Raw genomic sequence first — 72,089 nt, 5'->3', positions numbered from 1 at the left:
AAACATTTGATTTTTAATCCAGACTGACTGTGCCAGCCAGATGCTGTTCAACCTACTTTGAAAACACATTTTTAGTTCTTTATACTCAGCAATCTTTTACTCCACAGGGGGTTGAGAAACCACTTTGACATGCAAGAAGGGCTCTCAACATTTTGGCTTGCAATAAACAGTGAAAATTCACAGAATGGCTATTCTGCTTCTGTCTCAAGTTTGTACATTGTTCACAAGTAGAAATCACTCCTGCGGTTTCCCAAAAGCACTAAACCAAACAGAAACATTGTTTGATGAGCTACAAAAACGTTACACCCTGCCAGACTTGCTAGCTAGGTGGAATAGCCACGCTTCTCAGGGGAACTGTGAGTTTAACAGCCCAAATGTCTACCTGTGCTGCAGGGAGAGGTGGTGGAAGAGTAGAATTACTTTCTCCAGACAGAACAGTGCACTTCTTCTGCATAAACACAGACCGGAGATCAAAACCTTTTGGGAAATGCATGGCTTACTCATGGAGATAATCTGGCCTTCAGCACTAACCTGAGTTTATTGTAGAGCCGCTGTTGCAGCTCACAGCAGAAGTATTGATTTAGGGGAACTTTCCAAGTGCTTTATTGTCAAGTAGTCACTCACAAGGCAACTAGAGACAAGAATAATATAATTAAACTCTGAAGCTGTGTCACAACATCTCCAAAGAAAAGGCCTCTTGATGAGAATGTCTACACAAGAACAAAGGAAATGACACTTGAACTTTGTCAGAGAACCACTACGGTCATAAACCGCAGGAGCATTTTACAGGTAAGAGACTGTGAAGAAAGGCAAGTAAGGAAATACTGCTTTAAGGATGCAGATGCAAATCTGTGAAGACAAATGCAGAAGGAGGAAAATACCTGTGTAAGGAGATGGGGAAGATCAAAGATACAGGACTATCTCCATAAATCAGTGTAGCTGTATTGACTTAAAAGGAGCTTCACATATTGACTAGCTGAAAAGATTTGCAATTAAGAACTGTCATTCCACCAAAAAACCTAGCTGTATCTGGATATGTGTGATTTTTGGTTCTCCTTCAACTCCTATTAACACTGTATCAAAACCTGATTACCTAAGTAATTATGTTTTATTCTTTAACAATTACATACAAGCCATGATGCACTTCACCATTACAGTCTTAAAAGGCTTCATTTTAATGTGTCATAAACCTCATACCAGTTTATATATATTTGATTATCACCTAACATCACTATTCCTCTCCCCTGTTCCTATAAATTAACTGTTAAAAGAGCTAGCAGGTTTTGCTTTAAAGGACAGCCACACAGAGCTACCTACAGCAACTTGGGAAACTCTACTTCCTCATGTCTCAAGATAAGTATTACATCTTGAGACCCAGGTAAATATCATTATGTATTTCTCCTATCAGTAAGCCATAGCAAAGGGCAGGCATACAACTTCCGCATGTGGGCTGCCAGAATTTCACAGTTATCTTAAGCGACTGAGCTAGTATCTAGCACTTGCTGGTTCTCCTCTGACCTCTGTTCAGGTCTCAGTGCAGTAGCAGAAAGTTTGGGGGAACATGGAAGGAGGAAAGCTTTTTCCCAGCAGAATACACCTGCAGGGGCAGGGAGCACTTTTGTGAAGGTCAAACAAAACCTCACAAGATCTCCGCTTAAAATCCCAAATGTCAAACTGTCCGTTTTAATAAAATCCTCCTTCCTTGGTTCCCTCAGAACTTCTTGCTCCAACTTACCGAGTTCCAATGAACAGAGTCCCACGCTGAACCCTTGCAGTGTTAGAGTGAACCCTTCTCAGTGGCTTCTTCCACCAGCTGAACATTCTAGTGCTGTGGTGCTTAGACAAGGAACAGGAAGATGACAATTCAGTCACCCTGCGCTCAGATGATACAAAAACAAGACTCTTGAATATGTAGGGTTCTGTAAGGGAGAAGAGACTACTTTTTGTCTTCCTGCATGCTCTGAAGAAGACAAAACAATCTGAAAGTATTAGGCATGGGGAAAAATAAGGAAAGTGCAAAATACTGCCCCGAAGGGGACTGAGGAATTTGAATTATAATAATTGTTACATATCAGTATAGTATTACAATTAAATTATTCAGTGACCCAGTGCAGCAGGTAATCAGAGAGCCCTGGATCTCTCTCCAGGTCTAACCACTCTTCTCAGTGCAAGGCCAACACAGTAAGTATTTGGGTATTGAGACAGAAGGGTTACTTAGGACTTATGTATTCTGGTCCCATTCACTGATCATATGTTGGTGTTTGGAGGGCTTTAAGTTCCCCCCGTCATGGTTTAACCCCAGCTGGCAATCAAGCACCACACAGCCACTCACTGTGACACAGCTGAGCTGAGTCTTTTGTGTGAGCATTGCAACTGCAAATACATTTGGAAGTCTGATTTCATTCTGTTTCTTCTAGCTTACGAGGTCAGTCATGCAAGGTATAGTGAAGGCTGACAGGCAGAAAGATAGCTTTCTCTCCTTCTCTGTCTCTTCCCCCTCAAAGCATTTTAATTTACTGAAGGAGTCTGTCATAACCCTTCCACACAGCTACACACACTAGTATAACTATGTACATTCAGGATTGCATGGCAGGTGGTTAAATACAGTCTCTTCACATTCTTCAGTCTTGACTGACTGCTCTATCTGCCCATCACCTTCTGAAGGCCTTTCTTCTCAAATAAAGGTTGGGTTAGATCTAAGACTTGAGCTGGAAACCCTACTGCGTTTTTTTTCCCCAGACTTGACACAGCTGACCCCATCTTCCCAGTTGAGGCCGTAACTGTGCACTGGAACATTTTCGCCTGAGCAGGCAGCAGGCACACCAGCAGCACACATCCTAACAGTCCTCTTACCTTGTCCAGAAGTCCCCTTGTACTTGTTTTATACTCAGAGCACTAATTATGATCTTTGTGCCACTGCAGTTCTTATAGTAGTGACTTGGCACTGCAGTCCTTACAGTAGTGAAGCTGGTGCAGAGGGTACTTTAAGCAACTCATTAATTTGCCTTAAAATGTCTGGGTATAATAAAGACGTGCTTTTTGAGTGTCATCAATGTACAGAATCAGGAAGAAAGCAAAGAAAACAAGTGTTCTTCTTAGAAATGTCCGACTAAGACCCACATTTGCCAAACAGGTTTAAATTTCATTCAAAACCTGTGTCTCCAATGTAAGAAGGCCACTGCCCCATAAAGAGACTGGAACTACCAGCAGAAGATTCATATAGAAATGTAATTCAGGAAGAGCTCCTGAGAATGGAAAACATGCAGGTTATTTTTACTTTATTAAAATTCCCCCAGTTCCGAGCTTCAGGATGTGTATGCAGCCTGTACCAAAACACGGTTTTGAAAGGATTAGCAGCCACGAATAGATGGAAGGAACAAGATACAGAATGTCACTGTGCCACATAATTTCCTCTCCATCTTTTTGAAAGGCTTTAGGATTTTTTGAAGATTAGTCAGACTAAAATTTTCTTTTAATAACAGGCAGTTCCTTCAGGTGTCCGTTGCAGAAAGCTATTTAGAGCCTTCTAATGTACTGCAGGTTTTATAGCTATAGATAATCATTACCTGTGGAGAGCAACATAATCCACAGCCAGCTAACTGTAAGGTTGCTTAGCACACAGTATCAGAACAAGCAGCAAGACCCTTAAAGCTGCTGGGACTCATTTGCTACAATAACAGTTTATACTGTGTGATTGCCAACCCCAAAATATCCTCTTCCCCCACACAAGGAGATGCAATTTATCTGCTTTCTGATGGATCTCATTTTCGCTTCAAAGTATCATCCCACATTCTGCAAATACAAATCAAGACCAATTCTCATTCTGCTGCAATATTAATATATTACATTCCAATTTTCCTGGACACAACACACAATGTGTGTGTGCCTCTATATGCAATTTGTTCATCAGCTCATCTTCATTTACTAGGGGCTGGAATGCTCACTGATAGGAAACACTCAAGCACACAGGAGTTGACTTAATTAATATTTAACAGGCAGTTTGCAGAACTGCAGATTAACTCATCTGTAACTAAAATCCGTGGCTTATGTTGTGTTCAGATCCACATGCTTTGCAATGAACTTTTATGGGAAAAAACAACACACAAAAATAAGCACCAAAGAAACCAAATAAACTTAACAGCCCCCAAAATTATTTCTATATGTAGGTATTTCCATACACAACTTTTTGTCCTCTCTGAACATGATTTGCAACCAACCTGAACAGGACTGAACACATTCAAGTCATGTAACCTTTAGATTTTAATATTACTGTCTCACTAACTTTGTGTTGATGCACTCATTATAAAGATGATTACAAGATGTCTCAGATGCCAGTGTGGGCACATGTGAGTTAAGCCAGAGAAGGATTTGCTTTAACAAGTAAAATATATTAAACCAACGTGGGCACATGTGAGTAAAGCAAGAGAAGGATTTGATCTAACAAGTAGAATATATTAAATAATTTCCCTTATGAAAACTGTTTTATTTAATATGGTTCTAAATGCTCTAAGAGTGTGCAGGGGAATTTATTCCTGAAAAGAAAACAGAAAGAAGAAAACCAAAGAAAAATAAAAAAAGGGAAAGGGAAAGAAAAACGTCAGCAGGGTACTAGAGATTCCTACACACGGAAGCTCAACCGACTGCACTCTGTGCTATGACCTCCTCTAGAAGGGCAAGACACGGGAGAGAACAGGCTTCCCATCCCACCATCTACAGTTCTTCAAGATGTAAAAACATGTCAATTTGTGCCCAGGGTGACCTCAAAGAAAGAGAAGTCAGCTAAGGGGAGGCTGTCAGCATAAAACTGAGGAAGACAGTGTTATTTTCCAGGCTTTCTGAATAGAACTCCTTTAATGTCTGACAGACATTTTGGTCAATGATAGTAATGCACTAGCGGTATTTTATATGGGACCTCAACCGCCAGGGAGCTGTAAGGCTACATAATTACTGTTTTATTTTCATGAATGTGTGAATTCAGTTGATAACAAATGTAATATTCATTTTGCACAGATGAATTCCTAGGTGGAACCGTCAGGCTACCATACAGAGCATGTCACAGCTACAGAGCAGGTCACCAGGGGCTGGGGAATAGTTGTGCCAGGTAGATTAAAATAGTCAGAGTAGATGTGAGACCTTTGAGGACAGCTTTGTCCTGAGCGTGGGGTATGACCGCACTCTTCATCTATGACTATTGTCATATGTCTGAATATTGTTCTGGCTTGATTCTTCCTGTCATTAGCTCATATTTGCTCAGGGACAGGGAGCAGAGCCAGAGAAAGGGTTTGGGATAAAGCCAGACAGAACTTAACTGACTTGCCTCTTATTATAATAATTATCATAATAAAGATTAATACATTAATTAGTGTTCAAGAAGACAGAAAGAGACATTCTTCAGTTCATCCTACTGAAAAAGTAATGTTTACCTTTAGCCTCTCCTTTTGGTTTTAACAAATGCAACAGTACTGACACAATGCTTTCTGGATCTATGTTTGTGTGCCAGTGATTTACTAGCCCAACTATGCAAGGTCAGGCTTTCATCTTTATGTAAGAAACTTCGAAGAGTCATGGTGAAGAACCCCTACCATATTTCACTTAGGAAGGGAAAAACATTAACTCTGATCATCTACTTTGTTTTTAAACGTATTTAATTTCACCCATAAAGTAAAATATCAAAAGATAATAAGAGTTCAAATCTTTTGCCTTGTTAAAGCAGAGACCTGAGAGCTCATTACTCCTGGTCAACAAAGGCAGAGAGGACTTGGTGGAATCCATCTGAATCCCAGCAGGAAAATGGAAATAATCCTTTAGGGCAAGGATTTTAAAGCCTGTGAATGATGCACATACAGAAAGACTGACATGAAGTAAGAATCTCAAATTGTCCTTTTGTTAAAGCAAACCAACAACCTTACAGGGCAGGGTGACTTCTGACCCCACAGTACGTGTTACCTCAAGATCGTGGTAGGTTCTTTCTCATCAAAGTACCAATTTTTGTACCCATTGTTCCCTGCAATGTACCCACTTTTACCCCATTACAACCTGCTTTGATTTAGATTAAAACCCCACAACTGTCTCAAGGCCTAGAGAATTTGCAGGCAAGGTTCTGACTTTGAGGCATTACTTACATGATGCTTACTTCATTATTCAGCATTCGAAGGATTCTGAAAGGTCATACTCCTCAGTCATGATAGAAATCACGTAAGCCTGTGGAAATGTGATGTGCTCTACTTAAAAATGTCTCAAGTCCTCACCAGTTACAAGCTACAAACCTGTAAAATCTGCATGGGTTCAATACAGTGAACTGCTAAGGAAAGAAGGAGTCTTTTTTACAGTAGTTATACACCAAAAGCTGAAGCTTGGAAGACCTTACTTTCATCTCAACATCTTGCACACATTCAAGATCTCAGCAGTCTCAAAGACTGGGCCCTTTGTCTCTGCGTTTCAGCTCTTCCACTTACAAAGAGGCAGAAAAAGGATTTTTCCTGCCCTTTCCACACACTGGTGACACCACCATTTAAAGATCGGAATAGTTAGATATCTTAATGAATCTTAGATATCTTAACTGCTAGAGTGATGGGATTGTAATAGATCAGCAGATACTTTGACCAATTTAACGTTTTCAAGACACTTTCTAGGGTCTTACATTTAAAACATCAAAAGACTTTCACAGTATCTAAATAAATAGGGCACAGCTTAGCTTCACAGAACACCTGCAACCGCCATACTTCCAACAAACACTAAGCAAGCATAAAGAGCATGAAAATTCAGAGGTCAGACCATTTGTCCTTTAGCTTCGCATTTTGCAAGATCTTAATGGCTATACACTTTGGTAGCCTGATGGAATTTGTGCTGAAGCCTCCGTGATTACACAACCTTTCTAGAAATAGTTATTGACATACTTACAGGAGATTCACTCACTACAAATGATCGTTTCATATCATATAAAATACATGTTTACCTCCTAATTGATTTTAAATGATCCCTAGTGTGTTTGTTGTAATGCTGTTCTTAACACAGGGTACATATTGAGCATGTATGTCTGCATTTGTGAGTAAAACAGAAAAAGAAACCAAACAATCTAGAGATGTTTTGGCAAAGTGTAAGTGAAATAAAAGGGCTTTGTTAAATAGCATCTTAGACTGGTACAGAGCGAGATCATCATAGGACAGAGATAAAGATATCTGGTAGCCCCCCACATAAGGCGATTTACTATGGAATTAGGCAGACCCTTCTGGTAGATTCCTAGAAATGCCAAATCTTTAAGCTGCCTGCCCCACAGTAAAGCAGGAAAATGCTGAGGACTCAGAATCTGCTTTTCAATATTGCTTCTCCGATAGTTTCCAAAGCCCTACAGCTATCGGAAGGTGCAAGCACCCCCAGCAAAGCTACTTCTATGATATGATAGGCTGGAGGCTGCAAACCTTAGAAAGCAGCTCATCCAACTGTGCTTCTGTCACCAACTGGTTTCATTCTGAGAGTCTCAAACACCAGTATAAATAAATACTCACAAGGTGAAAGCAGGCATTCTCACCCTTTCTGTAATTTACAATGTACTGTACACTTCTGAGATTTTTAGAAGTCAAACTCAGTAGCTAATAGCAATACTTAGTAGCAAAGGTTGATGCCTTCCCTTTTAGTCTTAAAGGCATCATTTAAGATAGAAGTAGCACTTTTCTCCAGAGGAAGGAAAATTGAAGGTGAAGGAAGCAAAATAGGCTGTAAAACACATTATAAGTGCTGTGTGGCTGCCCTTGTTATACATCTTCGCTCTGTTTTCCTCATTTCTAACTCCATCCATCCATCCATCCATCCATCCATCCATCCATCCATCCATCCATCCATCCATCCATCCCATGATGAGGACACCTGAGGAGCACAGAGATGGACATGGCTCCTGAAGGATGCCGAGAGCTCAGTGTTGACTAGCAATCATTGCACATTTGCCTTACTACAGGGCAGTCTCATATGCTACATCCTGTCTCCTCCCCTGTACACCCATTTCACCAGGTGCTGTGAAGCCTTCATTTTCCTTGTTGATCATTTCTAGTCTAGAAGAAAGCAATCTATAACAGAACATCTCTGTGTGCTTTTTAATGCTGAAGATGTACACAATAAACAAGAGGAAATTATTCTTGGCAATAACTCCATAAATAAGTGCTATACATTATTGTGGTGCGACTCGTAATTGACTAATTGCTAGAACTCATAGCAGCCTTCCAGTATCTGAAGGGGGCCTATAAGGATGCTGGAGAGAGACTCTTCATCAGGGACTGTAAAGACAGGAGAAGGGGTGATGGGTTCAAACTGAAACAGGGGAAGTTCAGGTTATATATAAGGAAGAATTTCTTTATTGTGAGGGTGGTGAGGTGCTGGCACAGAGTGCACAGGGAAGTGGTTAATTCTCCATTCCTGGTAGTGTTCAAGGCTAGGTTGACAGAGCCTTGGGTGACATGGTCTAGTGTGAGGCATCCCTGCCCACTGCAGGGGGTTGGAACTGGATGATCTTAAGGTCCTTTCCAACCCAAACCAGTCTGTGATTCTATGATTTGCTGAATTGAACTATTAACCTTCAAGAGGCAATGTTACTCTAATGTCAGCTGGGGATAGATGCCAGCTCTTTCAATACTCACTGTAAGTTGCAGAAAATTAGAAACTGAGTATATCTGGTTAGTTATCACTACTGACTGTTATTGATGGCTATCTGATTATTAATCACTATGTCAGAGGCTAATAATTCCATTTTCCACAAAAAAGCCATTTTGACTGACTTGACGTGATTCCTCAGCCATGTTCAACAAGGGAGCAGAAAATGAATGCAAAAGCCATGAATATCTATATTCCAGCAAAACTGGAATGTTAATCGAACCATTTGCTCTGTGTGGTGTGTCTTTAGAGAGTCAGCTCTTTCAGAGAACTCTAGCTGAGCAGAAAGACACCTTCCTGCCTAGCAGAAAGCAAACCGAGTTGGACAGTGAGCTCTGCCTTGTGGTGCATTTCACCTACGCTGCAGAAATTGCAGAATATCAGCACTTTAAAATGATGAACATGTGCCGCACCTGGTTCCTGAACAAACAAAGCGCAACATGGGACTCTCCCCTGATGACTTATTTTTGATGAAATCATTGAGCCAAGGCAGAAAGCTTGAATTACAAAAAGCAGCAGCCTGAATAGGCCTGCTTACTCCTGCTTCAATTACCTTTTCTCAGGGAAGACTGCCTACTTTATCAATAGCTCTGTCAACACTTCCAAACCCCCTCAGAGGAATTCGGAACATTGAATGTAAATAAGCCACCTGCTTCCAAAGATCAAAACAGGACTAATTTATTTATTTATTTGAGCTGATAAAGATGGGGCCCTGCATGCAAATAATGAAACACACCCTATCTCTTCCCTTAGTCTCTGTGTTTGAGATGTGTTGATAATGCTTGAACTGAAAACTTCCACTGGGCAAATGTGTGACAGCAAAGGAACTTAAAGATGCACGTACTTGCCTATATAACATCAGACAAGTGCAACGCAGAATTTGATGGTTTGTGCATGTATCACCTAAACAGTTCACTGTAGTACAAGGGAACTCAAGGAAGGAAATAACAGGGTCTTATCACAGAAGATGTTAAAATCAAAGACCCCCCTTTTCAGGCAATGCTGGCAATGTTACAAGGAAGGCACTGACCATCATAATCCCCCATGGAGGACAGATCCACATCTGTTTTTGGCATGTGTGCAATCTACCTCTATGCTCAGAGCTGGCTGAAGGCTGGGACATGAAGTCCAGCACAGCAAACAGAGCAACCTCTTCCAGGGGGTAAAGTCATCTGGGTGAGAGAAATGCTCAAGTATGGTTTTGGTTTGGGGAAAATTAGACCAAGCTCGTCTTTCCTTCCCTCTCAACATTTTATACTGCCATAAGAGTAAATACAGACTCTTAACAGAAGGCAGAAGTGGAGTATGCGTAGTGTGACAGACTCATTAGCATAAGTATCCTTGTCATTTTAACCTTGAGCTGTCAGAGCCTGTCAAGCCTTATTTTCCTTTCTGCCTCCTTTTTATGCTTTCTCCACCTCCCTTCAGCTCCAGCTTTCCTGATCAGGCAAGAGGGATAGATTTTAGTCCACATTTCATAAGCCAAAACTCACTTCTGAATTCTCTGGAATTCTGCCCATTATTTCCACATCTGTGCTTGACTGTCACTTATCTACACAACTAAACATATTTATTTTCACTTTTCATTATCTTAGGATGTACAGCATAAAGCAAATACATAAATTTAAATCTTGAGCATTTTCTACCTGACTTACTTCATCAGCAGTACATTCTGCAGCAGGGATACGAAGAATTTCATACAGTTGTAACAGTTCAAAGATGCCCTCACAGCTCCCAGTGGGAGCTTTGCCATTAGCTTCAACAGGGACAAATTCACGCTTCATGTTTGTAATGCAGGCATCCATAAGAAATAACTTACTATCTTTTTAACAGCCCCCCTCGTACTTTTAGTACAAATGATATTACTTACATTGACTATATTCCAGTACACACTTTTAATAATCTTTTAGGGGCCATTTTCTCACTCTTTGTTTTAAGGTTTTTCTAATACAATTCTCAGAGCATTCCTTTCAAAAACACGCTTCTTAACTAGCACGGTTTTGGTTTCAAGGCAAAGATTCTCTGTTATTTATTCAGTCTTTCCACTGACATTGTTCAGAATAAGATTTGAGATTTGATGGCAACACATATTCCTGTGTCAAACATAGTCCTTTCTCATATGCAGCACAACCAAAATTAGACAATAATGACAGGCAAACAAGGCTTACAGGTGTTGGAAACACACAGACAACAATCCTACCACACTTACATCAGTAAGTATGATTTAAAATGGAGATTTTGATATTTCTAGCATCCCACATGCTTTGGGTCATATTCAAGCAATGAAAAGCAGAAATGGTGTGAAAGATAACTATAGTGTAACAGAAACTCTATTTTATGTCAGGAAACAGTTTCAGATAAGCTACTCTATGTAAAAGCTATGGATCAATTTAGGTGAACATACAAGTCAGTACAGAAGAGGCCCTTGAAAGAAAACTAAGCAGATGGTTCCCTGGCACATAAGATATCTTAATCTTCTCATCTCATGCTGGTGGGAGATGGGGAGAGGGAGACTCAGAAGAAAAAAAAAGTGTTTTGAAGGAAACCAAGGGCGCACATGGGTATTTCAGTTAAAAACTGCATGCAACCAGGTTCAGGGGCTCCATCCGACTCCAACCTTTCACACTGAACATACCTACCCCTGATATTGTTAACTAAGTCATACCTGCAGCATGTCAAGAGTAAAAGAGAATGAGACTGGGAATTAACCTCTTCTTCTGAGGTTGCTTCCCATCCACTGAAGTAGTGCTTTGAAGATAGTGGCAAAGGCATGGAAAGGCAACTAAGCACATGCCATGCAAGGAACCTGAGCTATTTGTTAAACATTGCAAAACCAGCCTGAGCTGCTGTCACATCCAAGCATCACAAAACAGTGACTAAGGTTAAAAATGCTGCCCTCATACAGTTCCTATTTACATGCATATTAATTTCAGAGGCATAATAATAGATAGACTGTTGGTATTAAGAAGATGAAGGTAGCAAGAGGAGTGGTATGTGTGTCACAGGTATACAATCTAGCCAAGTTCAAGGCTGAAAGTTTTCAGCACTGCATTGCCATGCCTTGGTAAACTCTTTGGCTGATGATCACAGCTTCTTTTTGTCACATTTCCCTTGGAGTGTTACTGATTTCTTTCTTTCTTTTTTCCTTCAACAGACACACTTAAGATACACTTAACTCCAAGAAAGAGATAAAAAATTCTAACATTCTGCCACAAATGTGCAATGTTGCTGGCGACGAGCATCGAGTCCCAAGCATCATTTTTAGTTGGAAACTGTTCTACAAGAGGTTGCTCACTATTTTTGGAAGCAGTGACACAGAAAAAGCAGCTTTGGATCCAAACCTTCCCTAGCAGGGCAAGCCCAAGTTTTGGTGGTATCCAAACATATTTTTTTTTTAGAAACCAATGTATTCATGCTTAATAATTATTTATCCATTTCCAAATCCTGATATATTTCTTTCCATAGAGAGATGATATTCCCAAGAGGACTTCCAGGAATGGGGGCTTGGGAGAGGTATTAAAAATTACTTAAAGGCTTACTTGAAGTAGATGAAACCAGCAGCAGCCGGAGCCTTTAAATCAAGCTTCCAGCCTGCTTTAAAAAGCCTCTTGAAATGCCTGAACAAAAAGACAGTAACTTTCCCTTTAGATACTAATATTCAAAATTTAAACCTTAACACTCCTATTCAGGCAATGCCCTGGGAGCATTTTGATATATTTCCTGAACAACGATTTTGTGATGTTTCAAAGCATTCACATTTCTCCCAAGGTGCATGAATGCCATCCTCCAAACGCATTAAGCTGCTCTGCTCCTAAAGGTGAGGCAGCATGTAACAGTGAAGTGAGAAGGATGAATGGATATCTGTCAGGCACGTGTGTGCACACTCGCCCAGAGTAAGCAGCTTTCCTGATCTCCCGACCTGCAGGTTAACATTTTTGCATAGCCAAGAACCACAAAATGCCCCATGCAAGTGTCAGAGAATGGGAGCTCGGGGATGAGCTCAGTAGAGGAATCAATCAGTGCTCTATTACTGATGGAAATGGGAGGAGTAAGTTGGGTTCTGCAGCCTCATCAGCCTGTTCTGGGCTGGGATTTTCGAGTTACTGGATCCTGAGCTCTGTGACCTAGGTCTACTATGACAGCTGCTTTTTGGCTGTGCATACAAAAGCTTAGCTGTCCTTTGGGTAGTTACTGCTCCTGGGTGAAGAACTGTATAAGCTAGCCCTGCTTCCCCACTGTTGGTGCTCCAATAGTGGTGCTCACCGTTGGTGACTAACGGCAACCCTTAGTCACACAGAGCTAGGGAAAGCTGCTAATGTCATCACTTATAGCTCAGGCATTATAGCACTTGCTGTAAACATACCTCTCAAGGTATGGTTCAAAATGCCTTTTGGGTCAGAAATCATCATGCTATCAAATACACAGCTCAAACCCAATGAAACCATTCTTCTTTTTCAGAAACAACAGAAGATTCATCAAAACACAATTCTGATTCACCTACATTAGCACTTTGCCACAAAGTAAGAGTTATTTTCTCTCTTCCTTCTCTCTCTGGTCTGCTAGATATCTACACAGTATCAAAAGAGCTTCAATGGGAGGGCCTGGTGCACAGTGGTCTATCAGCAGGTGATGACTGCACTCTTACTGGAAAGCCAAATTCAGATTCTTTATCTGAACAGAGCAAGATGGCTTCTCTAACTACAGGATTAATGGGTGCTGGCTTGACATTATGTTTTGAGTAAGACTTAAATTTGTAACTCAAGGAGAAATATCCTAGCTGTCAATACTGAGGGAAAGGAGGCATCTAACTCCAGGTTGCATTTGGCTACTCAAGTCCCATTTCTACCTTATCAACTAGTAAAAAGTGGTTACTCCAGGCAAGTCCCTCATATAAAGTATACAGATGCCTAGTTTGTGGCATGCAGTAGTGAGATGGGTACAGCTTTGGTATGTATATCCAAAGGTTTCAGTTGTTGAAGGAAACTGGAGCTGTGAGTAACTATTCAGGGAGAATGCAGTTTAATCATCAGAGTGCCAGTTCTAGGAAATTCCCTCTATGTAACAGTGAAACTCCAGGACTGTATCTCCTCACTACAGAAGGGTAGAGCCAGTTTCTACTGTGAAAAGAAAGCACTGAGTTTCACATCATTATCTGCGTGAGCATGAGGTGATGTCAACTGAGAATGTGAAGGATGCAGAACAGTAACCAAAACAAGAGAAAAACCTCCCGTTTGACCTCAGGAGTGGCTAAGACAGCAGATATCTTTGAAGAAAATATGTCTGGCTTGAATATGCACATGGAAACAGGTTTTTAATTCACTGCATCAAGTGGAGATAGAGCGAGTCTTGTTGAAGGGCCAGATGGTTGGGTTCCTAATTGGTATATGCAGTTTGTTATGCTTGCAGATTACATCGCTCTCATCTTCATGTAATAAATTGCTTTTCCACACGTTTCACATCAAGTTACTGGGAACAGAGAATTCTTCACTCGGTAGCAGTGAGAGTGCAATTGCTGTAGGTGCAGTGGGTTTCTCATTTTATTTTCACTACCTTCATTCCAAAAATTCTACAGCAGACAGATTGTCTGGCCTGCAAATATAGCTACATAGAGGCATTTTCCTCATTGTGGGTACTCCAGGGAGTCAGGGAGAAGCAATCTAGGACAGAAGTGATACTGTGTCCTTAACTTACTCTAGCTCCATCTCTGGGTAGACTCAAACACATCTCTTGCAGAAGGTTTATAACAAGTAAGAACAGGGAACTTTAAACATCCACCGAAACACCAGCCTGGTTCTGAAGCTGGGAACCTGGGAGAGCTGATTTCTGGATCCCCTGAATAGTTCTAGTAGATTCTTCAGATGTTTTCTAATTCAGGGTGTTACTCTTTTGGGGCTTAGAATTTGTGAATAAAGGAAGAAAACAGTTAAGAACAATTCTACAGTCAGGCTGTATCAGAACTGATGGGTGAGATCACCCCTAAACTCATGAGAACACCTATATCTGCTGATTACCCACAAACCTCACATTAATGGCGCTTCCTTGCATATAGCTCCTAGCCTGATTGATGTGTCAGGGTGTTTAGAGCTTAACTGTAGCACTGGTGCTAAAAAAAGCTTACCTGACAGCAGAAAACCTACCATTCCTTGCTTCTTCCTTCCCTTTTTTGCCTGCTTTTCAAGCGAGCTTTAAGGAAAGATGTGCCAAGCACTATAAGGTGACTGGTTCTTATGGAGGAAGGGAACTTGGAATAACATTAGCATTTTATCCAAGAGATAATAAGTCCAGGTAGGTAGAGTGTCTTCAATGCCAACTGCAAACATGGGGTAGTAAAATATATTTCACTGTTAATGGCCAGTACCAGAACAGGCACAGAGACTCAGCCATGTAAAAGAAACTACCAACGCAAGCTCAATGCCCACAGACATCAGCAGAAACCTTCTATCAAACTCAGTATATATTAAATAGGGAGAGTTTCTTGGTTGTTGCTTAAGTAGCTTATACTTTTGCTCTTCTGATGTGCCAATGGGACTCACTCTTTGCACTTACTCTGACAAGATCTTCTGGGTGAAACATCTGCTTTCACGTCTGCTTCTTTTCCCACCCCAGAAACAATCTCCTGTTGCTGAAGGTAGCTCTGCAGCTATTAATAACCCTCAGATACATTAAGAAGCATTGTAAATAAACAGCATAATGAGGACATTCTTAATAAATGACAGTAGTGGTACCTTAGGACAGGTAATCATATTAATTTCTAATACCAGCATACAAAAAGGGTATCCCTGGTGCTGAGAGTTTTATTAGCATCTTCCAGACTTTGAGTCATATTAAACCTCTACTGATTTCTTGTTTGACTTCAATAACAACCACAATTTTGTTCTGACTGGAGTAATGGAATATGAAGAAATGAGACAAAAATACAGGAAGCTGTAGGTTAAGCAGAAGAAAATCATTCTGCCGTGCTTCACTATCTGCTCTTCCTTCAATACTAAAAGGCTGAACAAAAAAGGGAGAGTAAGAAAACAAAACTCAAATTCAGCACTTACACTGAGAAACAAAATGTGCATTTACTGTTCCTGCTTAGATCTTAAGGCTCCCATTGTTCAGCAGAAAGAGAATTTCTAGTTTAAACAGTTCTCATATATGCTCCAAATACTTCAAAAGCAAACATCCATTATTTGATCTTGGATGTCCTTTTCAAACATCTGAATGGCTTTTAGTTATCTTACAGCCGTCTTCCATGGGAAGCTGTTTTGTTCTATTCAGTTTAGCTGGACAGCATACATACAACCCCCTCTGGTAGTTCCTTTACCAGTAAGACATCCAAATCTCAAATCACTTCTTCCTCTTTACTCACAAGGCCACAGCATTGTGCATGCAGATGGTGGCAGAGGATGGATGAGCCAAGACACAGTAGCACTCCAGATTTTCTGCAACCCACATCCTCCTTAGCACACAACAACAATGGCAGCCTTTGAAGTATGTTCCCTATTGCAATAGGAAGAAAAAAAATTCTGATCTAATATTAGGAACTTTCTTCTGCACACAGGTGCACAAAATCTAGCAGATAGACCAGCTATTCCTGAACCTTGGAATAGATGCTTTGCTGTCATCTGAAAAGGAAATGCTGGCACAGAAAATGAGATCTGGATTGATGAAATATCACTGAGATCTGAATCTTGTTATGAATACAGATTGATGGTTCCTGGGGGTACTGTTCAGCTCCTGACATACCTTCAAGCTTGACTTTAAATTGCCAAACCAATTTAATCTCAACATTTATCTTGGCCATGCCCTACACATATCATCATTTTGTCTTTTACACTGCTACTTTCTTAAGGTATCATTTTATTGTCAGAACCTCTCTCACAGGGGTAGTATACCTACAACAGGTGCACTTGACTGCCACTGTGTCAGACTTTTGATGCAATCCCATTATATTATACAGATGCAGTAATACACAGGAGATTGCATAGCTTAGCAAGTCCGTATCTTTCACACAACCATTTTGAGATGTAGAAGGAAAAATATTCCTCATTAAAAACTTTGGAAATGTTTCACAAATTTTCATTAGGACACTGTGGAGGCCCAGAGGGATGGGCCAGCAAATAAAGGGGGACAAATGAATAGTCACATGAGAAAGAATCTCCAGTATCTTAAATTCCCCTTTACCCCTCTTACAGCAGAAACATTTTGTGGACTTTAACTTACCTGGCACATTTTGTTTCTTCTCCATTGCCCCTTTGTTCTACTCTTTTTAGACCCTCAGAGCTACAGAAGAACACAGACCATTGACTGTATTTATATTCCAGGTTCAATGGGTGGTCTTAAGAGAATATTTAGGCATGCTAAGCCCCCTCAACCGCTACCTATCTGTTATTATTATGTTTATCAGATGAGCTTGGACTGGAATTCAAGACTGAGATACAAGCTCAGAGCACTGACTGTCATACTAAGTTATAACATGAAAAACCCTAATTGTGCTGTGCTCACCCCACCACGACTCATTCTTGACTCAAAGCATGCTCAAGCTTTACCTACCTCGTGCTTCTGATTATGTACTGAAGACACACCTTTATATACAAGTATATAAAAAATTGCATGTGCATACCTATGCATGTGTGTACATTTATATATGTAAATGTGCATACACATGTAGATGAATAATGCAGATAATAGGTCAGATATGTGAAGACAACGTACTCAGCAACATGTTTTGTCTTTGGCTGAGCTTACACTTCTCATAGGGAGAACATGCCTTTTTGGAAAAGGCTGCCTTGGAAACGTAACAGTAAGAGGATCTTTCATCCCATAGAAAAAAGGTGGACAGAAAATCCTACTTTTGGCTTATGTGTTTTAAGCTTTAAAAATGTTACCCATTATAGTTCCTTATTTCCAGAAACATGAAAGCTTTAGACAACAACGTTATTATTCTCTTGTATGGACACACTTTACCATGAAGATCTAGTCAGACTTTTAGCTGTGGTTTCACCCTTCATTGCTCTTTGTTGCAATGTTTACTTGTATAACAAACTGCACAGTTAAAACTGAGGTACTCAATGCCTTTGTTGTCTCAGTCTTCACCAACAAATTCTCTCCCAGGTCATTCTGCCTAGAGGTAAGATTCAGGGAAGAGACTGCCAGAAGTGGAACAGTATCAAGTCAGTGACTGCTCGAGAAATCTTAACCTATGTAAGTCCATTGCACTTGATGAGATGTATCTGGGGGTGCTAACAAAGCTGACCAATGTCACTGTGACACCCTCTCGTCCTGGAAGGGTCATTTAATCAGGGAAGTCCCACAATGGCTGAAGAAAAATAGACGTGGCACTCATTCTCAAAAAAGGCAAGAGAAGAATGACTCAGGGAGCTACAGGCTGCTTTGCCTTACTTCAGTGCCCAAAAAATCATAGAGCAAGTCCTCCTGATGCACATTTCTGAACAGATAAAGAAACAAAAAGGTAACTGGAAATAAATAACCAGCATACATTTACCAAGGATCAGTGAGGCAATAGCAACCTGATTGCCTTCGATGATGAAATGACTAGATTAGTGCATGTGAAGTGAGCTGTACCTTTCCATACAAGTCTCTCACAGCATCCATAAGACCTTAGTGTCTTAAAACATAGTGTTAGAACACTATGACTGGACTACCAAACAAGTAAAAACTGGTTCAAAATGGTAAATAGTTTGCACTCCCTTTGGCTGCTGGTTAAAAGCAGAGTACCACAGGGGCATAAAGTAGATTAATATCTTTATCAATTACCTGGAGGAGATGGAAGGCCCTCTCATCAAGTTTGTAGAGCATTCCAAACTGAGGTGTATGTTCAGAGGCAAGGTAGAAATTCAGAGAGGGCAAGAGAGGCTGGAGAAATGGGCCAACAGGAACTGCAGGGAAGTCAACAAGAATAAATGACATTTCTGGCAACTTCTAGTGGACTAACCCTGCAGCTGTACAGACTGGAGAGTGGATGGCTATGGAGCAACTCTGCTGCTGGTAGGAGATGAGACACAACAGCTATAAATTGAAACAAGAGTGGCTTAGTTTGATGAAACTTCATCCCTGTGAGGACAGTCGAGCAGTGGAACAGGCTACCTGGAGAGCTTATGCAGTCTCCAACCTTAGAAGTTCTGAAGACTTAAGTGGATAAAGCCCTGAGTAACGTGGTCTCAGGTTAGTGTTGGCCCTGTTTTGAGCTGGAGATTGAATTAGAGGCCTCCTCTGGCGACTTTCAACATAATGATAGCATGATTGTGTGTTTGTTGCAGTCACAGGGCTGGGTAACTACCTCCACCCTTATGCATGCACATTTTGAGTCTTTCTGCTTAAAAACCACAAAAACACTGAGATACTGTGCACTCTCTTCAGACATCTATTGTCAAACATAATCCACTGACCTATATAGTGCCAGAATAAAGGCTGTCACTACTGAGCTGCCATCCCCTTTTGTAAGATTCCGCCTTTGTGCAGTAAGAGGGTTATACATTTTACACCTAAATTCAGTTGTCATTTTCCTAAGGAAATATCAAAGAACACTAAAGTCTTTAGAACTGACAAAGAATTCATGTTCAAATCAAAACAAGTTTAATGGAATTTTCTATTCTTAAGAGTGAGGGGAGAAGGAGTTTTTCCTGAATGCTCTATTTTCCTCCACACAGATTGTGTCAGTCATCTGCTTCATAAATAGAGTGAGTAGGAAAAAAAGGAGGCATTTTGCCAGGCAAAGATGACCCATGAATGCAGAACTATGATTAGTTTCATTTTAAGAAATTAACAGTAATGAGGTGGGGAAGATATTTTTATTAAACATTAACGGTACATTTACGTAGCTGTAACTCTTCCTACAGCCCTACACAACTCAAGGAGCCTACTCAGTTGCTTCCCTTCCCACTTCACTTGTGTGTGGCACTGCCACTAATCTTGGTGGCATTTAAAGAGAATGCCTCCTGTCAGTGCAGCATTGCACTTCAGCTGATTTTTAAGTATGTGAGTGTAGGAGGTTTTGGCCTCAGAAATTCACATGTTTATCTGAGCTATCCAAACCTCTGAAGTGTGGGAGACTGGGCCAAAAAAATCCCTAAAGACTGCTGTTCTCATGAAATTGCTACAGTGAGCTGCAAAACAAACAAACAAAGAAGGACACATGAAAACCCAAAGTGCTTTCACAAACTGCAGGTCAGGAACAGTACGGTTTCAGGCTCCATTTTTCTGAAATGCCTTCTTGGAAAGAGTGGGAATGTAATTGACTTCCGGTCCATCTCTCATTGACAGGTAAAGCCACTGAGAAAGTAATGCCAAGCAAGCTACAGCAAAACATCATGCCTGCCAAAATCCTGAAGCCTTTGCAATCAGGCTTTGAGCCAGGTCATAGCATTTAGAAAGCAACAGCAGCACTAAAAGATTGTCTCCCTGTGGCAATGGATCAGCTCTTTCTCAATGCTGAAATTACTCCAACTCACCATTGTCTCCAGCAGTCAGTCCCTCAGGGTTGCTGTCCCACTTAAGTGACATTTATAAAGGTAGCTTTTATAGCTGTACAATGAATTACTATTATGAGGACCCAAAGAGTAGTAATGGTAAGTTGTTACTCTACTAAGAAGCAATGGAAAAAAGATAAACAAGATTACAGCTGCACCCTGTTAGGAGATGTATCAGTTTATTTTGGATTATGAGAAATCCTGTTCTACATTGGTTTAGGTTGGAACTGAAATGAGTGACCTGCAAATGTGCCAGGATGCTATCCACACCAGATCAATTATGAGACCACCTGGCTGTCCTGGAAGTCCAGCAGGCACAGAGCCCTGCCAACAGGCTCCGGAGGTATGTGTGGATAACCTCATCCTCCCGGGGCCCAGGACACCAGATGCAGTGCCTGACTTCAGCAGTTAATGGCTGACGCTGAGACAAGACCTAGCATTAGCATTTCCTACCACAGGAATGTTAGTTAAATGCCAGTTAATACATTTGTAAAGTCTACTCTGGAAATTCTTTAAAAGTCCCTTCCATGATACAAATTTCTGAGTTTTGTTGGTGTTCTACTGTTACCAGAAGTTCTTTACTGTGAGGGTGGTGAGGTACTAGCACAGGCTGTAAAGGCTCCATCCCTGGCCAGGTTGGATGTGGTTTGGATCAACCTGGTCTAACGTGAGGTGTTCCTGCCCATGGCAGGGGTTGGAACTGCATGAGCTTTAAGGTCCCTTCCATCCCAAAGCACTCCATAATTCTATGGCACTATGGTATTAAGAAGCGATAGTTTTACTACTGTAACAGAATTACCGAGGTTGACATGGTTTCGGCTCTAGGAAGAAAAAAACCCCAAAGCCAAAACGTGGAGGACAGATACTGAAATATTTTAGGGACCTCTGCTCTGATCCATGCCTCTTAGGTGGTTAGAAGCATATTCCCTAATATATTTGTTCAGTGGTTCTGCATTTCTTTTCCAGGTAATGTCTTGGAGGTTTTTTCACTCTTCTCTTTATTTTTTTTACACTTAATTTCTGCATTTTCTGCCAACCTGAGAGAATATTCCATACTGATTCACCTCAAAATCATCACAAGTATTTAGGGTGCACCAAACTAGATGTCTGGGTAAGGGCAGGTCTGTAATAACAGCATTTGCTTGGTACACATTTCCCAGTGTTAAGACTAGAAAAGAATTAGCTTGCCTGAGTTCGGGTCTAATACTGGAAACATCGAAATACACCAAGCTCTCTACTGCCCCTAATTTATTCTGCTGCTGTAAGCACAGTCTAAGCTTCATTTATTATTATTTGGGACTGAAATGCTTTTATTGTAAACTGAAGAGAACATGATCTATTATTCTGGATATGAAAGACATCTAACATAACAAAGATCCTGAACAGTCCATGCTTTTGGATACTTCCTTCAGGAAGAGTATTTCTAGTATAAGACACAGGGTGAAATGATAGAACAGGAAAAGTAACAGCAGTGTTTTAAAAGCCTAACCGAAAGAGGCAAGTTGACTTTGAATACATGTTTGCATTCACAGGCTGACTCAAAGGCCACATAGTTGATGAACTCTATTTCAAGGATACACGGTGTAGGCCCTGATAAATGTCTAACTTCTCAATCTTCTGTGTGTTCTGGTTAATTCTAGATGTAACACCACCACGAAATCGCTGGGTACACGAAAGGTTATTGTCAAGTACTAATACAAAACTTAATAGCACAAATTTGTCCTGAACAGTAAGCAGTAACGTTGCTCTTCCTACATAGATCACTCCCTTGATTGCTGTTAGTATTTTACATTACCATGTCCTGGTTTCACTTGAGATACAGTTAAATTTCTTCTTAGAAGCTGGTACAGTGATGTGGTTTGGCTTTACTAAGAAAATAACGGTGATGACACACTGATGATTTAGTTGTTGCTAAGTAATGCTTACTCTAAGACTTTTTAGTCTCATGCTCTGCCAGTGAGGAGGGGCACAAGAAGCCAAGAAAGAGCAGAGACAGGACCCCTGCCCCAAACTAGCCAAAGGGGTACTCCATACCACAGCACGTCATGCCCAGTACAGGAACTGGGGGGAGCTGGCCAGAAGCCACGGATTGGGAATGGGCTGGGCAGCAGTCAGCGGCTGGTGAGCAATTGTATTGTGCCTAATTTGTGTTTATTGGGTTTTATTCCTCCCTGTTTCCCTTATTATTACTATTGTTATTATCATTATTACTACCATCATCATCATCGCTGTTGCTGCTGCTGGTGTTGTTATTATGACATTTAAATTTACTTAAATTATTAAACTGTTCTTATCTTGACCTACAGGTTTTACCCTTTCCAGATTCTTCTCCCCATCCCACCAGGGGTGGCAGGGGAGAGGGAATGAGCAAGCACTTGCATGGTACTTAGTTGCCAGCTGGGGTTAAACCACAACATAACAAATGAAGACAATTAATGGGATTACACAGCTCCTGGTCTCTCAATCCTGATCCCACTGTCCAAAACCTTTGTTTTAACAATGGGATAGTGCTGTCTCCATGTTATTACTCTATACTGGTACTGCAAGAACAGCTATAAACTATCTAGCCCATTACTGAATAATGCTTCTGTTTGGCAGTGTGAGAAAGGTTCATATAGAAAGCCACCAACTGATGCCAAGCAGTGTTCCTAATTTTGATGGGGATGGTGCACTAAAGCAACATCTGAGACTCCTAGTAATAGGCTTTGAGGTCCATAATGGGTTGATGGGCATTTTTCTAAGCCAGGTGGTTCTTAGCAAAGAAAGTCTTGTGGTTTTACTGCTTGCTTTGCTCACTGCATTGGACTAAGGCAGCCACAAGTATACATATTGTTAGTGGACTGTCACTAGCATATTGCTGACTTGGTGGATCTATATTACTGTAGTCAAATTTAATATTTTCCAGGAAAGTCAGCAGCTGATGGAAGCACTGAGTGGAATACACCACAGTGTGTATGCCCTTACTCCCTTCCTGTTATTCCTCAAAAAGATACATCTCCTTAAAATCCAAAGTATAGTATACACTGATGAAAACTATGTTGTGTAATGATCGTGGACCAGGACCAGAAAGCTAAGACAGCTGGGTTTCCTTCTATAACCTGTCCATAATCTGATCCTGTGACAATTCACTCACTTCCCCGTGGATCAGTCTTCTCCACTAAAATGTCTTAGGCCAAAACCTAGCAAGAAGGCACCAAGTAAACTAAGGGTCCTTGCAAACAACAGATAGTGACCAAAATCCCACTTAAATGTTCTTACAAGTTCACATCGAAGTCCATCTGTCCCCCAGAAGGCTGGAAAGATGTAGGCGAGAACCTCAAAAACCCCCAAATGACTCACTAAGACAAGATGTCCACATCATCTTAAATCTGGTTTCAGCCTAGTTACTTTCAGCCATCATGAGATGGTTGCTCCAAACTGTCCTTGCTACCAGCTCAGTTAGCCTATGTGCCCTCTACATTTACAAGTCAGTTCCCAAAAGAAAGCACTCAACAGGAACAACTAAGGTAACTTGAAGAAGATCAATAGATTCGTGTTCTTCTCATCTTCACGTAACACACATTGCAGACGGGAAATTAAGGTTCTGTTTATGCAGGTAGAATGTGGGTTAGCCCTCAGAAAGGAAGAGTACTTTCTCCTCCACTGCGACTTAAACACACACACACACACTTTGCATGGAATAAAAGCAGCTCAAGAAATGAGGCTGAGGTTTTGAATATCAATAGAACTACCTATTCATGATAGCAATCATAATGCTTGCTACCTTAAGGTGACAGAATGAATAAGGCTAGACTGTATCTGAGTAATACAATTTATTAACATTAGCACTATTCTACACGTGGGATTTTGCAGTAGCACTTATCTGGCTTATATTAAAAAAAGACTAGACTAAAATACTTGAATGAGTAGATCAGATTTTGCATTCTGATATTACTTTGTTAAAGCCCCTCCTGCCTTCTGGGAGGCACTGCTAAAATGAGTAAAATTTAAAGAAATAAAATAAAATGCATTAAAGAAAGCATACCAGTCATGAAGTCCATAATCCTTCATCACTGGAAACATCAAACCTCACCCACTTCAAATAGACAAACTCTGTCTTGGACAAAAATGTTAGCCAATGGGAGAGACTGTTCTTCAAAAATAGCAGGAATATATTTGTAGAGATGCAAGGATTGTTCTTTGCCTACATGAGCTCCAGGGTTTAATAAAAAGAGAAAAGATTAGTTGCCTTGGGAACTACGCTGCCTCCTTTGCTCCTCACAGTACTGACTTTTCTCTTTTTCTTTTTTAATAACTTGTTGCCTCTTCTACATATAGTTACAGGAACGCAGGCACACACAAACAGACTCTGTACTATCATTTCCACACATTCTGCATGCACACATCAATCATCTGTAGTGGGGAAAAGTTGATGCCTGACAGGGATAAAACAGCACAGTGGAAAGGGTGGAGACTCACCTGCATGACTAAGCATGCAGTCTTGTTTCTTGTACATACAGAGAACTGGCAAACCTTTTAATGATCTGGTTTCACTTGGAAGCTGGAGACAGGCAGTGCTTGTGAGAAGACTTTTATACCACTGTAGTTGACAGTGTAGAGGCTTCTACTGCTGAGTTTGTGTAAAATATGCCAAATTAGTTTAAAATATCATTAGTTTAAAGCATGAAGTTTCAGCATTAACATGTTTTACTTTGCTGTGAAATCACCTAGGGAGCAGTCACACATATGCAGAAGTAAGGAGGCTTAAGATACTGGTATCTTTGTTTTCACTTACCCTCTTCTCATGTGAGGTGCTAGCAACACTGTAACATTATGAATGGGTTTAGCATGCTTCAGCATGTCTAACATGGCCATAGATTGGAACAGAAGATAGGAAGGAAAGAATAAACTTAGAAGGGAATCCAATATTTGATTTTATGACACACTGTGTGACATTAAAGCAATTCCTACAACCTTAGACTCTAATAGTCTCTTGTCTCTTCCACTCCAAGTCATGGCTGCTTGTTAAAAAAACAAAGGTAATGCAAGAACACAAAAATTTCCATCAAGTCTTATTTCTGTATATTCTAAATGTACGCATGAAGAAATGGTTTGGTCCTGACAGCTTGGCCCCTTGCACTCTTCTGTTTAGGTAAGTGCAAAACCAGAGTCCTTTCTTCTCTGTGGGAATCAAGTTTTGCACTTGCGGTGGATGGTTACCTTCCAAAGTATAGTTGTTCTACAAGAAGATGTAGTCTTTATGCAGTTAAAGAATTCATGCAGACTCAGGAAAGCACAGAGTGTATGTGTTTCAAGTGCACATTTTCCATACTTAGCAAGCAGAGCCTTCAGGGCTCCCACTGGAACATCTCTGTCTTCTCTGTGGGCTAAGAGAGAAGGAAACTTGTCCAGGGTGCAACCCAGCATAGACACCTTACTCAATATATTCTAACCTTCTAGTGGAAGGTGTCCCTGCCCATAGGAGGGGTTGGAACTACATGATCTCTAAGGTCCCTTCCAACCTAAACCATTCTGTGACTCTATGAAAGGGCAGTACCCCATGCTTACTAGCTCAAAGCATAGCTCAGGCATATCACTACACAGTAATAAGGACATCCACTTACTTTACTACCATGTCATGACTCATCATGTTCATGAGGCAGTAAATGAAAGATAGAGCAGTATTTGTAATTATCATACAACACAGTTCAAATGAAACTCAGCACAGTATTGAATATATACAAAACTCATAAATATACGTGATCTGATCATGCAGTAACTAAAATTGAGGTATTTTTAAAAGTAAAACAAAATATTACATAAGGCAACATTCAGTGACACAGACTCCTGCACTTCCCTCCAGTCTTCACATTCATGCTTAGGAATCAGAAGAGAGAAGACAGGAAAAAGAAAAATAAACATGCTTTTGACAGATAGGCAATACAAGTAGTAAAGGTTCAAGTCATTGTACCTTCCTGGCCTCACCACAGGTCACTTACATCTTACACCTTAGCACCTGCTAATACAATTCTAGAACTTCAGAAAACCCTTGAGCATGGTTTTGGCAGCTTGCTTTAGGTGGGTTGGACCAGATGACCTCAAGGGGTCCCTTCCAATCTCAACCCTTCTGTGATTTGGTCATATGTGACTTCTTAGCACAGTGCTGAATTGTGTATCGTGCTGTTACACAGAAGGCAAAGAACACTACTGACAAAACTTCTGAGCTCATGGTCCTCCCCACTGAGGTCAACAGTAACACTGTCATTACTTCAATAGAGCAATCCAGAGCTCAATTCACCCAGAGCTAAATTCAATCTTACACCACAGAAATGTAGCGATTTTCCCAAAATAGTAACAAACAATTCTAGTATTTCACAGAGTATTAGAGGAACAGAATCCTCTTTGGAAAAGACTGGCCGCAGGAGTGGCGAAACACCAACCCAATTTCATGGCGTTTTTAACATTTTCATCTACCACTGCCATTGACCAGAAATGCCAACAATGTCCCACTAGAGGCTGATATTGTAGCATCTCAGTTAAGAAGTATTACAGGAAGATTTTTCAGACTACATTTTCTGAACCAGAAAATCCAGTCAGTTCAGATACACACAATCAATTAGGCCAAGAAAAGCATCAAGCCCCATTAGTAAACAACTGTTAAGGAAACACATGTACATAGAGTTTGTGACGGATATTGATGAAACTGTCAGTCTAACACTGATAGGATCTGGTGTAGTCTGTAAAGGAGGAAAATAAAACATAATGTTTAAGTGCTCTGTGAGGAAGACATTTAATTTCTGGTAGTGCCTATTGATGAAACACAAAGTCCTGCAAAATCTATTTCATGAATGCAACTTTTTAGGATGTATCAAAGTAACATTTTTAATTGGCCTAAACATGTTCCTATCTTTTTATTATTTACATAATGGAAGCACACATATTAATCTCTCTAACCCATAAGACAATGGCACTGTCAGTGTGATATTTAACTTCTGTTATAGAACATGGAAAGAAAAAAGGAACACATTACACTGTATTTCATGACATTATGCAAAACCAATGTTGCAAATCCATTTACAATCTCATAATCATTTACAGTCAAGAGCTACACAGCACTTCTGCTAGTTAGCTATTTGCTTTAGTGACAGATTTCTCTAGATGATCCAAATCTCATTGATGCTGCACCGTAATGGAAATTTATTGCACACTTGGGACGATTTTCTCTATTATAAGGGATAAAAAGCATTTCCACTCTCCAAGAAACACTGATTTAGTGTCAACTTCAAAACATTCACCTGAAAATGTATACACATTTTAGAGAGAAATTACGAGGAGGTAGAAAAGACAGCAGACTTAAGAAGAACATTTGAGCACAGTATTTACTAACTGCCTTTTCCAGAGAGTTCTGTTTCTATTTTACTCTGCTCGTGTTACAACATTCTCAGTATTCTCTGAGTACAAGAATAGAAGGATGAAATTATACAGAATACTCAGTTCATTACAGTTGAGTGCACTACCCTAAGCTTATCAAATGAATACTGGTGGGTTTACTGCTTGTTCCTGAATAGACTTAATTTTAGTAAGTTTCTTATTAAAAATTCATGTTTAATGGAAACAAAAGAAAAGGCTATGTTAGCTTTATGTGTGTATTATCCAATGCTGGTCAGGTACTATTATGCTCTTTTCCTTGATCTAATGAACTAATGCAAGCAGCCCGTGTTTATGATCAGATGTTGGGGTTTGTATTTCTTCATTGAGTGAATGACAATAAGAAGACTGGAGAATGTAATTAAATTTTTATATATTTTGCTTTTAATATTCAAGGAAAGAGAGGAGGTGAAGGAACCAGAACAGAGACACTGAACTACCAAGCAGATAAAAAGCCATAAAAGGAAAGAAAGATAGCCAATTTTGATTTTACTTCTCACTTGAATTGGTTTAGCCAGCATGAAATTTGATGCATAAAACTGCTGATTCCTAATTTCATTGGATAAAAAATAAACCCTCTGAAAGTTTGCCCATATATATTGGACATGGAAATTATGCTGGCCCATTGTTTATGCTTGAAACAATGAGCAAAGCCTGTTATTCCACACATTGCTGCTTCTCATGCATCCTCTTGTGCTGAGCTGTCAAAAGGAACTGTGACAGTTTATGCAGCACACTATGCCTTTAATATCTCTTCTTCATAAGATCTGGCTATTTTCTGATGCAATTCCTTAGGACAGGTTCTATCCCTTCTTGAAAAGTCACAAATATCAAGCACTCCTGTTAATGCCATCATTTTATAACACTGTAATTATTCACCTTATCAATGAAAAATCAACTCCTGGATATTAAAAAAAAAAGAAAAAAGATTGCTATTTTCAGTTCAGCTTTAAAAGAATAGCTGCTTGCAATTAAAAAACATTACTACAGTCATCCTTGTATTCATTGCAAACCAGATTTTTTAAGTCCCTTAGGCATCTGTACCATGGAAAACATAACATGCAAAAATGCACACACCAGTTCTTCCTTCTACACTGCCCTAAAAAATACATGTCCTCAGAGCTGGGAAGCAGTAGTCAAGGCAGTGACACCATCTGATCCTGTGAAGATCATAAAGGTCAAGTCATGCAAGGAGCATATCCTGAAATAAAACCAGGATTTTGTGACAGCTCAAGAAATGGGTATCAGCCTCAAAGAAACATCCTTCATTTAAAACAGAAGGGTCTAATTCTGCATGAAACAAACACTCTACTGTTTATGCACAACAATATAAGTTTAGCAGCACCTGAATGCAACTTAAAGACAATTAACTTTAGTAGCCAACACAGCAGGAAAAGTAAATTGATACTGCAACAAACTGCTCCCTGTCCCCACAGAGAGAATGAAATTGTATTTTTTGCCCAGATTTCAAGGCTGGTTTTCATCCTACTACAGTCTTGTCACAGAAGTGTTTGCTGAGATTGGCCTTACCTTGTTGCTTGTTTTTCTTACAGTGTCCTTTTATGTAATCAACATATTCACACATAAACATTCCCATAAGGTACTCACTATTCACAGCCATTCATCTCTAGCAGTGTCACAGTCACAGATTTGCAAGAAGTTTCCCAGAAAGGGAACAATGTTAAGAAAAAAGAATACTGCAAAACCAGCTGCTATTATTGACAATGCCTTTTTAGCTATACAAAGATGCATCTTTAAAGTCTTCCCATCACATTCAACAAAGGAGAATGGATTTGGATAGGCAGCATGAAATTCACAGTGTGCTTATAGTTGTGTGCTGCTTAGCCTTTGCATAACTTCTAAGCAGTTTGTTAGTTAATCGACCAATATAGCATCACTGCCATCGTATCTGAGATCTTCAGAAACCCAATTCAGATTTGGAACTTAGAACACAGCAGATGGTGGGTTTCTTATTATACAGGTGAAAAGGAAGGGTGTGATAATCTAAGAATCAGACATTAAAGGAATCCCGAGAGGGAAGTAACGGATATAAGCATTCTCCCTCAGAAAAGCCAGGGTTTTCATTAGAAATCCAGACTCATTCCCTCCTCTATAGTTTCCTTCATCACTGTATTTGTTTTTTTCTTTACCTTTTTCTTGCTTTATTTTTATGGTTTTTTTTGTGAGAAGCAGCAGAATGCATTTGCTATCTGCACTGTTTTCTTCTGATAAATGGATGTGGAAAGACAGTCATCACTGTTTGGTTATTTAAACTACAGCAACACCCTCTTTTTGCAGTAAAACAATGTAAGCAACGCACCAACTTTCATGTTCCACCCTCTAATGAGCATGTGAGACTAAAACTGTAAATAAATTATGGACTTCTTATCTCCAGAACAGACACTAATCAATTAATCATTGGGTTTTGGCTGTTGTAAGTGCTCCAAAGAAATTGTTTCTATGAGATATTTATCCCTTGCCAATCAACACACCCCACAGGGTTAGAAATAATTGTTGTCCTATTTGTAGCAAACCAGATAATGCAGTTCAACTTCAGCAATAAAACCAAGTTAACATTCAGCCAGGCTTTTGTGCTGCTTATTTCCGAGTTGGAACTTCTGCAGGCTGGAGGTCTGCAATATACTAAGTTAATAAATAGGCAGCAATAATTAGAAATATAATAATAAAGGTATTTCAGGTCAAATTCAGCCTTGGAAGGACTATACTGAAGGGCATGGAATTCTGCTAGGAAGATTACTGACTTACTGCACTTGAATATTGGAAGTGTGGTGTTGATTTGACACAGAGACATTCTGCTACATATTTCTGCTCCAACAGGAAACTTTCTACAGTGGTGGTGAAATCTTTTTCTCCAGGAAAGAAGTTTCCCTACTTCTCAACACTGCAACTCATGGTTTAACCCACCTGTATCATATACCGCTTTTTGTCTGTTCAGAGAGCATTTTTACAGTTCCAAATTCAGTACTTCAAATAGGAAATAAATACTGACTCTTTCCAAAACAGCAATCGCACCTAGTCATGAACCTTGCTGAAACCCGTAGAGGAAAACACAGTGGAGCAGATATCCACACTGTAGCTAATGTGGGACTTCACACTGGAGCAGATGGATTACTTCCTGACAGAAAACCTATAGTGGAGCAGGTTTATCCTGAAGGACTGGAGTCCATGCAGAGGACCCACACTGGAGCATGGGAAAAGTGTGAAGAGGAAGGATTAGCAGAGAGGAACTGTTACAGACTGACTCAAACTCCCATTAACCACCCCCTGTGGCATTCAGGAGTCGGAGGAGGTAGAGGAGTCAGGAATGCTTGGAAATGAGGGACATGGGGATGATGTTTTCATTTTTTGTCTTTGTTCCTTTCCATCCAACTCTATTTTAATTGTCAATAAATTAGTTTTGCCCAAAATCAAGCCTGTTTTGCCTATGATGGTAACTGTTAAGTGATGTCCCTGCATTTATCTCAGCTCATGCTCTCTTTTATCTTACTTCATCTCCCTGTCCCGGTGAGAGGGAGAGTGAGAGAGCAGACAGGTAGATGTCTGGCAGCCAACCAAGGTCAGATCACTAGGACAGTTTACACAGCCTTTGCTACAGATAGATTTCTCCGTTGAGTTAGGACCCCAGTTACCAAAGAGATACAACCAGCGCATCATAACTTACTCACAGGATGCTGAGTCTGCTTTCTTTGCTGTACAGCAAGAGGGCTGCAAGGCTTCCCCACAACACCTTAAATAAATGTTGTGGAAACAAATCCATTACAAAAACATGTGCACCCAGAGTGAAAGAAGGAAATTCTTAGATGGGCTACGTGCCTCACTGGGCTGAACAGCAGAGACTCCTTTTCTTGTATTTTTGCTTAGGGGTATATCCTGTTACAGTGAGTGCTACAGAACAGGTGGCATCATCTTTGATGAGACAGAATGTTAGACTTGAAGATTAAACCAGGGATCCTCTTTCCAAGTCACACATTAACAAAATCCCAGTCCTATGTGCCTCAAAAATTAACAGGAACTTTACTTTCCAGGAAGCATGGGGTCAAACTTGAATGTTTTAGACCTCCGTACAACTACCCATGAAGGAATAGGAACATCTTCCAATGACTTGTGTGATTTTTTTCTGTGACTAGAAGAGCCAACAACCTATCTTGCCTCCTACTCAGTGTATGCCCTGTTTTGCCTGCGCTATCTTCTCCAAGCCATTTAGCATACCCTACATTTCCTACATGAGGTTACTCAGTCTAGCAGCTACTTCAGTCTTTTTTTCTTCATGTTTCTTCTTTAATTTTGGCAGCACTGTAAGAGCACAATGTAGGCTGAAAGAGCTGAAAAAAGCACAGTAGTTGCTCCAAGAACTTCCAATCTGCAATTGAAATGACTTTTTATTTCTTCCCACATGCTTGTTAAACACTTCTAAAGCTATTTGTAGTTCTAGAAAAGCTGACCTTCCAAAAGTGTATCAGAAGCAGACAAAGAAAAAAACCCCAGACACTTCCTTCACACCCTTGCATATCAGTCTTCCAGAAAATCGGGTTTCAAAGTCCTTACCAAGCCTAGAGTATAAACCTTCATCATGAAAAGACAGAATAAAAGAGCTTCTTCACACCTGCCCCCCACTACTTATCAGTTTCCTCAGATAAAAGAATCCCAACATGGTTGAGTCTGGAAGCAGCCTCTGGAGATCATCCAGACCAATGCTGCTGCTCAAGGCAGAGTCAATTAGAGAAGGTGGCTCTGGATCTTATCCCGGGTTTTCAGTGTCTCCAAGAATGGAATCTCCGGTCTCCCTGAGCAACCATTTCAGTGTTTGATCACTGCCACAGTAAAAAATGTGCTTCTTACACTTAAATGGAATTCTATATATTTCAGCTTGTACCCATTGTCTCTTGTCCTTTCACTGGACACCACTGATTAAGAATCAAGCTTCATTCTCCTTACGCCCTCCTGTCAGATATTTACACACTTAAGCATATTGCTGACATTCCCCTTTATTCTTCTCCAAGCTAAATAGTCCCTGTTCATGTATCAGATACTAACTCCTCCGTCATCTTTGTGGCCCTCTGGTGGATCCACTCCAATACGTCCATGCCTCATACAGGCAGATTCACAACTGGACTCAGCATTCCAGATGCAATCTCACCAGTTTTACAGAAAAATGTCTCTATCCTCCCTCAACAACCCTACCTCCATTGCCAGTTGCAGCTTATGGAAATGAATACACTTCTAGAGAAGTCAACGGAGTTACAGCAGCTTAGAATAGCTGAAAAGCTGACTCAAAATGTCATGATTCTGTGATATATTCTCAAGCCATTCCCTTTCTAGTCACCTTGTGGTTATTCTGCTTACAGCTTCAGTATATGCTAGAATATTTAAAGACACATTTCTTTCACTACGAGTTTCAAACGACCTTTTAATGAAGGGCTGAACTGATTTAAAAACCCAATTATGCTGTTAATTAAACTCCTATTTTCTCCTCTTTTCACCGCCAGCTTCACATTTTCATATTCCTGCTTTCTGGTGCAGTCCCTGGAGTTTTTGCTTTCCTGGGCATTCTGACAGTTACCTTTACAACCGCTTCTGAAATACCACCTCCAGCATTAACTTTATTAGATTCTTCTTGAAGCAGCAGTGGGTCAGTTTCAGCAGCACCATTCTGATCTCCTCAGCCAGCATCCTCAGGGCAGACTTATTTTAGTTTTCAAAGTTAATAAAGTAGTAGCAGTAATCTGCCTTCCAGTGAAATGTTCCAACTGACTGGAGCATTTTGCCAATAATTTATTTTTCCCTGCACTAATCTCTGCAAATGGTCAGTCTGCTTAACTGCAGCCCTTCCTGCCCACAGAATGCACTTCAATACCTTTGCTCCATCATTAATGTTTTTACAGCCCAAACTTTTCATCAATAGATCTCAGCCTATGGATTGCCCCCGGACTGTTGGTGTCAGCATCCAGTGTAAAGGAGGAAATCCAGTAGTTTAAATTTTAGCAAAACCAGACTTCCAATGAACAGGGATTTCCACTGAGCATTTTGTGGCTTGCTGCGAAATTACACAAGCTCAGTATAATGCTGCCTGTTATTATACACTGGCATCCATGCGTTTGACATGTATGGGTAATAGCAGCAGCTCTGTTTTAGACAAAATCTGGTATTTATTGCTTTTAGAAGTAGAAATTCCCATGGAGGTAAGATTTAGGTTCTTGCATTTTTGAGTCTCTGGCCTACGTTGTACTACAGTGTTTCTTCTCTCCAGTAGGTAAGCACTGAATTCCAAACGAGGGACATGGCGTTCCCTCTGATGCAAACAAAAGCACAAAGAACTTTTCTCAAGCAGCTGAGTGGTGCTGCTGTTCTGCTGCACAGAGCCTAGCTCAAGAGTAAAGGTGATCCCTCTAAATACAGAGGGATCAGGAAGGCAGTTAAAGTCTAAAAACACTATAACCATCATCCTACATTCTGGTGCTCTCATTCACCTTAAGCAGTACCAGAAAGACCACTTGCATATGGAGATGCTAACTAACATGGAACTGGCTTATAAAACCTATTCTTAAAGATGTAGAAAGAAGAAAGCTTTTTAAGAGTGATGCCATAAAGGAAAGGTTCTATGTGGAGGAAGCTCTCAGTCCATGACCTGCTGGTCAAGATTTCCAGCTGCAATAAATATCACTGAAACTCAGAAAAAATACATGAAAAACTTTCTTTTCAAAGGTTTGGGCACTCCTTTTTCCCCATAGACTTCATCAGGGAGCTCAAGAAAAAAACCCCAAGCTCATTACTTTTCCAAACAGTAATTACTTTAGATGTTTTAAGTATCAGAAACAGGGAGCCTGGAAGGAAAGGGGAGAGCTAACCTACAAAATAGGCTTATGAATAAACTTGTGAATGTTGCATCCATAATTACATTATGATTGGGAACATATTGTAACAATAAGGCCCAGGCAGGAAAAAAAAAAGTGAATAGTGTCTTTTGTTTTAAATGTCCAGAACTGCAACTTTATTGTTCATATGCCTGACAGTTAAAGATTCCCTTCTTCCCTTCTGTTTCTAACAGACATTTTACCCTTTGCCAGAACTGCTACTTATGCATTAAATGTTATAGATGGAAGTAATTTTTCACTATATTCTGCAGAACATTTTTAGGGGTGTAATTTCTCAGACTTAAGTACCAATTCCTGTTAAACTACAGATTCCCAATCAGCTAGCCTTCGAAATATTCAGGACACTTTGATCCATGCTTAATTCATCAACATTTATATTTACACAGGAAATACTGTCAACACTCCCTGTTTGATCTTTGTTACAGTATGTCCACTTTGTTTCCCTCAGCCTTTGCCCTCAGTACAGAGAAAAGAAACATTGGAGCAATTTCATGGTTTAGCACTAAGTGAGAAAGGCAAGCACTGAGATGGCATCAGATGTTTAGTTTGTGCACTTGCAGCTTTGCTATACAAAAGCATAAATTAGAGCAGAAAGACATTCTGGAGAAATTGCAATGGTTCAAACTGTGTTGTACATACCATAACTAAATATTCAGCAGGGAAAAAGCGTTAATATCTTGACTGAAGGATAAAAAGTGTTATAAAACCAATTACGTTGAAACATGAGCCAATCTTCTCATCTGGAGAGAAAGGCTTTCAAAGGCACCATGTTTAAAGAGTAAATGGAGCCTTACTTTTAATCAAAACAGTGGAGAGGTAAACAATCAAAGGCCAAATCTGAACAAGGACTTAGGTCATATTTACACGGCAGCTATAAAAACATGACTGCCAACACCACTCAAGTAGGCAGCTTAAATTTACTTGCATTTGTTTACAGTACGTATCAGTAGTTTACTGCAATCACTTTTCAAACCCATCAGTTGCTTTCAATTGCTCTGCAGGGTAGATACACCTAGGCGGGCATTACACTACCCACCTGAGGTGCTAGCAGCACAACAGACATCTGATTTCTTCATGTACTACAAACCCTGCCTGGTTTTCTGAGGATTCAGCAAATCAGAACCCACTCTGTTTTATGACAACCAATGATCCAAGCTGCAGCTGGCCAGCTGTTCAAGGTGGGAGCTGTGGATTTATGTCGTCTTGAGCAGAAGAGGAAACATTGGAGCCTGGAAGCTCTCAAGGCTGGGTGCTCAGGATCAGAGTTCTGAACATGGACAGGATACAAGGCTTAGGGAAATGAATCCTAGTGCAAATTTCAGGTCACAAACCAATAGCATTTTAAGGGAGTAGCCAGTTAAAATTTGTCTTTGAATAATAAAGAAGAGGTATAATACTTGAGGCTGAAATCTTGGAAGTTCAGACGTTAGACTAGGTGAGTGCATGAATCAACAAATACACTTTGACTTCACATATTCATGTACAGTTGATATCACATACATTAAACATAGTTGTAAAGTCAAGCTCTGACAATGAAGGGTTAGGTGGCTATACACCTGCTGCTGCAGATGCAATGCTATATAAGCTATCCTATACTGTATTTTGAAAGGCATGACTATACTCAGAAATATAGGTGAACATTGGACAGATTTCAGGGGTAAAAAGGACACATTTGAGGAGTTTGCTCTGTAATGTTTTTTTCCGCAGTGAAAGACCTGGTATCTGACATTCATCTGCCTCCTGCCAAGCTGAAACAGGAAACAAGCAAGGTAAAAAAGCTCTGCATTACGTTGAAATAATCCTTAATTTTAGCACTGAAGAGTGTTAAATTTGCATCATGTTCGCTTCTGCTGTTCAAACACACAATATGCTCTAAAAGACTGATAACTTTCAGGTGACTCTGTAGAAAGATAAACCTATTAAAGGAATAAACATATAGCCCTGTTTGTCTAATACACAAAAACCACATAAAAATGCTGCTAAAGACCACTTCTGATACGTACTTGCTTTACTGAGTCTGGTTCTGACTCCTAATACCCTTTTCAATTTACCACCCTTAACTTCAGAGATTTTTTAAATAGCCAGGCCATAAACCAAAAACCTACTACTCTGTGATGAGCAGAAGCAATAGAGGCAAAATGAACTCTTTATTATTCAAAACAAGGTTGGATGGGGCTTGAAGGAACCTGGTCTAGTGGAAGATGTCCCTGCACGTGGCAGGGGGTTGGAACTGGATGAGCTTTAAGGTCCCTTCTACCTAAACCATTCTATGATTCTGGTGGTTCAAAATGCAATGCAATGTAAATAAGCTATGTGTTACCTATATTGAATAAGCAGCAATAAAAAACAACTCAGATATGACCAGTTATGCTTCCCAAACACTTACTCAGCATCTTTCAGCACTCTATCTCAGGACACTGAGAATTCAGAAACACTTTTTAATGATAAGCTACAAACTTTGCTTCACGCTTTATTTTACTTAGCTGGAGTATTTAACGGATGATGATCTTAAAAATACATATTTTATTTAAATATCAGTTCAGACACAGCACAGCAATATTTTGGTATGAGTCCCAAGTTAAAAGAACATGGTCAAGGGGAACAAAAAGCCATTTCACCAAAGCCGAATGTGGAGAAGCCACAGCCAAGTTCCCATAGTCTTGACAGATATTTCAGAAAAACAATATATTCCGAAGTTTTAAGACCTGGTTTTAAGCATTTTCCATCAAGTTCCTCATTTCTTCCTCAGGAAAACCAGAAATATCCTTCAAATTAAAACAGAAATTCTAGCACTGTTATCTGACCCCAGAAATTTTGTTGTTGCTTTATTATATCTGTGTTGCTTTATTTTACCAATTGTTCCCAAAGCTCCCAGAAGAGGCAGAGTGCCTGTTTCAGGCACCCAAAAAAAACCCCAAACTAACACTTCAGAAAGACTATGACTTTGTGAAAGGATTTCCACTCTGGCTCACGAGGTTTCTGCTGGGGGGGGGTGTGTCTTAACACTTTTTCAGCCTTGTCCCTCCCCCAACTCCCCTTCACATCTTATTCATGCTGCCAGCGTGAGCCACCAAGCTTCTAAGAAGAAAACAGAAAACTTAATGTAAAATAATAGACAGACCCTTGAACAACATTAGATTTTGCTACTAATATAAGGATAATAAAGATAGAAATAAGTAACATTATATACAACAGCCAGAAGAAAGGACTAACTCAAATTTTGAGTTATGCCATCAACATCCAAAGTAAAAGTTAATACAATTAAGAAATATCAAACCAGTATCTGTCCAGAATTAAGAGGTTAGCTAATTATGAGCTAATTATTTTGCCTGTTCACACGGTATCAAGGTTTCTGCATTTCTACTGAAGCCAGGAGCACAACTCAAGGATTCCTGACATCCCTGTGACATTAAGCTCTTTGAAAAGTAGCACTGAAGCTTGTTCTAAAATTTCATTCCTTACATTTCCTTTTAAATTCAAAGTACACCCATACACTATTCCCCTCTTCCACACTACTAATATATGGCGTATCTTGGGTTTTTAAAAATGCATTATACAACAGGCCTTATGCATTCACATCAAGCTGATGTTAAAGAACTCTTAAGTCCACTGCATGCGATCTCCTCATTTTCAAAACAGCTATTGGGAGGTAGGACCTCCAGCCCCCAAGCAATCATATCTGTCTTCAGAGCTGCAGTCAGCTTTGGCCAGAATTCATTCTTCTGGCCCAACTGGCATGCACATGGCTCATGAATGTACTCTATAGATTCCCATGAGCTGACTCACTTTGTCCTAATGCCAGCGATCTCACTGCAGCTTACGGCTATTCACATTCACTGAGCATCTGCCTCCACATGGAGAACCAAAAGCTTGTAGATGTTTGTGTCTAAAGGCGCCACCTCTGACTATTAAAACACCAGTGGAAAAAGTCCACTTTATTGCAAATTGCCCATTAGCCCTTCCTTTGGCAATAAAAGAAAAACTGCTCCACTCATGCCAACTTCTACAAAGCAACAAACAGTTCAGGAGAAGTAATAAATTCCACCACCCCTCCTGCCCCAGATTTGTGTGTGAAAATCTGCTGCTGGAACTATTCACATTTCTTTTCCTTCAAGCTTCAGTTCTGGAGGGGAGAGGAGGAAAAGGAGTAACAGTCTTCTTAGAACAATGCACTGAGATGTGTTTGGGTCCAATAGCCAGAGACTAGTAATACAGCTAAGAGGCAGGCTTACTGGTGTGCACATGCATGTGAGAGGAGCAAATACATACCCTATGTTCTACAATGGTAAATAATAAAGCATGTGCATCTAGATAACTCGTAATGAAAGTAATCATTAAACTGATGTATCATTTGATGAAGAACAGAAAAAAAAAACCCACCTTTTTTATGGTCTTGATGCAGCTAGGCAATTGCCCAGGCTCTTCACTAAAGGTAAAGTTTGTGGATTGTCACTCAAATGCCTTTTAAAGTTAGCATTTTCAGTGCTAGAAGGCAATACTCTGTGATTACAGAGTACCTTTCTGAACTGAAAATGAGTATGTGTGGTTTTAAGTCAAGGTAACCACTTTTTGGTGTACATTTTTAAGAACAACAGATGACCTGTGAGCCAGCTAAACATCAAGGGTTCAGAAAAGTTGAAGAAAAAATGAGAACAAACCTTTCTTTTTCTGTATATGGCTACTGCAGGTGCATTTATGCATGAAGTCTCTATACACTGGTCATGAAGACAAGACATGACTGTAAACATACAGATTTCATAACAAACAGCAAAATTAACTAACAAAACCAATAAAAAACAGCCTACTTGACTATAATCGTGTTTGAGGTGTGATTACCAGACTATCAGTTCAACCAAGTCACATGAAGTTGTCTATAAGGCAATTCTGATCAATACACTCTGTGTTCTCAGTTAGAAGGTGAGTGTGAGAAGTGTTGGAGAGCTGAGTTCACTGATCAAAACCTGCTTGGAAACCAGTACATCAACATGATACACAATTGATCCACAGTTCAATAGGATGCTCATTTAATTTCAACCAGGCCAATGAATGGCTTTCATTCTTATCTAAATAAGCAAGGTGCTTAGGAAGTGTAACAGCCTATTTGACTCCTGTGATCAATGAACCATGTATCATCTGGACTGAACTCCCCCTTGCCCAAAATGATGGAAGGAGCTCTGCTGAAAGAGTGCTGAGGTAGCTACTAATGAAAGCTGAAGAACTACAGAAATAGTTCCAGTTTTGTCTTTGCCTCTTAGTAATTGTCTCTGTGGCAATAAACCAACCTTTTCGTTGTTATTATTATTTTTTAGTGGGAGAAAGGAGGAGATTTAGTTACAGTTGCTGAAACTGCTCTGAGCATCTACTGTTATTACTGTAACAGGATGCTTTTGTACTGTGGCACCTTGTCATTTCCCTCATACAATCTGAGTCAATTTGGGAAGGTGCAACTCCATTAAATACAGTCAACTTATGTAATAGAAACATTTATGTACCTATACATTACATAGATTCTTTCATTATACTTTGAATTAAAGTTGAGAAAATCTCCAGTGAGAAGCGAACTGCAGTATCTTGTTTTTATACTTCACTGCTTTGTACTGTACTGCCAGAAAGCTATTTTTAGACCTGCTCTGCAATTGCACAGTTGTTGCTTATATCTCGTCTGAAGGAAGTCAGGTTGCCCTACTGAGACTTCGCCCTTCTCTCAAGGGTAAACTGAAATCCATTAAACTTGAATATATACTGTAAACTCTGTGCATTAGTGGCTGTGATGGAAATATTATGTAGTTATTTATAACAAGATATCCATTTTTGGAAGTGAAATAGATAGGCATATCTGAAAATTATTGCCTCTTCATTCTCCTCTTGAAGTTGCTGCCTTTGTGCCTAAAGCTTGGAATTTTTCTTTCGCTGGCACCATGACAAAGCAAGCAAATGTATGTCCACAGAACAGGCCAGTGCTGCCTACAGCTCCACACCAAATAACTTGAGAAAAGTAGCACAGATCCTATACTGCTCCAAAGAAATCCACACATATTTCTGATTACAGCGGATGTTTACTGGGGATAAGCAAATAGCAGAGTCAGGGAAAAATGTTAATCTACCTATAATATACCTAGATAGGCATATACCTATAAATGACAGAGATTAGCATCTATGCACACACATGCACGTGCACACACAAAGTTATTGTCAAACTGACTATAGATACAGTGAAGGTGTCTTGTCCTGACTTGGCTTTTATAAATTACTCAGATTGAGGTAAATATTATTTAACCATCATCTTTCACAGCTGATGCTAAAACAGGGAACGGAAGATGGAGGAAACAGGAAAGGAGGAAGCAGAAAATCTCACTAAGGAATTCCTTTGGGACCTTCTATAAACTATAAGCCATGCTGTAAGATACAAGTGCCCCTGAACTAAAAGAATACACTGCTTAAAACTAGTTCTTCTAGTATTAAGTAATCTTTTTCAGTCTTCTTGTAATCTTGTTCTCTGAATCTATGTTATGCATCCAAATGTACTCAAAGTTAAAGGGCAAGTGTTATATCCTAAAGCAACACCCAGTGACTTACAAAGAGGACCAGTAGCTGTGATTTTTCCCTGCTATTCTTTGGAGGGATCCTGTACAGTCCTCACACTAAATCCACTTTGATGAAATTATACACACACTAGATGCAGGAACTGACCTTATCAGACTCTGATAAGCCCTTCTACTTTCATCAACCTACAAAAATGTTCTTTATCACTTACAGAGAGAAGCAAAGAGATGCACGAACAGCTAGTTGATCTTACAAGACTTGATGGGCTTTGCAGTCAGCTGTCTTATAAAATGGTAAGAAAAACAGCCATAGTAAAATCCTTAACAGTAAGAGCTAAATTTATCAGACTGAAACTGTAGCTTTAATTATTCTAGCTCAAAATTCTGACCAAGATTATGACTACTCTGAAAAACAACAAATACAGACAGCAGCCATATCTAGGCTTCTCAGTTGTGAAGCTGAACCTCAAGGCTTCTGCTTTGTGCGTTACTATAAAAGAAGGCAGGCACCATGAGTGAAAAACAGATGTGTGCATATATGTGTGTGAAAATATATCGCCTCTCATCTTGCAATCACTTACTGCTTGCTGATCTCCATTCTACTTGAACCAATCTGTGCATTATCTGCATCATAGTCTCATACATTTGGGGGAAAAAAAGACAGATGTCAACTATAAAGGAAAGTTACATACAGAGTAATGGGATGGTATTGCTCAGTATGTGAAAAATATAAAAACAAAGCCAGGCATGGCACTTGACTGATAGGTGGGCAGATTCTCTACCTTGTCTCCTAGCTTACCATGACTGTTTTGTGAGTTTGACACCACAAGTGAGCCTGTTGCTCTTCTAGCAGTGAGAAGAAAAGGAATTAGGTGCTTTTTTATTCAGGTAATTGAGGGAACAAATCAAATGTACCCTTGAGAACAGTCCCATCAAAAAATAATTGCATTAAACATAAGTAATCCTGAGCTAGAATGACATGTTCGGGGTATAGAATTATTTTTCTAAGGTTACATTGAGCTTCTAGGCTCAGAGGGGCCACATGGGAAAATCAGATTGATGCTTTGTGGAATTTAAAACAGTTGTGATTTTACTAACATGTTCTGGCAGACAGAAGCATGTACTGTATATATAAATGCCCAGGATATGTTTTGCTTCAAGTTCAAAGCCCAAGCTGTCACATTTCCATGGCCATTTGCAGTGTCTGAAAACAGAGTTCATGTGCAAAGAAACCTTGAGACAGACACCTTGAAACAAGACAGACAGGTAAGCAGGGACAAAGAGCTGTTTTAGAGACGCAAAACCAAAATATGCCAAGGCACTGGAAAAGTTTGTGTCAGCTTCTTATCCTGCTTTACAAAACACCCTGAATTCAAACAAGCTAGTGTGCATGAAGTGGAGAGAAACTTTCCCCTCTCCAAAAAGCATCTCACCCACCTTAAGTCCAGGAGCAGTAAAACTGATAATACTTTTACTCCTTTGGCTATTTACCTTCTTTCTATTTAAACACAAGATACAGACAGCACTGTGATTACCATGATTAGTAACACCATCCCACCATCTTCCTCTCCAGTCTTGCTTCCCACACTGAATTCTTTTCAAAGCTTTCTTTGATGCAAGGAGGTATTTGTTTCAGTGTGACTCCCCCAGTGCCCCATGTTTGCCACATGTCACTGCTCAAAATACCCCAAAGTATTCTGTAGGTTCCAGGTGCTGTGTACTGGCACCTTATCTGTTGTTGCTGTAACTGCATTCCTGGTACTGGACATACAGTGCCCCCTTTGCTTGGTACCATCTCTAACTGAGTAGAGGGCTAGAGAAAAGGCCTCCACTGTGGTCACTTGCAGCTCCCAGCTTACCCCTCATGAAGCAGCTGTACTTGTGCTGCTTTCTGATGGGATAGCTCCCACTCCCCCAGGCAACTATTCACTGCAGCAGCAGCACTAGATTTGCTTGACAGGGAGCAGACATAAAAAGAAGATCATCTCCTTTTCCACATGACCTACCCCTATCTTGCTCTCACTGCTATGCTCGCAGAGCTGAGCATGTTCACTGTGCCATCACTGTATTAAAAGGAGAAAAAGCACAGAGGCCTAAAATACCAGACTGCTACAAACCAGCATAATAAAATGGTATAACCATCTCATGAGACCAAAGGAGTTCTTAAGGATACACAGGATGAATAAGCACTATTCACATTCTTCTCTATCAGTTTTGGTACTTTGTATCCAAAAGGAAAGATCTAGAAGAGCTTTTTTTTACCACGGTTCTAGTGTGATGATATCAAGATGAGGCATAAAATAGTTTCCATAACCTGCAGAAAATCTAAACATTTCAAAAGAATCCTTGTCCCAAACCAGGGAGGGGGAGGGAGGGAGGGAAGAAATCAGAGTGTCAAGAAGTTCACAGTGAATAAATCTTTTCTTATATATCCGAAGCAAATTAAATCCCTTCATTTTGTTTCAGTAACTCGTAATATTCTACTTCACTAAGAACTGCTCTTTATTTGAGTTACTTTAAGCATGAGATAAAAAAAAAAACCCATTTTCTACCACAGAACTGGAGTTTCTCAGTTTGCCATGTCAAGCAGTTTTACAAAACCAAAACGCTTGTCCTGTGTTAAATTATTCATGCTTTCTGTGCTGGCACTTGGTGAAGCCCATTCTGCAGAACCAGACTTCCTTCATACCCTACAGAATAGCTTAAGGCACCCACCTCAGCGCTGACAATTCCATGATGGAACCAAACATTTCACAGCTAGTTTGAAGGGCAAGCATCAGAGATGCTGGAGACACAAGAGCTGTACTGTAGCCCCCAGATGACCACAAGTAACCACAACAGGCACTTAACATATTAAGCTTCATCTTCTTGATACAGAAATACAAAATCAATGCTATGCTTTTGTGCAAAGAAATGTCACTTTGATCTTCTAGTCTTTGACATCTATACAGTGCTTGCTTTCTGAATATGTAATTGTGTTAATTTCTCTCCTGAGCAGAATATACACTAAAATCCAGCAATGTACAAAGCACTTGGGGGGGGGGCAAGCAAACAAAAGCCCCCAAGCAAACAAAAGCCCTACATCCTAAGCAACCTTTGGAGTCAGAGGCCAGATGAAGCACTAAAAAGATAAACACATATTCTCTGAAGTTTATTCCCCCACCTGTTTTCGGTTTTAGTGATTTCTGCTTGTTTGTTGTTCCTCTTCATCATTCCTTGAAGAAATCTCAGGTCAACTTCCTTTTGCAAAGCTTCCAGCCAAGGTTTTTCAGAACTTTGGGCTGACACCACAGGTTCTTCTTAATTGCCACTAGAAAAAGAAAAGAAGTGATTTTCAGGCCATATTTTTAATTACCAGCTTAGCTCTTTTTAAATGTCATCTATTATTTAAAGCTCTCTTTTTGACTCCCGCTGTATGTGAGTTGCATTTGAGGCCTGTCAGGAATAAAACTTGTCATTTGGAAGGCAGCCACTGTCAGCTTTGAGAAAGGTTACCAGTACTTTACCTCCTTATGTGAGAAAAGACAACACTCAGGAATCTAGGAGGCTAAACCAACTGTACTCTTATCGTGGCTGATATTGTGGCAGCTCTTTCCCATGTGAGACAATGCTACACCATTAACATGGAAGCATGCTGACAAAACCAGAACCAAGATATCACCACAAGCACTCCAAAGGGGTGGGCAGTTGCAAATCCAAATGACTGTTTCAGGAACTAAATACAGAGTTAAAGCATTAATTTATGTGTTCATTCTCCACAAAGACACACCTGTGTAATTTAAGAGGCACCAGGGTTTACAGAAGAAGGAATGGGAATTAGGACTTCTGTAATGGATTAATAGTCATGGTGAAGTGTTTTGGTGCAGTGATGCTGCTTTGATAAAATACATGCTCCCAGCTTTCTCTGCCATATGATCCAAATACATTTGACCTAGAATTTCAGCAAAACTAATCCTGAAGTGGAGGATGCCCTTTACGTTGCAAAGTCTTTAACCTATGCTTGAAAGAAATAAAAGGGCAAACAATTCCTACAGTGAATAACATGAGAAGTATTCCTCTCCTAAGTAACCCAATAGAATTCTATATGTAAGCCACTTAACATTTTATAGAAATAGGTGCCTGCTGTCACAGGGAACAAAATCCCTGTAGTACCTAAGGGTTGGAAAGTACCCTTTGGTTTTGTTACTTGCAGTAACAGCTGGTATTCTGGCAACAACTACAACCAGTCCCTCTTTTGTTTCTTTGTAAAATGAAGCTTTACACTGTAAGACTTCTTTGTTTGCTGTTCTAAAGACAAAGTAAGGAGGAAAACTCTGTCAGACCTCATGGCATTTGAGGAGGATCATGCGAGACTATACTGTTAGTGGTTAGTAGTTGGAATGGCAGCAAACAAGAAATTCTATCACCACCTTTTCTTTCTTTGTCAAAAGCATTACCAAAATGGATGCCAGGGGTTGTTCTCATCACATTCTCATCAACACACTCTATTATAAGACACCATGAGTTTTTTCCATTTCTTAGTATTTTACAGGAAGACACACGGAAACAAGCAAAAAGATTTCATATTGCCTGCTCACGTTAGATCACAGCTTTCAGCCATGACTTCCAATGTATATTAAACTACTCATGATTACCACACATTCCTGGGGTCAGTATGTTTATACTAGCTATACTTATTCTTGAACCTTTCCACTGTAAAAAAAGAACAAAACTGAAATGGCTTAAAATCTAAAGAGGAGAGGATCACCTAACTTGAGCCCACATGTACTGCCTGCTGTTTAGGTTCTCTATGAGTAGAAACAGAGTATCTTTGAATGCATAAGGACAGAATCATATTACTGAGCTAGGTATATGATAGCAGGTGCCTGTATAAATTGCTATGACAGTGTGCCAAGGAAGATGTGACACCTACGTTCCCTCATGTAGATCACGAGGGAGAGGAAACTAATAATATTTCTCTTATCTAATATTTTTTTCATAGCTGATTTCCAGGGTATGTTTACAGGGAAATAAAGGCTTAAAAAAACCATATTGGCAAGGCGAGAACCAAAATGGATATTGCCTGAATAGCAAGACTGTCACATATATCAAGTTCCAGATTAGTAACAGGCAAACACTGAAAGGCTTGACTTAGATCTCCTCTTTTGCATTTAGGAACTGATTCCAATCTGCCTAAGCAAATGGGGGAGAAAAAAAAAAGAAATCAGTGCTCTGTGATTCAGTTATACAAGCATCTAACATCAGAATCTCTATAGAGTTTACTCATTGTTTTTATTATCTACACTGGAGATAAGCACTGGGCCTTTGAAAATGAGGTTGATCACAATGCAAACCAGTGATTTTGGATACCCATGTTTTCAATTGGCTCCCTCATCCCAGAACCTTGCAGTATGATTTTTAGAAGCATAATACTGAGTTCTGTCACTGCAATAGTGTCTAATTTTGTCATGGGGTCTCTTCACTTTGAAAACCACAATTTGGATAAACTCTAAGCACCTAAATGCAGCACTGGCCTAGGAAAACTAGATTCAAGCTTGCATGATTACCACACCTTCAGAAAAGACCAGCAGTACAGCTTATCTCTCTCAATCATCAAGCTAACATAAGAAGTGTATGAAAGAAGGTATGTGAGTAACAAGCTCAGCATAGCTACATGTTGCAGAAGCAGCAGTGCAGACCTAATTAAACACCTAATTCACCTCCTGAACCCCAGTTTAAAATATATTTCCATAAATCATCCTGCCTTTGCACTAAAAAGACACTAACTAGTTATTCCCAATGTTGTCTGAGCAGACACACTTTTTTTAGCCACTGGTAAGAGTGAAACCTTGGTAGTTTGTGAGTGAAAGAGAAACATGCCATCCAGTCTCTCAGCGGCCACGATCCTGCATCTCTCCTACCCCAGGCAGAAAGAAGGTGCCCAGTGCAGTGCAGCTTTCTCATGAAATCAGCTGTGCTGTGTGGTAGGTGTAAGAAGAATTTGATTGCAGCCAATTCCATAAGGAGAGAGTAGTTTGTCTGCTTGGGAGGGGAACATAATTGCTGTGAGAAAGCATCCCCAAATCAGTTCCTGACAGGACAGGACCACGCTGACACTAATCACTTTATTCCAGAATATGACTGCTGTTTCAAAATTCCTCTGACAGGTCAAGAGTTACTTTGAAGGTTACAAGACATTGCAGCTCTTCATAGCCCACAGAGTTTCTGCCTCAACTATCGCAATTCTCAGTTTATTGTGAGATTCAGTACTTGTTAAAACACATTGGCTGGAACTTTAAAAGTTTAGTGAAACTGAGTCTTGAAGGGAATCAGGTGCTTCATCTGAGACCTTCATAAGTGATCTGAAAATGAAGGTAAGCTGCTCTTTTATGTATTTCCCCTTCCATTTACACACACTACTGTATACGTTATTTATCCTCCAGATAATTTGAAGACCTTACTATTCCTTTGTTAACTTAAAGCAAAGTGAGTCTAAACAGAGATGTAAATAAATAGCAAATAAATTTAGCTATAGCAAGTAAATTTAGTTTTGTTTGGTATATCTGAAGTTAAGGTTGTATTGCTAACAACTTTTGATCCCATCTGAAAAAACACATTTGCCTTCCAAGTCATTAGCAAGATAATTCACTGAATTTAGTGAATTTCAAGGGTCTCAGCAAATGTTTAAAGTTCTCCACATACAGGAACTGATAAATTCTCACCTGAATATGGATAGCTATAATCAAGAAGTTCTGAGTCACATTTTGGTCTCCCTCTTTATAATGGTAAAGAGAACGAGACTTCCAAAATATTCAAAAGCAGAAGAATGAACATGAAGAAATCCAGGAATTACATGGTAATAAATATGAAATCTTTCAGATGAAGCAGCTTTCAGTACTCTGAGGGAACCTGCAGAGAAGGTCACTTGAAGCAACAGCAACAGCGGTGCTGGTTATCAGGCAACATGCATACAGATCTTGATTAGCCTGATTATACATCATCCTACACCCTCTTCACCCCAAAGTGTTTTAAGCCATCTGCTATGAAAGGGCAGAACTGGTCAGAAATAAAGACAGAGCTCCTGCATAGTCTTCTGTCAGATTCTCTGCCTGGCAATCTACACAGACTTGACAATAGGAAGGCAGCCAAATAAACAGTAAAACTGTTACATTACATCCCACTCTATCTTATGTATTTCTTTTGTTCAGCCACTGTCCAGTCTTACAATTAGATTTTAACACCTCAAGTCTGACTGATACAATTCTGCTGCACCTGGAGCTCAGACCCTTGGAAGTCATTTAAACTTTCATGTCTTCCACTACCAGCGATGTCTCAAACTAATGGACTATGGGACATTATTACAAATGCAGCCATAATCCTCATATCTTATGGCTCTAGATATTCAATGCAGTCCAACAGGTGACTTCAGATTTGACTGCATCCATAGGTAACCATGAAGGCAGAGCTATTTCTTAAAAGAAATAAGTTATTCAGCCCAAGTGAGGTTGTGCCAGAGCCCTCCTGGCATGCAGCTAACTAAATACTTCAGTTTCAAACAAGCACCATTTCTGAGTAGCTCTAGTTTGACAAAATACACAGTAGTGACCGAAGAGATGTTTCTACCCAAATTGCCAGACTTGAGCAACAGAAGTCTGTAATTGCTTTGAAAAGCAGGGATCTACGGATGCTGTTTGAGAACAGCATATTCGATTTGGATATGTCTGTGAGCTACTCATGCACTCACAGAAGATGAGCTTAACATCCTTCCCGAACAGTACAGCTTACCAATCAGCCACAGGAGAAGTGACAAAAGCAGTGCTATAGCATATGTCATCACCAATTTACTGGTACTGCTAAAGCCACTATCCACAGGTCCTGATAAGCGTTGTCTGAGATTTTCTCATTAGTCATTTCCTTTTTCCCTTTTGCTAGACATTTCTGACATTGACTTTGTTATTCACAAGTTGTCTTTGTCTAGGAGCTGGGGATAAACCTTTTCAACACAGACCGTGAAACAGAGAAATAGAGGAAATGAGTTACAAATTGAAAGGACAGCTTTGGTAATGGCTTTTTGTTCATCTAGTCAACTGTGTTACAGTACAGCTGAATGAACTGTTTCCAGTGTACTTCAATAAAAATGTGAAGGAGCAATGAGCATGTATTTCTTTTCTCGTTTTAGTACAGCACATAGAATCATAGAATAGTTAGGGGTGGAAAGGACCTTAAGATCATCAAGTTCCAACCTCCCTGCCATGGGAAGTGACTCCACACACTAAACCACGTCACCCAAAGCTCTGTCCAACCTGGCCCTGAACACCACCAGGGATGGATACTCCAGGTGAAGTCTCACAAGAGCAGTGTAAAGGGGCAGGATCACCTCTTTCAACCTGCTGGTCACACTCCTTTTGATGCAGCCCAGGATATGGTTGCTTTCTGGGCTGCAAGCGCACACTGAAGCCAGCTCATGTTCATTTTCTCATCAACCAACACCCCCAGGTCCTTCTCCGCAGGGCTGCTCTGAATCTCTTCTCTGCCCAGCCTGTAGCTGTGCCTGGGATTGCTCTGACCGAGGTGTGGGATCTTGCACTTGGCATGGTTAAACTTTATAAGGTTGGCATCTGCCCACCTCACAAGCATGTCATGATGTCTTTAATGCTGTTTCAACTTGCAGAAATTAAATTGCTACCAAATGATCCTTATAGTTTAAGTTGTTATTGTCTATGAAATTTGAAAGTAGTAGTATATACAAAAAATACCCAACCTTACCACTTAAGCTCCCAGGGAACCACCAGTAACCTCAGAGAAAACTACCAGCTTGAATAACTTGCATCATGTCTTGCTCAACTGACTTCTTACAATACCTGTTCAACTGGATCAATATAGCATAAAACTAGTTGTGTAAATGTGTTGTAAACTGCTTTCCAAATACAGCTCTTGGTGTCTGATACTGATGTTTAGGGGAATGTAGAAGGTATCCAACATGAAGCTGTCATGAATACAAAGGAGTCTCTAATTAAAAACCTGATTTAGAACTACATCTCAGTATTCAGGGATTTCAAGAAATCCTGACTCCTGGGTTTGCTTCAGTGCAATTTACAAACCAGTTAAAATTAGCAATATTTGTTTTCCATACACACACTTTCTTATTAGGGAAAATAATATGTATTTGCATATAGATCTATATAGAGAAATCATATTGCACATATCTGTTTAGTAATTAATAAATGTAACTGTACAACTATTCTTCAAAGAAAGGGAGAAGGAAATAGTAAACACAAGATATATTAAATTTTAACAAGGACTATTATCCATATCAGCTGGGAAGCTCCTGAAAATCCTGGAAAACATATAGCCAAAAGTCATTCTACACACTTGTAATGGTCATGATCGATGTTAGGTTACATGATTATCGATCTTGACTATACGGTTAAAATATTTCCTACAAGAGATGAAAACATGAAGCAAACTGTAATGAAGAGAACACAAAAGAGAGAATGGGAGACTATCTCAGATTTCATTTTTTTTTTAGCAAGAGTACTCAGCTTAGGCTGATACTTCAAACAGACCCTGTGCTCGTGTGCAGGAGTTATGAAACCACTCATGCTGAAATGGTATGAGATGGTGCAGTAAAAGCAAACAGTGGGACCCACATTTGTATGTTACACTGAGAAGAAAGAGCATATGCAAAACTGCTGCCCATACCTTGACAGAGGCAATCTATCCCAGTTTAAAATTTAGCTGTTGTTAGGAAACAAACAGCTCACCACTGCATTCCTCCATTTGTGCTCCTGTTGGTGTGTGTCTTGCTTCAGATACTGCGAGGAGGAAAACTGCAGCCTTGGGGAAGCTCTCTTAACTCTTTCTAGTTGCTTGAGCTTCCACTGACAGAAACAAAAGCTGGTGCTTTGCTTCTTATTTCTATCTCATACCTGATCAGCCATGAATTTCACATTTACTGAATTAAATCCACTGCTTACAACACTGTGACTTCACTGTGAAGAGACAATGTCCTATTTATAAAAATACACTCACTATTTGTAGTTATGTTTGGCCCAAGGTGATGAATGCTGTTCTGACTACCTTGAAGAAATTACAACTGAAACTATTTCTATAAACGAATTATCATTTTATATAAAATATATAAAACGTGAGCTCGGACTTCTGGTATCAAGAAAGGCATTTACACACAGAAGAACTCCGCATTCAGTCAACAGCACAAAACAGCACAGTTGGCACAAACTAAAAACAAATCTAAAAGCAAAAAGCCTCCCTCTGTCTATAAAAAATTGATATGAAATTCTACTAACATTAATTATTTGTGTTTTTCTTCTTTTCTTTTGTTCCTATCCCTTGAGATTTGGTGGCAATGTAAGTTTTGATAGGTAAGTAATAGCTACCTGCTATAGATTTATAATGTTCGTGGAGAAATACCTTACTTTCATTCAATGGACAGGGAAATGGAGGCACAGAATGACAAGGCAAGCTGGTAGCTCACCCAGGAGAACAGTAACAGGAATAGAAGTCAGCATCCCTGAACCACAGCTCCAAATCCTAGCATCCAGGACACGCTATTTCTCGTAATTCATAGTGACACACAAAAATGCATTTTTCCCTTCAGAAAAACATTTGTTATTATTTCTACTGCTATCCCTTATTGAACCATTTCCACAGTGATGCTCTTAATGCACCAGTATAGCTTTCTGTTACACTGTAGAGCTGCATCCCAGATAAACACGCTAGGGGAAGTCTAATGATGAGTATATTGGAACCTGCTCATTTAATTTATAGTTTTAATGTTCTCTGAATGTGAACTTTTCTAGTGAGTGAATACTGTAACTGATCCACTGTGAACAAACTGCTTGAATTAATTTCACTCCTGCCACAAAGCCTTGTCTTGAGACTTCAGGCCCCAGCATTAAAGGTAAGTAAAAAAGGACTTAAGAAAACAGTAATGAGCAGATCAATAACATGTATTACAATAGATACCAATTTTTACATGCATGCAAAATGAGTACAAGGTGACAAATTCTGATACTGAATCCTGCCAGTTGCAAGGTGACACAGAACCTGCTTGAATCCTCTGTTATCTCTTCTCTGAGTAAAACAGACTTGGGAGGGGTGACTACAGTGAAGATTTAGTGACCTCTTCCTTGTACAAAGCAAGACCCTCTGGAGCTGTAATCAAAGGATCTAATCAAACTACAAATCAATCACCTCTTCAAGTATTTCCACTGTACCGGACCTACAGAATCATGAGATTGCCTATTGGCCTCCCAGCTTTTAAAATTTGTAAGAAACTGTCCTCAAAACAGAGGCCTATTCCACCCTATAAATCCAAAGGCAAGGGTGCACCATTCCCATGCTGATAAAGGGACGTTCTGTTCCCCTGTCCCAAAGAAGCCAGAAATACAGAATGAAATCATTTCATCACCAAGTGACCTTTCCAGCTCCTCCTGTAAATTGCATCCATCTTGACAGCTATGAATACTGAACCACAGTCAGCCTCTACCTCCTCCTCCCAAAGTTATTTTTTTCTGTCCCTGAGGAAAGCTATCGTTCACAACAGTATTTCACATGGAATACAGTTAACGTAATATAATATAACACAGGTAGCCATTGTTACTGGAAAACGTTTTGCCCTAAGAAGTCAGAAAAACTGTTTAAGGTTTCCTGGCTATCTGTTGCTGGAGTTTTGCTATACCTGTACAGAGATGTCATTTGTTGCCTGACATTACTATTTCAGTATGGTGCCTTAGCTAGCTTTGTCCTGCTGTTTTCTTTTTTGCTTTTCCAGTTATGTAAAGCTTTGTGTACAATAAGACAAGACTACTGGATTTTGTTTGTAAAGTAGTCTTCTCCTCCTCCCAAGAGAAATACCCTCTATACCAAGTAGTAAAGCTGCCTGCAGCAGCCTGTGACTTGATTTCATGAATCTCAGGTCTGACGTATATATGAAGTCCAGTCCATTAAAACTGAGCTTTGGGAACTAAGCCTTACGTTTCAAAAGTGACTTCAATGCTTTTCAAAGACATCACTGGAAGGGAAAAACACACAAAAAAATCCAAGAAACCAAAACCCCCCACAAACAACCACCCCAAATCCTAGAAAAGAAAGAAAAAGAACTAGTGCTTATGAGACCTGACCTGGGTTTGAAATTAAAGCTCTTCAGAGACCTCCCAGTTTAGCTCTGTGAGACTTCCCATGGTGGAGCTTTAGATTAAAGCTTTTAATGAAGCTCAATTGCAGAACACAACAAAATATCAGCTTTTTATCACTGTTTTGCTGAATTACAATTAATTTCAGCTGATAGAAAAACAGCAAAGAACATTGGATAAACAGCAGCAGCTGTAAGAGGCCAATGTAATTTCAGCACTAATTTGCACAGCATGGAAGTTCCCCACACACACATTTGCCAGTCCCAGCTCTCTAATAGGTGTGAGCTCCCTGGCTTCCCTTTTCAGCAGCCCTGGGTGTTGGGAGATGTCAAAGCTATCCGAGTTTCTAATGTCTGCTACATTAACAGTAATGGTTTCCATCTCCATTATTAAATCTTTAAGACAGAGTCAGAAGCAAACATAAAGGTTGCTTTTCTTTTTATTCTACTACTTGTGCATTTTCACTAGTGTGGTTATCTGATGTTTCTTCAACCAAGCATCAGCTCTGGAGGGAACAACTTCACTTGAAACAAATCTAACTTTGAAAATGGCTTTAGTCTCATCTTGAAATATCACAAATAGCTTTGTAACAAGTGAACAAATAACACCCCCTCGCCTCTCAATTCTGGAACAATAAAATAAAATTAAAAAGCCTGTTTGAATCATAAGAAACCACAGGCTGTGTTTTACTTGTTGAAAAACTGAAAAGATGGGGTAGATAAGTAATATGCAGTTACCCAGTGGCCTGGAAAATTGGCAAGCTGTTTTAAGACTGGACTGGGTGGTACTGAGTTAACTGTCTTCATAGCAACGCCTGTGGGGCTGTGGTTTGGATTTGTGACTGAACAGGTTTGGTAATACACAAGTATTTTGACTGTTGCTAAAAAGCATTTGAACAGCAGCAATGGGTTCTTCTTTCCCATTCTGCACCCCCATCCCTCCACTGAGAGTAAGCTGGGGGGTGGAAAAAAGTTGGGAGGGGACACTGGGATAGCTGCCCCAAAGTTGCCAAAGGCATGTTCCATACTGTATAACATCATAGTTAGCATTAAAGTGGGGGTAGAGGAAGAAAGGTGTAGGGTTCCTTGGCTTACAACGTGATCGCTACTTAGAGACTGGGTTTATTCCTCTGGTAGAAACAGTCACTTTCAGACAAAAGGGGACAAGTTCAGAGTGATACAGATGAAATCCTGTACATGCACAACAGAAACACATCAAATGAAATTCATTGCACTAGCAGAATTGTGTTTGTCTTGAATTGCCTTTAAACAGGGGGACAGGAGAACAAACCCCAAACCGAAGTATCAAAATGTCCCATTATGACATATTTCAGAGAAAACCTTTCTTACCTTTCCTGAAATCTCTCTTGCGTTTCCAAATCAGTCTACCTTACAATGTGGAAATGACTGAAAGTACAAATCCAAGCAAAAATCTGGACTAATCTCAGGCTCTGGCCTGAGGGGGAAGAAGCTCTCTGGGCTCTGCTCTGAGGAGGGAAGAAGCTCTCAAGGCTCTGGCCTGAGCTAGAAGAAGCTCTCTGGGCTCTGGCCTGAGGTAGAAAAAGCTCTCTGGGCTGTGCTCTGAGGGGAAGAAGCTCTCCGGGCTCTGCTCTGAGGTGGAAGAAGCTCTCCAGGCTCTGGCCTGAGCTGGAAGAAGCTCTCCTGGGCTCTGCTCTGAGAAGAAGCTCTCTGGGCTCTCCTCTGAGGAGAAGAAGCTCTCTGGGCTCTGTTCTGAGGGGGAAGAAGCTCCCCTGGGCTCTGCTCTGAGGAGAAGATCATCTCTGGGCTCTGTTCTGAGGGGAAGAAGCTCTCTGGGCTCTACTCTGAGGAGAAGCAGCTCTCTGGGCTCTGGCCTGAGCTGGAAGAAGCTCTCCTGGGCTCTGCTCTGAGCAGAACCAGCTCTCTGGGCTCTGCTCTGAGGAGAAGAAGCTCTCTGGGCTCTGTTCTGATGGGAAGAAGCTCTCTGGGTTCTGCTCTGAGGGGAAGAAGCTCTCTGGGTTCTGGTCTGAGAAGCTTTTGTGGGCTTTTGCCATGTCCCTGTCCGGCTGGGTGTACCTGCCACAGCTATTTCCAGCCCTTTAAAATACTTCTTTAAACGTTTGTTAACATTTATTTGTTTTCCAATTTCCTACCTTTTTTTTTTTTTTTTTTACTTACAGTGGTTGATTTTCCAGCTTTACTGTATTATATCCCAGTCAATATCCACCTAACTGGCCTCCCTGTCACTTTACAATGAAATAAACCTTAGGGCAGCGTGTTGCTCTTGATACAGGCAGAATCTCAATGATAAGTAGCCATCTAGCTTAGGAAATAAGATTAAACCTAGCTCCGCTAACATCCGTGTGGCAAAATTAGCAGTGATCTTTATTGCAATCCACACACATTCCCAATTCAAACTCACCCTAGCTCATCTTCAGGATGTACTCGTCTCCAGCACGCTCACTGGGACCTCAGCCTGGTTGATCGTGTGCTCTTTCCATTCCAGACTTCCTACAGTTCTGCCACATCAGTTTTGCTTTCTTCTCTCTCTCAATTCAAAATCCTAAATACTCAATGGCGGCAGCTTCACCTGCTGGTACTGCAACCGTTCATAGGCAACTTCTATGCCTTCTTCCTAAGAGGTCTTGGAGCTTCCATGTTCAACCCAGTCATCATATCCTCATCATTCGTGGGGTTTAACCTTACCAACAGTATTTCTGTTCCCTTAAATTCTGCTGTTATGTGAGAATTAACATCTCCAAGAGTGATTCAGAGCTTTACATCTTATTGAACCCTTCCTGTATAGGAAATACCAGAGCGAAATGAGCTGTCATACTCCACTGCACAAAATTAAAGAGGAACTGAAGGATATATTGGGAAAGATTAATTGCTTGGTTGTGAATGGAAATATTATATACAGTGATACCACACTCATGGCCATGTACCAAAGCACATCTTCATATTAATCTTGTAAATAGCATTCAAAATTAATTAGAAATCCGAGCACTATCACTCCTTCTGAAACACAAATGGTTTATTTCAGCTGTAACCAGAAAGATAATAACCAGCACAAGCATTTGAATGGAAACCATGTTCCAAGACGGCACTGCTCAGAAGCCCCAGTGTCTTTACACTGCTGAAGCAGAGCAAAATTCTTTCACATGTCAGCCTGGATGAAAGCCATTCCTGGAAAGATGTGCATCTCAAACTGGCACAGTGTGAATGGCTCGCCTGGAACATGATTCATGTTTGGGGTAAGGTTCTGGCAAGTAAAAGTCTTTGTTCCCAGCCCTTTGCCAAAACCTGTGGCTGACACTCAGCTGCTTCTCCCTGTACCCAACCCATCATACCCTGAAGTTTTTGGGAAGCTGTTCCTAAGGTTAAGCCTTCAAAGTCTAATGAGGAAAAAGGAACACTTTTTCCCACACTAGATCATATTCTTTGGCTTTAACCTTTTGCTCATCCACACACGACTTTCATCTGCTTAATACATGTAGGTCAGACATGAATTTGAGCTAGACAAAGCCTAAGATTAACCATTTTCATGACTGTGTGACCAGTGCAGAATTGCCACAGCCAGCTACTGACTTCAGTGCTGCTGTAGTGGTTGGGAGCAGCTCAAGGTCCACTCTTGGTTGTATCTGACAAGCAACACACCCAGTGCCATAATTTTTAGACCACAGTGCAGGAACTGCTGGAAAATAGTTTTAAATATACTTTGCTTATGATGAACTTCATAAGATTACAGTTTTTAGCACCTGCCAGAATTCCAGCTCCCTGAGTACAGGGAAAATGAACGGGATAGGAAATTACATGAGAAAAGGTTTACTTGTGGGTATATTTGCATTTCCAGTGACGAATTAAAAACCATAATAACAGCTTCATTACTGGAATTTTGTCATTGCTGCCTTGACCAGAATTTCAAGTTATTAGAGGCTGGGGATAGGGAAATAACAAAGCTGAGGGGTTGTTTCCCTCCCATCTTCCCAGAATTCTACAGTTCTTGGGAACTAGTATCTAATGTGTGGCTCCCATTTCTCTTCCTCTTGTGCTTTTATGTACTAATTTCTTGATAAATATGCTTCTGAAGGCTTTAGCCACTGAAGATGAAAGAATCTTCCAGTATCTGAAGGGGGCCTATGAGGATGCTGGGGAGGGACTCTTCATTCAGGATTGTATTGACAGGAAAAGGGGTAACAGATTAAAACTTACACAGGGGAAGTTTAGATTGGGTATAAGGAAGAAGTCCTTTTCTGTAATGGTGGTGAGGCACTGGAATGGGTTGCCTAGGGAGGTTGCGAATGCTCCGTCCCCTGTAGTGTTCAAGTCCAGGTTGGACAGAGCCTTGGGTGAGATGGTTGAGTGTGAGGTGCCCCTGCCCATGGCGGGGGGGTTGGAACTGGATGACCTTAAGGTCCTTTCCAACTCTAACTATTCTATAATTCTATGATTCTGAACTATTGTTTCCCATATGAGGTGAAGCATAATAATTAAAAGTACTAATTGGGTTTTTTTTCAATAGTACGTAAGACAAACAATTTTGCAGCTTACCTCTCAGCGAAACAGACAATTCAATCTCTGTGAGATTTCACTTCAAACATGTTTCTGGGGTGACAAGACAGAACCTGGGATATTCAGGTGACTTATCTGCTTCCATATTTACATTTTGAATGCTGCACTGCAGCCACAGTAGAGGAATTTTTCCTTATGTGTGAATAGAAGTGATGATACTGCCTGTGAAAACACACCATGGAACTACTGACTTACATTAATATGGGCATAGCTCAAAGCAGTTAGCAAAATGCCATTTTGTTACTATTCTTATTCCCTATCACCACCTTCAGTGGCCCCATTCAGCACTTCCAAGTGCTTGGCTCTTCCAAACAATGTGAAGCACACTGGTTTATGAACAGCAGGTCCTGACAGCAGCAAGGACATCTCTCAGCCATATCTTGGTCCTGTGACAAGCAGGACTCTATGATCCCACAGGCGGTTCAGTAAGTAGAGTCTGCAAAAACCTTCCTAGTGAGGGGTCAGGAGTTTGCCTTGCTGGATCTGCAGCCCTAGTTCATCTCAGAAGAGACTGGGAGCATTGAGCTTTTTGTTCAGTGGCTCCTTGATCACTCAAAAGTCCTCTATTTCAAGATGCTTGCTAACCATTTCAAATGGAAGAATAGTTCTTTAGTAGAAAGCCTCCTAAACAGGGTCTTACTTTACACTAATGGCTATGTAGGCCCTGATGCAATACTGAAATCTGTGGGGAGGGCTCTTACTGAAGCAGCAGTACAAATATTGGCAGAAGAAAGTGTGATACCAGAATTTTTTCATACAAAATAATGGTGACTTATGTACTAGCACATGCAGTTTTCTTAAAGAAGTTGTAAGAAATCAAATTAATTTGTTCCTAATCCCCAGTGTCTTTGCTGCAATAGTACAGATCCAGATTTTCTGGGGTTCAAAATAATGTACTGGTTTTGGCTGGGATAAAGCTGATTTTCTTTGCAGTAGTTTGTACAGTGCTATGTTTGGGATCTGTGACCAAGCCAGTGTTGAGTGCATGCTATTGCTGAGCTCTGCTTACACAGCATCAAGGCCTCTTCTGTTTCTCATGCTGTCCCTCCATCATCTAGGCTGGGGATGCGCAAGAAGCTGGGAGGAGACACAGCTAGGATGTTGACTCAGATTGACAAAAGAGGTATTCCATGCCATGAGATGTCATGTTGAGCAATAAAAGCTGGAGGAAAGAAGGATGAAGGGGTGACATTTGGAAGTATGGTGTTTGTCTTCCCAAGTAGGCAGTGAGCCTGATGAAGCCCTGCTCTCCTGGCGATGGCTGAACACCAGCCTGCTGATGGAAAGTAGTGAATGGATTTCTAATTTTGTTTGCCTTGCATGTGTAGATTTCCTTTAGCTATTAAACTGTCTTCATCTAAACCCATGAGGTTTTTCACTTTTTTGCATTCCACTTCTCTCCTTTATCCCACTGTGGTGGGACTGAGTGAATGGCTGCATTGGGCTGAGCTGCCTACTGGGGTTAACCCACAACAAATAATGGTTGTTCTACATGTATGAGACACACATCACCTCCAAAAGCTGAAGAATTTAACCAGACATTTCTGGTTTTGTTACCCTCCACTGACTTCTTGGTCCAACACACCCTCAGAATTTAACTATACACTTAAAAAAAGGGGGAAATCAGGCCTCAGCTGTTGTACTTTCAATTTCTCAGGCTATGGGCACAGGTAACGTAACCTCCTTTGATCTGGTCACTCTCCTTATACATCAAAGTATCAGACCACATAGTTTTGCCACAGCAGTTCAGTCCAAGTCCATGTTGACTTGCTAGTCTCTATGCCCTTTACAAAGAATTGTCCAGGGTAACATTTCCTATTCTTCATGTATAAATACATTCTCTTGCATATGACTACATCACATTTGGATGTAAACTTTAATCCATTTGAATACAAATTTTCTATAATATGCATGCTCATTTTTTGTCTGCCCATAAAGCACCCAGACACAAAACCTTTGAAAAGCCAACCTGGATAACAATCTTAAACAAAGCTTACATATTTCAAGGAAAGAATTTAGTGCATCTGTTTTATATAAACCACTTTTCACTAACGTCAACTGAATTCCTTTTGGCTTTTATATGCATACCGTATCACCTTGTCTGGTGTTCTGCTTGGCTAACAGCCCTGTAGAGAATCAGACCCATTTTCTAAAATCAGACAAGCCCTGCTTATTAATTCCTTGGACAAAGAGCATCAGAAGTAGGGGAGGAAGGATCCTAAAACCAGTAACAGCTTCTGCTCATGTCCAGACATGACTGCAACACAATGACAGACGGTTAAGAAGGTCAAGCATTTAAGTAGTTCTTGGACAGAGCTGTCAAAGGTTTGTGCAGGTAAAACTAATATCAGAATGTGGGAATATGAAAATGAAATTTCAGAAACAGTTATCTGAACTTTATCATGGGAGAAATCCTAAGCTCTCCTTCTATAATAGCATACCTTCCTGTAACTTAATTTGGTAATAAATCCAACAGTATTATAACTGTTTCACTGGATGGCAGATGCCTCAAAGTACACCTATTACTTATCCTTTCAGCTATGTTTTCATTTATGCTGACACAGACATTAAAACCCCTTGATCAGTACCTTGGTCATACCTCTGACTGTGTGGTTCTATAGAAATTAAACCAGCACTACCTTCCGCAAAGAAACACAGGAACAGGGAAAATGTGCAACTATTTGAATTAGCCTTGCCTCCAAGCAAAGCATTCCCTGTAATGGACTCCAATGAGCCCAATGGGAATTAGTGAAAGTTTTTTCCCCCCAACTGAATCCAGAGTCAATTTCAATTAGAATTCATAGCCCAAAGCATCGGTGTTACCGTCACTGCAAAATCACATTACAAGAGATGGCACAAGTTACTCAAACTGAGATTCAAAGTTTGCCATAGTTTTAAGAAGGCAACTGTAATTACAGTGTATTACTACAGGCTGTGAGATTAACTTAGACATTCAAAGCTTGTGGAGGTTTCTAGACTGAAAAGAGATGGTAGATGCTAATAAAGCAACTTTGGCTGTAGTCAAGTACGAAGAGTAACCATAAAGTGGTTATCATGTCGTATATATATCCATTTATTGGCAAGAACCAAGACAAAGTTTAGAGTAAGTTCTCTGTGAAAAAGTTTTCCCTTTGATTGAATCTACACTGCCTTTATAACAGTAATTCCTTAAAAATACAGAAGAAGCCTCCTTGGAAAAGACAATACTGGGAAGCTTCTGGCTAAGTAAAGTCATTGACATTACAAGTTATTTTCACAAGTTTATTAGCTTCAGGCTATAGAAAGTAGAATATGTTAGCTATTTATTCAGTACCACAGGATGAAAAAGCACAAACTCAGGAAAGTTTATTAGAGTAGAAAATAAAGCCAACCATTTTCAGAAGGAGTCTAACATAGTCGTTCCCAGTTTAGGATATCAAGCATACCAAGTGAACCTCTGAAAACCCTACCCTTCAGTCAATTCCTCCTGCGTGCAGAATCGCACCCTGAGGACTACCTGGATACCAATTTTTTGAATCTGGAGGGGTTTTTTTTTATTACTTTGATGACTTTATCAGCATTTAATTGAAATGAAACTTCTGGGATTTTTTGGTTTTTTAGAAGAGCCATACATCTTGTTTCTGAAACTAAAGGAGCAAATGTTTCTATTCAAAAACAATGAGGGGTCAATGTGAGAGAAATAAGGATCCATCACCTAATTCTGTATGAAGTTAAATAACCCAGTAGAAAGTAAAAGGCTTAGTCTTATCGTCTTCTTTCCAAAAAGCAGGTAAGAAATGCCTTCAGTCAAGTATTGCTTCTTGGGTTTTGTTTCTTTAGATTCGATTGTGTTTTGTTCGCTTGGTTGGTTTGGGGGTGTTATTTATTTACTTATTTTCTTCACTTTCTTGTTAAGAATTAAAGCACGTTGTGGTTTTAAGAACCACGAATACAGCACAAATTCTTCATTGCTGTGGTGGTGATAAAATGATATTTTAAGTAGCCTTCGAGGTATTAAGTATAAAATGAAATTCTATTTTATACTTATTATATTTTAGTGTATTAGGAAATACACTAGTGATCTCCCATTGATATATGTATCATTTTACAGAGCTCACAGAATCATAGAATGGTTTGGGTTGAAAAGGACCTTAAGACCATCCAATTCCATCCCCCAGTCTAGTGGGATGCCTCACACTAGACCATGTCGCCCAAGGCTCTGTCCAATCTGGCCTTGAACATTGCCAGGGATGAAGCATTTACCACTTCTCTTGGGCAACCCCACCACCAGTAAAGAGCTTCTTCCTTAAATCTAGCCTGAAATGATATTTTTTAATGATAAAATATTAAATTTTGATTTATATCTTGATTTATGATAGATAAGAGTTTACTGAAGATACTCTTATGTTGAACTATGCATTCCCTGGAATTTCTGTTTTGATCAGCCAGTGGCTTTGTCATCTCTAAGTCTCAGCAAGAATGCAGAGCAGGTTTATCAAGCAACTATTAAATCCCTGGCATTTCTCTGAAAAAAATGAAGCAGAAAAATCATTAGTCTCAATGGTGCTCATAGAAAGAGAAAATCAAATGAGAGTAAGGGCAAAACAGTTGCAGAAAGTACTCAAATTAAAATGATGGAAAAATAAATTGTTTCTCATGCACTGTTTTGAAACTACTCTTTTCCTCAGAGACAAATCACTTTCACCTCCAAAACTTAGCATTAGCAGTTCTCTATTTTACTTAATAGAAGCTATAATTCATATTGGCAGTTACTATGATACGTTTCTTTGGATGCAGTTCTCACTGGAACCGTTTTTGGAATAAGTTACAACATGACAGCAAGGAAAACATTAACTGAGTCCCTCAACACTGCATGCCAAAGGAAAAAAGATAGGAAAGGCTTTTTTACCAGGGTAAACAGCAGAGATCTTGGCCAAATTGAACGTAAGCCAACAATATGCCCTTGCCACAAGGAAAGGCAATGGCATCCTGAGCTGCATTAGGTAAAATATTGCCAGCAGGGCAAAGGACATGATCCTGTCCCTTTGCTCAGCACTGCTGAGGCTACACCTGGTGTGTTGTGTCCAGTTCTTGGCCCACCAGTACAAGAGACATGGACATACAGGAGAGAGCTTAGCAAAGGGCCATGAAGATACAGTACTTGTGAACTTCAGTATAAACAGTGGATGCATATTCACCTTTCTGTAATAGTTCACTAGCTAAAAGGTTGATTAGTAGTGACAGCACAAGAAGCAATGAGCACAAATGGAAACGGGGGGGCTGAACACAAGGAAACATTTCTCTGCTGGGAGGGTGACAAAGGACTATGACAGGTTGCCCAGAGAAGTTGTGGAGTCTCACTCTTTGTGTCCACAAAAGCTGTCTGGATGCATCCCTGGGCCACCAGGTCTCCGTGGCCCTGCTTGAACAGGGAAGATGGACCAGGTGACCTCTAGGTGTGCCTTCCAACCTGAACCATTCTGTGATTCTGTGACTGTTTCTGTAGCTCTAGGATATATAAATTCCAGTATTTTAAAATAATTTTGGGTGATCAACATTGTAGTGACTTAATATGGGATGTTTGTTTCTCCACAAGCTGTTGTTCCTGAAAATTTGGTCTATAAGAAGTCTAAAGAGAGCTGCAGTACCATGTCAGGCTTTTAAAAAGAAGATAATCCACTTACCTCCTTTTAAACAACTGACTATGAAGATGCTCAAATATCTGCTATTTCAGTTATTTCTAGCAGATCTGTTAATATCCTAAACTAAACATGAAATTTCAAATAGCATCTAGTCCCATCATGGCTTTATAGTTTTCACTACCTTACCAAAAAGACTGTTGAACATGTTGACAAATCACCAGTTGCAATATATTCACTGTGATACTGAATATTCCAGTCCCTTAAAATCCTACTGCTGATGTGTCAGCAAGCAGGGAAATTTTAGGCTAGACAGCACAGATCTCAGCATTAAAACCAGACAGTTCAAACATGTACAGCAACAATCAAACCCATCCACTCTTAAGTCTTTCTTTGTGGCCTTTCTACGGAAATTTGCAAGGCTTTATGGGATGCAATTTGCTTGGTGAAGAGTCTGACAGACTTAGCAATAATATATTTGGAAAAGTCATTTTCTGTCATGGCAGATAATGAGTAGTTTAGGATTTCTCAAATATCAGTAGCAGTTGCCGGATAAAGATGCTATCTTCTATTTGTGGGATTTTCAGGATGCTGACAGTTAAATCGTTCCTCCTACAGCTATGATGAAAAAGAGAACATCAGCTCAGATCCAAGACAATCTCTCATCTTCTTCCTGATTAAACAGAAATATAAACAAAGTCTATAAAGAACCATGCCCCACTCTTGGGTAAAGCCACTGAGAAGTCCAATTACTCTAGAACACTTAATTATCCAGAATGGAACCGGAGATGCAAATGGCACAACAAAGAGCTCAATTTTTCATGTGGGCATTTTGAAGTTCAGTACATTTTTTACAAGTATAAAATAGGAAGCATTTTCTTTACTTTTTTCACAGCAATGAGAGTATGTGGTATTCAAGAAGACTAAGGCAGTAGAGTCCAGAAATTAGCCTGACTTTTTGCCACAAAATCCTTATGCAGCTCTAATGACTTGTGTGGTTTTGGCTGGGAGAGAGTTAACTTTCTTCATAGCAGCTGGTATGGGGCAATGTTTTGAGTTCGTGACCAAAACAGTGTTGATAACAGGGGTTCTTTTTCATGCTCAGCAGTGCTAACACACAGTCAAGGACTTCCTGCTGGCTGCATCTTCTATGCCACAACCTTAATGGCAAACCAGCATGTCACAGGCAACATCGAGCCAGGAGAAGCTGCTAGAGTACCTAACACTAATGTGGTGTTGTGCTTAACCACCATAACACTAATGTTATGTATGTGCATAACCACAACACCATGTAGCACAAGCTTCAGCAGGGCTTGCCTGAGCAGTGCTTGGTGGTGACATACCAGTAGTACTTTCTGTTCCATCCAGGCTATTCTAAACCTAGCTGATCCTACAGAGCCACTTTTTTAGAGAAGACTTTTGACTAAAGTTTAGATTGATGCTAATCAGTTCCACTCACAAGTACAAAAGAAATATTACCCTTTAATAAAATGAAAAGATCCAAGGGAGAAAGTACTGAGTTTTTCCTTCTCACATTGTAGACAGAGAGAGCAAACCTTGAAATGGAGAGGAAAAAAAAGTTCTTTTAGCAGCTAAATTCATTATCCCTTTTTTCCAGCTATTTTTGACAATTTTTTCTTTTTCAGCAGTTAACATTTGAAATACTCAGTTACTCTGTTTCATCTTGCACCATACATCGCTTTCACACTCCATCAAAAGCTGTGGTGCTATGCTATGGGATAAAAGAGCATTGTTCCCACATTCTATTACTGGTTGGCAGGTGGGAAAAATACCTAGTAAGAAGCTCACACAAATTGGAAAGAATACTTAAAAGGCACTAGAAGCCTGAGTTAGGCTTTAACTGTTTTTTCAGAAGCTGTGATCTGTAGGCTTTGTCTTCAGCCAACGTCCACTCAAAGGGAAACAGGCCTAAAAAAAGCCCCTCTGCAATAAATAGATACCTCATGGAGATATTCTGGCCAGCAAGTCTCCCCCTTTGTGCTTTGAACAAAAGCTGCAGGAAAACCTTGAAAACCCCTCCATGAAAGACAGAAGGAAATGGGAGATTTCTTTTTTCCCCTCCTGTCTCAGTCAGCAGAGCTCTTCTAGTTTGCCTCGCAGATGCTCTATTTTAATAGCAATGTCATGGCAATTCGGTGTCTGCTCCAAGTTCTGAAGTACGTGTTCTGAAGTGTTACTTTGCAATCCATTTCACGTTAGCCTCGTAAGTAACCTTGTCAAAGAGGCATAAATACTTTGCTTGATCTCAGCACAATGACAACCATCTTTTGGGCAAAGATAGGATGCTGAGAAAAGAAATGCATATATATATATATTTGCTATATATACAAATGATAATATTTATAGTAGAGGTTAACTGTAAAGCTGAACGCACTCATGCTGGAGGGGTCTCTGGTTTTTGTCCCAGATGATGGAAAAAGCCTGGCATTTGAAATTTCAGGGTGAACGGCAGCATTTTAAAATGAATCCAAGTCAGATGAGGTACTGTATGACTCGGGAATAGTAAAGGGCAAGAACTGATCTTCTCAGCTACAGATCTGTTATTTTGCTCTCAAGACAACGTAAAGCTTCAGAACATTGGAAGATAAATGGCAGATAAGATAATGCAATATGACTCTACCAGAGAAGGAATATTCTGACACAAGGTACTTACTTTCTTCACTATGACATTTACTTTCATACAGGGAACTAGAAAAAAATAATCTCTCTGGACATCTACAAATGTTTCCTATCATGGCAAATGGAAAACTATTGTAAAACCTGGCAAGTAAGGGTGTCAGAAGAACTATGAGGTAGAGCAACTGGCTGAAGGGAAAGCCCAGCATGAGTTACACTGAAAAAGGAGTTTTGAGACTGTAAGGCTCAAGAACACTATCCGGGACTTACACTTTTATTTAATGATACTGCAGTTAATATGCACTCATGAAATTTGCTGGCACTGTGAAACCAGGAAGCAGTCATTACAAAGGAGTCTTGGAGACAGAACAGTTGACCTTGAGGACTGGAGCCATAGAAATGGGCTGGACCTCTCCATTACCAAATACAAGCTCACACCCTTTGGAAGAAATAAGCTGAGAGCTCACTAACTGGCAGCAGCATAAGGAAAACTGTATATGGCCTTTAGCTGATCACAGGATATTAACTGATGAAGGTGAACATGGCCACAATTGTAACAAAGGCAAATAAAATCCATAACCAGGATCAATATGCAGCAGATACATGCAAATAAAAGGAAAAGCGTAAGAAAGACAAAAATGAAAGGAAAAAAGAGAAACTGAACAGAGAAAACCCTTTGAGCCTTCTCTTTACAGTAGAAATTCAGGACATCAAATGAAATTATCAGCAGAATGTGCAAGAATATACATTTTCACAGTGGTCATAATTAATACTGTGGATTTTACTGAATGAATTAATTCTGTGTGATGTCTCATAAGTCAGAAATATAAAAGGACTATAAGATTGTGGAATTGGGTGCAATATTCCAAGGGAGACTCTTTTTCCTATGGTCTTGAAGTCGTGTACTTTCCACAGAGGGGGTTTCAACACATGTACTAAATAATACTTCTTTTTTCTCTTCATGTCTTTGGGTAAGAGAGCCCATTCTCCTTACCCCACTCCTCTTTACAACACAGCTCTGTTGTGAAGAGTTACATGACAGGTTTGCTGTCACGCATAATGGCATTTTTTCCAATCAGCCCTCTAAATCACTTTCTACTACACTCACAATACCTACTTTAACCTACCCACACAGCCTCTAAGAGGACACATACCCCTGCTGTAGGCTTTAATATTTTCCTTTGAATAAATATACCCATGATAATGCTTGCATGAGGTATTTTAATAGATGAGGTTGCAAATTTCCTTCCAAATTGCAGAGCTTGCAAGTACACCCACATGCTTAAGCTGATAAATGAAATGCTTACAATTCATGATTATTATGAACATTTTTAATAAGCCAAAATGCGGAGGAGGACCAAGCAGTTCTGAAGAAGTTAAAGATACAAAACCACTGCTGCCTCCAAGGAATGCTATGGATTTGGGGGTTTGCACTTATCAAGGTTACAACAAACATGGTAAGAGGGCTTCATGGGTAATAACTCCCTTGCCCCTCCTAATCCAAGACTGGAAAGTAAAGAATCATCAGACTAGAAGTAACATAGCTCTCTTACCATACAATCCACACAGCTTCCTAAATCGGCTAAAGGGTGCACTCCACATCCTTCATAAACCTCACCCACTTCCATCCACAGTAAATCTTAGTTAGATTTAAGAACTTTAGAAATAGGCCCGAGCCAAAAAGCTTGGATTTGGAAATGATACTGAACCCATCATCAGTGCTTTAGCATTAAACCCTATTGTTAAAGTACATCATTACAGTGAAAATGAATTATGTCGATGAAAAAATACCTGTGTATTACCTTACAGAAGAAACTATTGGGTTTTGCTATGTGACATTAATTAGTGCATATAGTAAGCATACATTTAGGTCCCTTGTGTAATATATGAGGATGCTGATAGAGAAGCAGAACACAGAACTGGAAACAGACCCAGCTAATATTTAGTTGGAAGTTACATGCACATAGTTATATACTATGCATATACATAGCATCAAATCCTATCCTGATCATTAACACTGAAAGTCAAATTCTGCCTGGTCTTTCGAATTCTGCACCTGGTTGTAGTGCAGACTGAAGGGGAGAAAGGGTTAAACGTCTTCATTTTTGCTGTAGCCTTCTAGCTGCTTACGCATGTGGAGTTAAGTGGAGCATGAAACTGTGCAACCAAGGGAGGGAGGTAGAGAAGGAGGGAGAGAAAAGTTTCCTGAACCACCTTCCACTTTGCCCACTGTTCAAAACAACACACAGTACTTGGTGGGACACTCCACTGCTGAATTCCAGAATTCACAATTAAAAATGGTCACATCACAGATGCTCAGTGTCGTGGTTTAACCCACAGCCAGACAGCTTGTTACCCACTCCCCCCCTTCTTGCCCTCCCCCTACTCCTGGGGGAACGGAGAGGAGAATCAAAAAGAAATGCAACTCCCACAGGTTGAGATAAGAACAGTTTAGTAACCAAGGTATAACACAAATCACTACTGCTACCACCAATAATAGCAATGATAAAGGAGATAACAAGGGAAGAGCATACAACACCCCATCACCAGGCGACCGATATCTTGCCCCCCCAGTCCGACCAAGCACCGACCCATACCTCCTCCAACCCTGCAGTCCACCTAGTCCTTCCGGCTAACTCCCAGTTACCTCCTGGGCATGACGTGCTGTGGTATGGAATACCTCTTTGGTCAGTTTGGGTCAGGTGTCCTGTCCCTGATTCCTCCTGGCTTCCCTCCTCCCTGGCAGAGCATGAGGCCCACAGAGTCCTTGGCCAAACCAAAACATCATTGTTTTTCAGCTCTGTTCCCAGCTGAAAGTCAAAACACAGCACTGCACCAGCTACCAAGAAAGAGAAAAATGACTGCTACTGCTGAACCCAGGACACTCAGTTCAAAGAGTTGATCCAATATCCACTTCGATCACAAGCACACACAAAACAATTCTTAGTACAAATCTTACAAATGATATTAAGGATAAAGGAAAGGAAGAAGGCACGAAGCACACAACAATTCTTGGATCTCTGTTATAGCAGGCATTTGATAAAATAAAACTCCCAAATGATCTTAAAGGCAACTATAGTCATGCTGGAGAAGAATCTTATAGAATCACAGAATAGTTAGGATTGGAAAGGACCTTCAGGTCATCTAGTTCCAACCCCCCCTCCATGGGCAGGGACACCTCGCACTAAACCGCATCACCCAAGGCCTCGTCCAACCTGGCCTTGAACACTGCCAGGGATGGAGCATTCACAACCTCCCTGGGCAACCTGTTCCAGTGCCTCACCACCCTAACAGGAAAAAATTTCCTCCTTATATCCAATCTAAACTTCCCCTGTTTCAGTTTGAACCCACTACCTCTTGTCCTGTCACTACAGTCCCTAATGAAGAGCCCATCCCCAGCATCCCTATAGGCCCCCTTCAGATACTGGAAGGCTGCTCTGAGGTCTCCATGCAGCCTTCTCTTCTCCAGGCTGAACAGCCCCAACTTTCTCAGCCTATCTTCATATGGGAGGTGCTCCAGTCCCCTGATCATCCTCGTGGCCTCCTCTGGACTTGTTCCAACAGTTCCATGTCCTTTTTATGTTGAGGACACCAGAACTGCACACAATACTCCAAGTGAGTGATCTTACTTGAGACTTAAGACTCAAAGAAACCCAGTAGTTCTTCTACAGATATCTGTAGCTTTTGTGTCTTCTTATTCTAACGTAAAGCTTTTCTGTGGGTGCATATTGTTTCAGGAGTGCAACTTGCTTGCATCTCAGCTTACGGAAGTATGTGCACAGTGACACAGCAGAAACTCATCTGCTGCAGGCACCAAATCTCTATGCTAAAGAAAGGTACATATTTTCTTCTCTTTGGAGAGAGGCTTCACTTTTGCTGAAATTAAGGTTGTATTACTGAGAAAAACGGAGTTCTGAATACAACATGGCAATTGGAACTTTTGTTGTTGTTTGCTCTGGTTTTACTGTTTTGGCTAGTGTAGACCACACATGAACAAGGATTTCTGCAATGCCTTCTACCTCTTTGTCTATCCACTCTCCATCTCCAACTTCTCTGTTGCGGAGCTGTTCCCACCTGCATGCCTGGTACTATACCCCAGATACTGGCAAGATACTGGGTTGTGCCTGAATGTCAGATGAATCAGTGCCATAGCAAACAGGTGGGAGACAAGGAGTCAAAGGCAGGAAGAACATTAACAACTCTTCTCAAAAGAAGCTGTATACCATGGGTTCCCTCCTATTAGGTGAGCAAACAAGACTTCAGCAACAAGCAGTCCCCAGCCTCCTCCCTTTCCAAGCTCACACACACCAACATCCGTATCTATGAGCCATCAGAATTCAGCCATGATGTTAATGAATGGACAGGCACAGATGCAGTCCTTCCCTCTGAATGTGGTACAGAACTGTACCAGGCTAACTGGAGAAAACAAGAATCCTCCTATTCCCTCAGTAAATTCCAGCTTGCAAGGAGCTCCATAACTTGCTATTTTTAATTTCAAGATAATTAAAATACTCCCTACAGTCTTAGAGATCCCCAGTGTCTCCCTTCAGTAAAATAAAATAACCTTCCTTCTTTCTCAGCTTTAAATGTCAGTTGTTAAACTACAGACACAGATGTAATACAGCAAGTGGAATAACTAGGCCACTACTGAGGACACAATTGAGGTTACCATCCCTGGGGTTGACCTGTACTGTAAAAAGCCTCACTGACAGTGACATTGGCCCACATCTACAGGACATACTATGTTTACTTATAAAGCAGCTACAGATGCATAAAGGAAACCATACAGTTCACAGTGTGAAATGAGATATATCTTTTTTCAAACTGATCACTTCTGAAATCCTGCAAATTTTATTCGACTCTGAAATACAGAGCGAATAAAAAGAAGGATTCTCAGCGCTTCCAAAGCTATTCTTAGGAACAAGAAGAAAACAACACCATCTGAATTTCCCATATTGTCAAAATAACTGCAGATGAAGTTCAGTGAAATATGATATTCCAGAAGATTTTTACATTTAGGGAAGCAATTAATGTAATGGAATAAATAAGTCATTATTTCCAACTGATGTTAAGTACATTGCACACATATTAAGGAAAACATCTATATTTGTCTTCCTGAAGTTCAAATATTCATGACAAAGTCTTAGAAGCTCATTAGCAGAATGATAAACCAAGTACGTGCAGACTCTTCTAGTTTGTTTTGGTCACTCTCACTGCGTATATCTTATTCAAACCTTCATGGAAATACTGAATAAAACAAAGTTCATGTCAGGGCAAGACCTCAATTCGAAACACTCCCATTTCCTTGGTAGGCTATTGATAACTTCTCTCCAGGAGTTTTTCTTCAATTGACTCTATATTCACTTTATCTCAGTTTTGCAGGCCGTGTTTCTCTAGTCCAGAGATACATCTAACATTATATTCTTACAAGCAAAGATACACTGTTCCTTGCAGCTATTAGCCTGCCACAGAGAACAACTACAAAAAGCATTTAGAGTAAAAGTTGGCATGAATATGGGGCTTTTTTTAATGAAATACCATTCTCCTATTTTCTTATGTATTGATAATTCATCTTGGAATCTTACCAGAAACAAACCTTTGGTTATAAGATTTGTGGTTAGTCTTGCTCTTCCTTATTTATTTCATGGTTTTCTTTCAGCGAACTACTATGTTCATCTATAGCTCTGAATTTCCCCTTATTCTCTCCCATTTTTCCCAAAGTTAGTTGCTAGTGGAGTGGAAACTGATTTACCCTTTGCATACATTCATCAAGGCAGCTCTGTTACATCTAACCTGTGTAAATCCTTCCTGATCTGATTTATCAGTACCTTGTAAGAATTGGGATAATGAATAAATGATATCTATTTGGAAAGAGTTAACTTGTCTTCTCCTGAAGTGAGAAACCAAAACCCCTTTAGATTTCTTTAAAGCACTCCACGACTATGAAGAAGTTTGATCCACCTGATACATCCCACTCAAACAAGAATTAGGAGTCAAAATACAGTTTTCTGAAATAATCAGAAAAGAAATGGAATGTTAGAAAATTAACAAAGAAGAAACAAGGAAACATCTAAGTCACAGCATAAATCCATGGTTTTCCCAACCTTGAATAAGAATTATGATTCTGGTCCTCTCATCTCAAAGGGAACAGAGCTGAAGCAGAAAAGGTTGAGAATGACTGACACAACCAGAAA

At 40.1% G+C, this 72,089-nt stretch overlaps 1 long non-coding RNA gene across 3 annotated transcripts; it reads right to left on the bottom strand.

Annotated features, from left to right (window-relative positions):
* Nucleotides 1–17,672: 17,672 nt before the first annotated feature.
* On the bottom strand, nucleotides 17,673–53,194 carry LOC133223888 (uncharacterized). Of its 3 annotated transcripts, none has more exons than XR_009728725.1 (3): nucleotides 53,079–53,194; nucleotides 44,120–44,266; nucleotides 17,673–18,073 (listed from the first exon to the last, which is right to left on the bottom strand). It is a non-coding gene; the product is annotated as an uncharacterized LOC133223888 (long non-coding RNA). The 3 variants fall into 3 exon arrangements; XR_009728724.1 differs by lacking the exon at nucleotides 17,673–18,073 and adding an exon at nucleotides 26,525–26,830; XR_009728723.1 differs by lacking the exon at nucleotides 17,673–18,073 and adding an exon at nucleotides 27,075–27,388.
* Between the last annotated feature and the right edge of the window lie 18,895 nt (nucleotides 53,195–72,089).

The sequence above is a fragment of the Neopsephotus bourkii genome, unplaced genomic scaffold (genome assembly GCF_033783945.1).
Source record: "Neopsephotus bourkii isolate Nb327-2 ecotype Australia unplaced genomic scaffold, CSIRO-AGI_Nbou_v1 NB_1655, whole genome shotgun sequence".
Lineage (NCBI taxonomy): Eukaryota > Metazoa > Chordata > Aves > Psittaciformes > Psittacidae > Neopsephotus > Neopsephotus bourkii.
This window is presented reverse-complemented; position numbering and strand designations above follow the sequence as displayed.